General features: G+C 44.4%; 2 protein-coding genes and 1 pseudogene across 7 annotated transcripts; 2 read left to right on the top strand and 1 right to left on the bottom strand.

The window, feature by feature from the left end:
* Positions 1-3,618: 3,618 nt before the first annotated feature.
* Positions 3,619-16,081, bottom strand: DUXA (double homeobox A). Its single transcript, XM_055239956.1, has 6 exons — positions 16,015-16,081; positions 9,266-9,420; positions 7,784-7,895; positions 6,913-7,058; positions 4,824-4,929; positions 3,619-4,081 (listed from the first exon to the last, which is right to left on the bottom strand). Exons 1-6 carry the CDS (start codon positions 16,037-16,039, stop codon positions 4,011-4,013), a joined length of 615 nt encoding a protein of 204 aa, XP_055095931.1. The 5' UTR covers positions 16,040-16,081; the 3' UTR covers positions 3,619-4,010.
* A 6,887-nt stretch (positions 16,082-22,968) lies between these two features.
* LOC129461031 (small ribosomal subunit protein mS39-like) lies at positions 22,969-26,046 on the top strand (annotated as a pseudogene).
* A 13,431-nt stretch (positions 26,047-39,477) lies between these two features.
* On the top strand, positions 39,478-70,859 carry ZNF264 (zinc finger protein 264). Of its 6 annotated transcripts, none has more exons than XM_055239833.2 (5): positions 39,502-39,960; positions 40,451-41,529; positions 41,861-41,987; positions 53,400-53,495; positions 59,391-70,859. In XM_055239833.2, exons 2-5 carry the CDS (start codon positions 41,494-41,496, stop codon positions 61,016-61,018), a joined length of 1,887 nt encoding a protein of 628 aa, XP_055095808.2. In that variant the 5' UTR covers positions 39,502-39,960; positions 40,451-41,493; the 3' UTR covers positions 61,019-70,859. The 6 variants fall into 6 exon arrangements, with proteins under 6 accessions (XP_055095810.2, XP_055095808.2, XP_063470990.1 ...); XM_063614920.1 differs by having other exon boundaries at positions 40,062-41,529; XM_055239834.2 differs by having other exon boundaries at positions 39,502-40,546; positions 40,740-41,529.
* Positions 70,860-71,276: the final 417 nt, after the last annotated feature.

The following is a 71,276-nucleotide window of genomic DNA, read 5'->3' as shown; positions in this document are numbered from 1 at the left end:
CACCGTGCCTGGCCTTCTTGCTGGTAATTTTTTATATAGCGGGTTGAGAAAGCTACTATATGCTAGGATAGACTATCACACTATTTTTGATATCTTTTTCTGCGATATCTTTTTCTCATACATTTTCCTTCCTACAATGATACCAGTAACTTATAAGGAATCTGCGTAGTTTGAATGCATTTGAATAAGTTCAATATACCTTAGTGCTACTCTTTGATTTAATCCCCAGAGCACCAATAGGTCCTAAATATTCTCGTGTTTTAGAAGCCTGAAGTCAGTGAGAAAAACCCACAGAGAGCAATATTCTTACTAATTTCCTCCTGTAAGGCGAGCCACTTCTGATGTCCTGGAAGATTGTTTCTTTCTATCCTGTTGTTGGGGTGAACCTTCTGCTAGAGGGGAAGTGTTGGTAGTGGGGTTGAGAGTCAAGTTACTAAGGTTTTTTTTTTTTTTTTAGACGGAGTCTCGCTCTGTCGCCCAGGCTGGAGTGCAGTGGCGCAATCTCGGCTCACTGCAAGCTCCGCCTCCCGGGTTCACGCCATTCTCCTGCCTCAGCCTCTCCGAGTAGCTGGGACTACAGGCGCCCGCCACCACGCCCGGCTAATTTTTTGTATTTTTAGTAGAGACAGGGTTTCACCGTGGTCTCGATCTCCTGACCTCGTGATCCAACCACCTCGGCCTCCCAAAGTGCTGGGATTACAAGCGTGAGCCACCGCGCCCGGCCAGGTTCTTTTTTTTTTGAGACGGAGTCTGGCTCTGTTGCCCAGGCTGGAGTGCAGTGGCGCAATCTCGGCTCACTGCAACCTCTGCCTCCCGAGTTCACGCCATTCTCCTGCCTCAGCCTCCCGAGTAGCTGGGACTACAGGTGCCCGCCTCCGCGCCTGGCTAATTTTTTGTATTTTTAGTAGAAACACGGTTTCACCATGTTAGCCAAGATGGTCTCGATCTCCTGACCTCGTGATCCACCCGCCTCGGCCTCCCAAAGTGCTGGGATTACAGGCATGAGCCACCGCGCCCGGCCTAAGGTTCTTTATTAACATCTCACAGTAGAGGGTACGAGAGGCCCCTGAATTGTCTTAGGAAATTTCTTCCGTGAGCATTTGTGAAGACCCGGATGAAGGTTGGGTTGAACTTTTGTCACGGGTCCATTGGCAGTCTAGTCACAAGCGCCTCCTGGATATTTGGGTCCCAGCGGAAGACGATGCCAAACTCTCAAACTGCCACGAGGTAGCCTGGAAAGAACCCCACAGTCCAGAAAGAGCCTCGAAAGTGGTTTCGTGAGGTGGAATTTACTCCTGGTGAAGATACTGTGAACGCTGTTTAAACTACAACAGAGGATTTCGAATATTGATGCATGTAGTTAAAAAAGCAGTGGCAGGCTTTGAGAGGATTGACTCCAATTTTAAAAGAGGCTCTACTATTGGGTAAAATGCTATCAAACAACATTGCATGCTACAGAGAAGTCTTTCGTGGAAGGAAGGGTCAGTTAATGTGGCAAATTTCATTGTTGGTTTAAGAAATTGTTACAACCACTTCAATATTTAGCAACCACCACCCTATCAGCCAGCAGCCAACCACCTCGAGGCAGGACTCTTCACCAGCAAAAAAGATGACGACTCCCTGAAGGCTAAGATCGTTATTGGTATTTTTAGCAGTAAAGTATTTTTATATAATTTCTTTTTAAAAAAATAATGGAGCTTCAAATAAAGGCATTAAGTATTTTTTCTTTTAATAGACGGGGTTTTGCCATGTTTTCCAGGCTGAGCTCAAGCAGTCCACCTGCCTCAGCCTCCTAAAGTGCTGGGATTACAGGCATGACTCACCGCATCCAGCCAGCATCAGGTGTTACAAAATTAAAGTATGTGCCTTGTTTCCTAGACATAACACCATTTCACACTTTATTAGACTACAGTGTAGTGTAAACATAACTTCTTTTTTTTTTTTTTTTTTGAGAGGGAGTCTCGCTCTGCCGCCCAGGCTGGAGTGCAGTGGCGCTATCTTGGCTCACTGCAAGCTCCGCCTCCCGGGTTCACGCCATTCTCCTGCCTCAGCCTCCCGAGTAGCTGGGACTACAGGCACCCACCACCACGCCCGGCTAATTTTTTGTATTTTTAGCAGAGACGGGGTTTCACCATGTTAGCCAGGATGGTCTCAATCTCCCGACCTCGTGATCCACCCACCTCGGCCTCCCAAAGTGCTGGGATTACAGGCGTGAGCCACCGCGCCCGGCCATAACTTCTTTTTTTAAATAGAGACAGGATCTCCGACAGGATCTCCCTACATTGCCCAGGTTGACCTCACAACTCCCGGTCTCAAGTGATCCTCCCCCTTCCATGTCCTAAAGTACTGGGATTATAGGCATGAGCCACCACACCCAGCCAATGTAACTTTATATTCACAAGGAAACAAAACAATTTGTGTGACTCGCTTTACAGCAATATTTGCTGTATTGTGGTTGTCTGCAACCCAATCCACAATATCTTTGAGGTATGGCTGGACTTTCTAAGTGTTTCCTGAGTCAGCCTACTTTTTCTCCATTTTTTGGTCATTATTCTATCCATTTTTTTGTTTTGTTTTGCTGTTGTTTGGAAACAAGAACTTGCTGTGTCGCCCAGGCTGAAGTGCAGCAGCACGATCATAGCTCACTGCAGCCTCACCATCCCTGTGTTCAAACCATTGTCCTGCCTCAGCCTCCTGAGTTGCTGAGACTACAGATGCACACTACCACACCTGGCTCATTTTTTAAAAATTGTTGTAGAGATGAGTCTCATCATGTTGCCCTGGCTGATCTGGAACTCCTGGCCTCAAGCCATCCTTCCGCCTCAGCCTTCTGAGTAGCCCTGATCAATCCATTGTTGAAGAAAACATGGATGTTACTTTGCAGTCTGTCGACCTGAATTTGTGTTTGCTTGACATTGCGTAATTACTAGTTTCAGCTTACCCACTTTTTGTCAGTAACACGCAGAAGAGACCGTGGCCTTCTTACTGTATCATATTAGGAAGCATCTCACATTGGTTTGTGCCATTACTGGTGCAGTGACTTTCTTTTTTTTTTTTTTTTGAGACGGAGTCTCGCTCTGTCGCCCAGGCTGGAGTGCAGTGGCGCAATCTCGGCTCACTGCAAGCTCCGCCTCCTGGGTTCACGCCATTCTCCTGCCTCAGCCTCTCCAAGTAGCTGGGACTACAGGCGCCTGCCACCACGCCCGGCTAATTTTTTGTATTTTTAGTAGAGACGGGGTTTCACCGTGGCCTCGATCTCCTGACCTCGTGATCCGCCCGCCTCAGTCTCCCAAAGTGCTGGGATTACAAGCGTGAGCCACCGCGCCCGGCCTTGGTGCAGTGACTTTCAGCCACTTGGTTAAGGTAGAGCTGGCCATATTTCTCCACTGCAAAATTACTGATTTTCCTTTTGTAATTAATAAGTGTGTGTGAGTAGATTCTTTGAGATGAGGTATATATCTCGTTCTTCCTCAAACTTAAAGGTTTTTTTTTTAAGTGAAAGCAAATTTGTTAAGAAAGTAAATAAATAAAAGAATGGCTACTCCATAGGCAGAGCAGTGTCACTTTAAGGTTACGACGTCAAGTGATTTTTGTCCAAATCAATAATTACTGTGATGATTGAAAAAAGATTATTATCAAGTTTATTTTCATTGTCTCAAGGTCTGCTGAACTCTGGATCTAGGCTGTGTCAACAGGGTAGTGTGGTATGCCCTGTACCCGTCTCTGCCTCCTACAGTCCTTTTCATTTATTTTGTCTTTTTATAATAGAGGCAGAGTCTTGCTATATGCTGTCCAGGCTGGTTTCAAACTCCTGAGCTCAAGCAATCTTCCTGCCTTGCCCTCCCAAAGTAGTGGGATGACAAAGTGTGAGCCACCACATCTGGTCAAGTCCTTTACCATCTTCAGAAGGCTTAGCTTGCGGTTTCAGCAGAAGGATAGACTCCCAGGAAGACTGTGAGAGAGATTTGGGGCCCAGTTGATAATATCAAGTACACCGAATTTGACTATGTTCACCATGTTCTGGCTCCAGAGAAATGAGAGTCACTGGTGAAGTTGGTGCCATTTTGTGTATCTTCTGTACCTAAGGAGGAAAAAAGATAGGGGAAAGAATGTAAGAGGTCAGCTTATATTCACAAACATGGAAGTCAACCTTTTCCCACCTTTTCTTTTTCTTTTTTTTTTTTTTGAGACAGAGTCTTGCTGTGTTGCCCAGGCTGGCATTCTCCTGCCTCAGCCTCCCTAGTAGCTGGGGCTACAGGCGCCCGCCACCATGCCCGGCTAATTTTCTGTATTTTTAGTAGAGACGGGGTTACACTGTGTTAGCCAGGATGGTCTCGATCTCCTGACCTCGTGATCCGCCCACCTCGGCCTCCCAAAGTGCTGGGATTACAGGCGTGAGCCACCGCGCCCAGCCCCCACCTTTTCAATCCAATATGGAACCTACTACTTCCTGGGAAAGCCATGCCCCCGCTGCCCCTGGCAGACCACACCTGAGGATTCATTCCTCTGTTCACTCAATCACACCTTCAACAGAAGTGTATTGAGCGTTTCCTTTGTACCAGGCACTGGGGATACATCAGTGAACAGAATTTGTATCCATGGGGGTTGCTGGACTCCAGTTGGAAAGTGGGCAGTGGATTCTTCAGAAGGTCCACGGCCTGGGAAGAGTCTTTGGGGACTGTGAGCAACCCCATGGTACCGTGGAGCACTTGGGCGGGAATATCCTCCACCTCCCAAGGGGAGCTGTCGGCTCCACCATGACGAAGCACTGGACATCCAAGGGCTCCGCTTGTGAACCACATTGGAAACAACAGGCTAGTTACCTTGCAGTCCCTCAGGACTCTTGCCCTGCTCTTCTCGTTCTAAGGACGCCACAGATTCCCTTTTTCTCTGGAGAAGTAATCTAGATCTTCGATTTTGGAACCAAATCTAAGGGGGTAAGGCAAAGAAACTTAATTTAAACAAAGAATGTTGTGTAAAACTCATGATTGCTTTCTTCTCCTTTTTCTTTTCTTTTTTTTTTTTTTTGAGACAGTGGTCTCTCTCAGAGTAGCTAGTGCTACAGGTGTGCATCATCACATTAGGCTAACTTTTAAACTTTTTGTAGAGACGAGGCTTCACCATGTGGCCCAGGCTGATCTTGAACTTCTGGGCGCAAGCAATCCTCCCAAGTAGCTGGGACTAGAGGCACACTTGACTGTCCCCAACCCAAGATATATATATATACGTATATATATATATACGTATATATATACACTTTTTTTTTTTAATACGGAGTCTCACTCGGTCACCCAGGCTGGAGTGCAGTGGCACAATCTCGGCTCACTGCAACCTCCATCTCCCAGGTTCAAGCAATTCTCCTGCCTCAGCCTCTGGAGTAGCTGGGATTACAAGCATGCACCACCATGTCCAGGTAAATTTTTGTATTTTTAGTAGAGACGGGGTTTCTGCATGTTTTCAGGCTGGTCTCGAACTCACGATCTCAGGTGATCCACCCGCCTCGGCCTCCCAAAGTACTGGGATTACAGGTGTGAGCCACTGCACCCAGCCACAACTCTTAATATGGCAGTTCAGTTTCAACATTGGTTTTGGAGGAGACAAACATTCAAACCGTAGCAATCACTACCTAGTACAGTACCTAGCACATAGTAGATGCTCTGAATAATGCAAAGTGAAAGGAGAGAATGAAAACTGAAAATGAGATGAGGAAAGTAAAAGGAAAGAACCATCAGAACCACTAATGTGCATTCATGTCCTGCTTACAGGAGGGAGCACTGGTTTAAACGCACACACACCCTACACAGCAGTCTGACAATTTTATTCCATTTTAAGATGTGTCAGGAATGAATCCTTGGACAGACTGGTACATTTCTCTGAGCTAAATGTTAAATGTCTAATGTGGACCTCATAATTTGTTTTTTCAAGACAGAGTCTTGCTCTGTTGCCCAGGCTGGAGTGCAGTGGCGCAATCTCTACTCACTGCAACCTCCACCTCCCGGGTTCAAGCGATTCTCCTCCCTCAGCCTGCAAAGTAGCTGGGACTACAGGCGTGCACCACCATGCCCGGCTAATTTTTGTATTTTTGTAGAGATGGGGTTTCACCATGTTGGCCAGGCTGGTCTTGAACTCCTGACCTCAGGTGATCTGCCCACCTCAGCCTCCCAAAGTGCTGGCATTACAGACTTGAGTCACCACACCCAGCCTGGACCTCATACCTCATAACTCTAACCTCAGGGCATAATTAGAAGATCTGAAGGATACAGTAGACATAAAGACTTCAGTCAAATAGGCCGGGCATGGTGGCTCAACCCTGTAATCCCAGCACTTTGGGAAGCCAAGGAGGGTGGATCATCTGAGGCCAGGAGTTCAAGACCAGCCTGGGCAACATGGCGAAACCCCATCCCTACTAAAAATACAAATAATATTAGCCAGGCATGGTGGCACACACCTGTAATCCTAGCTACTCAGGCAGCCGAAGCACAAAAACCGCTTGAACCCAGGAGGTCGAGATGGCAGTGAGGCAAGATTTCGCCGCTGCACTCCAGCTTAGGTAATAGAGTGAGATCCCATCTTGGAAAAGAAAAAAAAAAAGGCTTTAGCCAAATGCCTGGCTTATATGCAATATTAACTAATATTCATTCACTCAACAAATTCTCATTGGGTGTCACGTGCCACGCACTGTTCAGGGCTCAAGGAATACAACGTTGCTCAAGACAGACAGAAAATACCAGACGGGGATGTGAGATTGAGTCCTGTGGGCACCTGGGGGTAGAAGCCAGCAGAGTAGGAACAGCTGTGAAAGACCCTGAACTGTGCCCAGCAGGATGAGGAACTGCCTGAGGCCCATGTGGCTTCCTTTCCTGTATACCTAGATCCCTAGGAGATGGGACAACCATACTTCTTTTCACTCACTTGGACTCTTGACTCTGGAACACCGATTTCTTTAGCAAGTTCTTCTCTGGAATCAATCCCAGGGTATGGGTTTTTCATAAACGCCTCGATGAGAGTGTGTAACTGAGTGGCGCTGTAGGTGGTACGACACCGTCTGGCTTCTCTACCTGGAGAACGCATGGAAAGATGGAAGGGGGCAGTCAAGGAGTATTGCAAGGGTCCGTTCACATATTCAAACACAGAACCCAAACTTGTCACTCTCCCTCCAATTTCGATCCCACTGACTCCTCCTGAGAGGATCTTGTCCCAGGTTCCTTCCAGGTGGAAGGTTCTAGAGGAGACACAGGATGATATGTCTGGGCTTCTGGACTCCAGTAGAAAGAAAGTAGGCAAGAGGCCGGGCGGAGTGGCTCACGCCTGTAATGCCAGCACTTTGAGAGGCTGAGAGGGGGCAGATCATGAGGTCAGGAGTTCAAGACCAGCCTGACCAATATGGTGAAACCTCGTCTCTACTAAAAGTACAAAAATTAGCTGGGCGTAGTGGCGCGCACCAGTAAATCCCAGCTACTTGGGAGGCTGAGGCGGAAGAATTACTTGAACCTGGGAGGCAGAGGTTGTAGTGAGCCAAGATCAAGCCACTGCACTCCAGCCTGGGTGACAGACTGAGACTCCATCTCAATAAATAAATAAATAAATAAATAAATAAATAAATAAATAAATAAGAAAGCCTGGGAAGAGGGCAGGGGAGAACTTCTAGGGTACGATGAACCCTTTGCCACCATAAGACCCTGAACAGGAGGTCATCAGGGAGGAGACATTCTTTTCTCAAAGTAGCAGTTGGCTCCACCGTAGAGAAGCTCTGCTGGGGAACAGAACTAAGAGGGTTATTTACTTTGAAACTCCACACCAGGTTGATCTTGCCCCTGGCTCTGGCTTGATTCTAAAGTCTCAGCTTCTGGTCTTTTCTGGAATCCGTGCCTAGCTCTTCGATTCTGAAACCAAATCTGAGTGAGGAAAAGAAAAGGAGATAATTACATGTTAATGTCATTTAAGCTACATCACTGCCTGTTCCCAAAGTGAGCAATTCTTATTGGGCCTAAGCCCAGGATTATTATTCACTTCTGTCACTTTCTACCAAGTCTTCTTTTTTTTTCTCTTTTTTTTTTTTTGAGATGCAGTCTCACTTTGTGGCCCAGGCTGGAGTGCAGTGGAGTGATCTCGGCTCACTGCAACCTCCACCTCCTGAGTTCAAGTATTCTCCTGCCTCAGCCTCCCAAGGAGCTAGGATTATAGGTGTGTGCCATCGTGACTGGCTAATTTTTGTATTTTTAGTAGAGATGGGGTTTCTCCATGTTGGTCAGGCTGGTCTCGAACTCCCAACCTCAGGTGATCCACCCACCTCGGCTTCCCAAAGTGCTGGGATTATAAGCATGACCTACCACGCCCGGCCCATCTACCAAGTCTTAGGTCAAGACTTGGCATTCACACCCAGGGCAACATAGTGTGACAACATCATCTCTACTAAAAACAAAAAAATTTAAAAAAAAATTAGCCGGGCACAGTGGCTCATGCCTGTAATTCCAGCACTTTGGGAGGCCGAGGCAGGCAGATCACGAGGTCAGGAGTTCAAGACCAGCCTGGCCAACATAGTGAAACTCCGTCTCTACTAAAAATACAAAAAAGAATTAGCTGGTCATGGTGGCAGGCGCCTGTAGTCCCAGCTACTTGGGAGGCTGAGGCAGGAGAATCACTTGAACTTGGGAGGAGAGGGTTTCAGTGAGCCGAGATCACGCCACTGCACTCCAGCCTGGACGACACAGCAAGACTCTGTCTCAAAAAAAAAAAAAAAATTAGCCATGGTGGCACGTGCCTATAGTCCCAGCTATCTGGGAGGCTGAGGGAGGGTTGCTTGAGCCTGGGATTAAGGCTTCAGTGAGCCGTGATTGTGCCCCTGCACTCCAGCCTGGGTGAGACAGTGAGACTCTGTCTCAAAAAGATAAAAAGATGAAAATAAAAATAAAAGATTGGGCATTCAGAATCTTCACCATCTGCTGCCAACATGATTTGCTCTAATTATTAATATTTAATTGGTAAATAGCTGCTGCAATTATTACAGGTTTAAAAACCAGCTCAAGTATCTCCTCCTCTGAAGGTACGCCTACACGCGTTCTCTCACCTCCCGTGAGCTCGCTCATCCTGGGTATCCACATCTGTGAAGTGAGGCTAAGACCAACACCTTCCTGGGTTTATTGAGGGTCAGTTGAGATACTCCCCACCAAGCCCTCAGCACACGGGTACATAGTATGGGCTCCGTTAATGGTTCTCCCTCCTGCCTTTCTACTTCCAGTCCTGGAGATACCGAACCTTAACTTACCTGGATTCTGGACTCTTCTGTATTGATTTCTAAAGCAAGTTTTTGTTTGGTAGCATAACCTGGGTAAGGCTTTTGATTGAAGGTATTGATGAGGATTTTCAATTGATCTTCTGTGAATTTGGTGCGACAGCGCCTACGATTTGCTGTTACCATCTCTAGGAAGATTACAAAAGAAGAAGCATGTAATAGGTTAATTTATATATTCAAACTTCAGGTTCAAGCTAGTCTCTCACTTCCTCTTTCCGAATCCACTGGAACCCACTCCAGGAGAACTACCCTCATACAATTATGGAGCTCTTGAACACACAATGGCGATTTTTCAACTTCTTTAGCTCATCTGAATGCCATACTAAGAAGTCAGGGATCCTCTGTTTTGAAAAACCATCAGAAACCATTGTGAGCAAGTCGTGGTGGTTCATGCCTGTAATCCCAGCACTTTAGGAGGTCAAGGTGGGCAGATCATGAGGTCAGGAGTTCGAGACCAGCCTGGCCAACACAATGAAACTCCATCTGTACTAAAAATACAAAAAATTAGCCAGTCTTAGTGGCATGTGCCTGTAATCCCAGCTACTCAGGAGGTGGAGGCAGCAGAATTGCTTGAACCTGGGAGGTGAAAGTTGCAGTGAGCCGAGATCGTGCCATTGCACTCCAGCCTGGGTAACAGAGTGAGACTCTATCTCAAAAAAAAAAAAAAAAGTCTGGGCGCGGTGGCTCACACTTGTAATCCCAGCACTTTGGGAGGCCGAGGCGGGCGGATCACGAGGTCAGGAGATCAAGACCATCCTGGCTAACATGATGAAACCCCGTCTCTACTAAAAATACAAAAAATTAGCCAGGCATAGTGGCGGGCACCACTATAGTAGCCCCAGCTACTCGGGAGGCTGAGGCAGGAGAATGGCGTGAACTCAGGAGGCGGAGCTTGCAGTGAGCTGAGATTGCGCCACTGCACTCCAGCCTGGGTGACAGAGTGAGACTCTGTCTCAAAAAAATAAAATAAAATAAAATAAAACAAAAAATAAATAAAAATAAAAACGTGTATGTAATGAAAATGCCAATAATTTTTTTAAAAAAAACAATATGTTCTGTTCATATGGATTAGAAACAATCTAAGTCAATAATGCATGTGATATGTCATTATAGTGATGAAACCATAGAAATGAAGAGTTTGTGATACAAGGACCATTTCAACCCCTTTCAGTTTTTCAGGTCAAAATTCCTTGGTGCATATATTTTATTTTTTTTATTTTTATTTTTTCAGGCAGGATCTCACTCTGTTGCCCAGGCTGGAGTGCAGTGGCACAATCATGGCACACTGCAGATTTCACCTCCACAGGCTCTGGTGATCCTCCTACCTCAGCCTCCTGAGTAGCTGGGACTACAGGTGCACACCCCCACACCCGGCTAATTTTTCTACTTTTTGATAGAGTTTCGCCGCATTGTCCAGGCTGGTCTCAAATTCCTGGGCTCAAGCGATTCCTCAGCCTTGGCCTCCCAAAGTGCCGAGATTACAGATATGAGCCACCACCCCTGGCCAGAGCATATTTTTTTACTTCGACCTCCATTGCTCAATAGCAATAGCAAGCAAACAGTATCAGTTTCCAAGGTATTTTTAAAAACACCACAGGGAGGACAAAATTAACTGGAAAAAGAATTTCATACTTTCAGTAGAATTTTCCAATAGGAAAAAAAATGCCACATCACATAATTTTCTGGATAGGACATCTCCTTGAAATAACCAAATCTGGAAAGCATTTTGGAACATACCATTTTGTAACAGAATTAGATTTAGTGAATTGAGATGAGAAGAAAATTTACTAGAGATGCTAGAGGTTCAGTTAGAAGCCCAACAGCTTTTTTGTTTGATCTTTGAATGCTTGCCCTTGTCTTCAGTTTCACACACCTGGTCCATTGTTTTGTTTTTTGTTTTTTGTTTTTTGAGATGGAGTTTCACTCTTGTTGCCCAGGCTGGAGTGCAATGGTGTGGTCTTGGCTCACTGCAACCTCCACCTCCTGGATTCAGGTGATTCTCCTGCCTCAGCCTCCCAAGTAGCTAGGGTTACAGGCACATGCCGCCACACCTAGCTAATTTTTTATATTTTTAGTAGAGACAGGGTTTCACCATGTTGGCTGGTCTCAAACTCCTGATCTCGTGATCCACCCACTTTGGCCTACCATAGTGCTGGGATTACAGGTGTGAGCCACTGCACCTGGCCCGTGGTCCATTGTATTTCATTGAAGGGGGAATGTTCAACTTTTACAAGCTCAATGAATTGGCTCATACAATCCGCCTTTGACATTACCCATCATTTCTCTTGAACCTGTCCATCTCCTTGACCTCATCTTACGTGACATTCCACTTGGCTTTATACGTTGCAGTGTGTACTCCTGCCATGATATCTAACTTCCATCTGACCCCCAACCCGGCCAACTTCTTCCTCCTGCAGAGTTTTCTCTTGCTCCTCCCTCTACCCACAAGGCTCTTCACATGATGATGGATGAGGTCACCTTGTTCAGGTCTCAGCTTGCACGCCATCTTCTCAGAGTCCCTCCCTGACCCTCCGGTCTACAGTGGTCCACACCCCATGCTATGACCTCTCACTTTACCACCACGCTTAGCTAAGTTTTTAGCAAAACTGTAGAGATGGCCTTTCCCTAGGTTGCCCAGGCTGTCTGAGACTCCTGGCCTCCCCATACAATCCTCCCACCTCAGCCACCCCAAGTGCTGGAATTACAGGAATGAGTCACATCCACTCTTTTTTTTTTTTTTTTTTTTTTTCCTTTGAGACAGAGTCTCACTCTGTTCCCCAGGCTAGAGTTCAGTGGCACAATATCGGCTCACTGCAGCCTCAGCCTCCTGGGTTCAAGTGATTCCCCTGCCTCAGACTCCTGAGTAGCTGGGATTTCAGGCGCCTGCCAACATGCCTGGCTAATTTTTGTATTTTTAGTAGAGACGGGGTTTTGCCACATAGGCCAGGCTGGTCTGGATGATCCACCCACCTCAGCCTCCCAAAGTGCTGGGGTTACAGGTGTGAGCCACCACGCCTGGCCAATTTCTTAAACTTTTTTAAAGGGTAGTTGTCACATGGAGTCTGAAAACGTATCAGTGAACTTTCCTTACTGCGTTATATTAAAATACATTTTTGTCTTACATTTTTTTTCAAGTTTCCAACACATTATCTTACATTTTGAATGGCTCTTTTACCTATCAATGATTTTGTAGCCTCTTGCATTTATCATTTAAAACAACAGTTTAGGCTGGGCGTAGGTGGCTCACACCTGTAATCCCGTCACCTTGAGAGGCCAAGACAGGTGGATTCCTTGAGTCCAGGAGTTCAAGACTATCCTGGGCAACATAGTGTGACACCATCTAACTCATTCTACAAGGCCGGTATTACTCTGATACTCAAAGCAGGCAAATAGACACATCAAAAAAGGACAATATCCCTAATGAACATTGATGCAAAAATCCTCAACAAAATACTAGCAAACTGAATTCAACAGTATGTTAAAAAGATAATTCCTCATGACCACATGGGATTTATCCCACGGATGTAAGGATGTCTCTGTACCCCATAAATATATACACTTACTGTGCACCCACAAAAATTCAAAATCATTGGCCGGGCACAGTGGTTCACGCCTATAATCTCAGCACTTTGGGAGGCCAAAGCGGGCAGATCACCTGAGGTCAGGAGTTCGAGACCAGCCTGACCAACATGGAGAAACCCCGTCTCTACTAAAAATACAAAATTAGCCAGGCATGGTGGTGCATACCTGTAACCCCAGCAACTCGGGAGGCTGAGGTGGGAGAATCGCTTGAACCTGGGAGGCAGAGGTTGCAGTGAGCCGAGATTGCACCATTGCACTCCAGCCTGGGCAACAGGAGTGAAATTCCGTCTCAAAAAAAAAAAAATTAAAAATAATTCTTTAAAAAAAGGCTAGATTACTGTAGGATTTTGGTGGAAACAAAAATTTTTTTAAAGATAAAAATATTTTAAAATAATAAAAATGTGAAAGGCTAGCTATGCTGGCAATTCAAATAATTACATACATCCTTCTTTTCCAGACAGGCATCCTATTCCAGTATGAAGCACAGGGTTTGATGCATATGTCCCTTTTTGTTACACAGGATATTAAAAAGGTGTAATCAAGGGTTAAAGTTTAATAACATCAATAATTGTTACTGCTTAAGGACATTCCTAAGTGAAACCGCTTTTTGTTCTCGCACTGAAAGTATGAGGGTAACCGTAGTAACTACCAGTACAATTTGGTTATACTGGTTTGATGTTCTCTGAGGTACCAGCAGATTTACCCATCATTGTTTTTGTATCATCAGTGCAAGTGTAAACATACCGAAAAGGAAAATGTCTTAGTATAATTAGGAAAATTAGGAACCTTATAGTTCCTGGAAAGGGCTCTGGAGCTCCACAGACCATACTTTGAAAACAAGTGCCCTAAAATAAATCTTCTGTTCTTCCACATATTTGTAAGTAACACCAACCCTTTCAAAAGACCACTTCATAAGATTTACATAGACCTGCCCTGATGCCTTGAGAAATTGATCCTCTCTGCTTTTGTAATTAATCTCAGAAAGCCACTCCTAAATCCATTTTGCTTTTCCTCAACTTCTACATTTCTGGAGTAGGAAAATATATATATATATATATAGTCATTCTTTGAATTCTAATTTCTAAGCCTTTACCCTTCTCCACACAACAAACATTCACAGGCCGGGCGCGGTGAATCAAGCCTGTAATCCCAGCACTTTGGGAGGCCGAGGCGGGCGGATCACGAGGTCAGGAGATCGAGACCATGGTGAAACCCCGTCTCTACTAAAAATACAAAAAATTAGCCGGGTGTGGTGGCGGGTGCCTGTAGTCCCAGCTACTCGGAGAGGCTGAGGCAGGAGAATGGCGTGAACCCGGGAGGCGGAGCTTGCGGTGAGCCGAGATTGCGCCACTGCACTCCAGCCTGGGTGACAGAGCGAGACTCCGTCTCAAAAAAAAAAAAAAAAAAAAACAAACATTCACTTCCAGAAATGGCTAGGTAAGTCCTAGTAAAATTAACCAGAATATTTTCATCTAATTTTTCAATTGTTAAAAAATTATTGAATGCCTATTAAAAGCCAGACCCTATTCTAGGCACCATAAACAAAACAGTTAAGATATCCTTGATCTTTAAGGAGCTGAAAGATATCAAGCAAACAGGCAAAAGATGTAGTGTATCAGATGATGAGTATTTCCACGGCAAAGAAGAATCAAGTGGCAAGAGTAGAGAGTGCAGGGGTGAGGTCACAGTTTTAAGTGCAATAGTTAGGGATGGGCTCACTGAGAAAGTATAACATGAACAAAGGTACATTAAAGAGTGAGCACTGCTGACATATGAGAGACACATTGCAGGAGGTGGGGAGAGGCCCTGGGCTGGGACACTGCCTGTCCTATTTGACTTAAGGCAAGGAGGACAGAACATCTGGAGAAAAAGGAATAAAAGGGAAGCAGACGACGTCACAGACCATACTGGGTGCCACGTTATCTAGGGCACGATAGGGCCAGGTGCCTTTTTGTTGAGGGTTTTGAGCAGATAAGTGACATAATTTATTTTATGTATGTATGTATGTATGTATGTATGTATGTATGTATGTATGTATTTTTAAGATGGAGTCTCGCTCTCTGGCCCAGGCTGAGGTGCATGGCATGATCGCGGCTCACTGCAACCTTCACCTCCTGGATTCAAGGAATTCTCCTGCCTCAGCCTCCCGAGTAGCTGGGACTACAGGCGCCCACCACCACGCCTGGTTAATTTTTGTATTTTTAGTAGAGACGGGGTTTCACCATGTTAGCCAGGCTGGTCTTGAACTCCTGACCTCGTGATCTGTCCACCTCGGCCTCCCAAAGTGCTGGGATTACAGGCGTGAGCCACTGCGCCCAGCTGCCATAATTTAATTACCAGTTTAACAACATCACATGAGGTACAGCGTTGAGAATAGGTTGGTGGAAGCAGAGAGATCAGTTAGGAGAAGACTGCAATAATCTAATGCAATGGGCCAATAATCTAATGAGATGGACCAAGAAATGGTCAGATTCCTTAAATATTTGAATGTTAAAGCCACCAGAATGTCCAGCCTGACTACGTTATGTTATGCGGGAGAAAATGGAGTCAGGAGTGTTTTCTAGACATGAAGCATGACCTGGCACCTCCTGAGCTGGAGAAAACAGTGGGAGGAATAGTTTAGATATGAACATAGGGAATTCAGTTTTTGGAACATATTGAGGGTGAGATGCCTGTTAGAGACAAGTAGGCAATTAGATAAAGTCCAAAGTTCAGGAGAAAAGTTCAAACATTCTGTAGAGAGAAATCAGGAAAGTGCTTTCCAGATCTGGAATCCTTGATTCTAAGGATATTCTGAGCTCTAAACTTTGTGATGTGTCCCATAGTCACTCTCTTTTAGCATCTGTCTCCCTCTCCTTTTTTTCTTTTCCGCTCCTTCCTCCCCTCTTCTTCCTGAAGCTCAAATATGTCTTATTTATTCTTGAATATCTGTACCTTTCTGAAATTCCCAATGCTCAAATGCACTGAAAACAGCCTATTTTCATAATATCACATCAGAGAAACTGGTTTTCCCTTATCCAGATACAGTTATTTTAAAGTCTAAAAACGGAACTCTCACAGCTTCTGACAAGACCAATAGGTTTTTAGCCCTGTTTTTTCCCCAAACCAACAAAAGCTCAGTCAAGCACAAGGGAACTTACTGTGTGAATAGGTGTCTTCGGCCATGCTGGAAGAGAGTCCTGAAGCCTGAGCCACTGTCTGGGAGACAAGTGACTCTGCACAGAGCCTGGGTTTTATATGTGTAGCCAGGTGGTCCCGCCCACTTTTTTAAACCATTCACATAAATCTCTAGTTCCACCCTTAGTAATTGTATCACTCACTCCTTAGAAACCTGTATCCTCCATCTAAAAAGGACTAGATAGGACCCCTTTCCATCAATTGATATTTAATAATTTACACCAGCGTATAAATTATTACCAACCCCTACACCTAAGCCATCACAAGAAGAACATTTCGGCCCATGCCAACTCACATACACAGAGTCATGCTCCTTGGCTCCCCCAACCCCCTTGTGGGAAAAAAATTCCTCCCAAATCACTGGAACCTGAACAGGGAGACAAGCTTGCAATAGTTCCCAATTTTTAAAAAAAGAATATTTCTGAGTACTATTCTGCTTACACATAGTTTTCAATGTTTATTACATACATATAGTCTTTTGTAAATGGGGTTTTTATGCTCTCCACCTATCTTTTGACATAGTGACCTCTCCTTATTAAATTAAAAGTGTTATTTCTAATTATTATCACGTAAGAGTGAGGCTGGTGAGACAGGAACAAAATTTAAGGGGGTGCTAAAAATTCTATGATCAAGATAAATAGTATTTGAATGCAACATATATATATATATATATATATATATTTTTTTTTTTTTTTTTTTTTTTTTTTTGAGAAGGAGTCTTGCTCTGTCGCCCAGGCTGGAGTGCAGTGGCGCAATCTCGGCTCACTACAAGCTCCGCCTCCCGGGTTCACGCCATTCTCCTGCCTCAGCCTCTCCGAGTAGCTGGGACTACAGGCGCCCGCCACCACACCCGGCTAATTTTTTTTGTATTTTTTAGTAGAGACGGGGTTTCACCGTGGTCTCGATCTCCTGACCTCGTGATCCGCCTGCCTTGGCCTCCCAAAGTGCTGGGATTACAAGTGTGAGCCACCGCGCCCGGCCTGCAACATATATTTTAAGTGATGTAAAAAGTCCATCTTAACAAAACATAAAAAATGTAAATAAAAAGAAGATCCTACCCTGCACGTGCACGACCCTGCAAGTTATGCAAGTGAGGGTACCTGTGCATTGAAAAAGATTGTCTCGCCATTGACCAGTCATCGATCAGTCATTGATCAGTCTTGAGGGAAGCTGGCTGGTGGCTGTCACTTTTTATATCTGTCATCTACAATAGTGCAGGATAAAAGGGAAAATTTTATTACATGTATATATTTGTGTAACTTTTTAAATGTTATTAAGAGCACATAAAGAAGTGATGTGAATTTCATTTATTGATATATTTGACTATCCACAAATAAAATTTGGCCAGATATCAAGCCATTTTTGAGAAACAATTTCAAACCAGGAAAATAACATGAAATAACATTTAACAGGAAAATTTTACACTTTATTTAATTAAAACAATGATAAATTGTTTTTCTTTTCTGTATATGACATTTCATCACAATATTTTTTCACCAAATTTGTCTAGAAATCTAGAGCAGAATTTTCTGCTGTTTGTTTATATTGATGTTTATATTTTGATATAAATTATATGTACATCTACTTGAACATTAGATATTACAATTATAAATGTGCTTTAAATTGACACAATATTGAATATTCATTATAATTATATTATCATATATAATATTAATAAACAATATAATATTGATATACTATATAACATATATATTACATTATATTATATTTACTCCAGTTAAATATTGTATTTACTTTTTAGCTTTATCGAGGTACAGTTGACAAAAATGATATATATTTAAATATACAATTTGAATTCTGATATACACATATAATTGAATCCCAGATTCAATTACCATAACCAAATCAAGCTGACTGATGTATTTACCACCTCAAACCACACCCTTTGTGTGTGTGTACATATATATTACATTATATTATATTTACTCCAATTAAATATTGTATTTACTTTTTAGCTTTATTGAGGTACAGTTGACAAAAATGCTATAAATGATATATACTTTAAATATACAATTTGAATTTTGAAATACACATATGATATTATTACCATAATCAAATCAAGCTGATTGATGTATTTACCACCTCAAATCACACCCTTTGTGTGTGTGCATATATGTTACATTGTATTATATTTACTCCAATTAAATATTGTATTTACTTTTTTTTTTTTGAGACAGTGTTTCCCTCTCATTGCCCAGGCTGGAGTGCAGTGGGGTGATCTCGGCTCACTGCAACCTCCGTCTCCCAGATTCAAGTGATTCTCCTGCCTCAGGCTCCCAAGTAGCTGGGATTACAGGCACCCGCCACCACGTCTGGCTAATTTTTTGTATTTTTAGTAGAGATGGGGTTTCACCATATTGGCCAGGCTGGTCTCGAACTACTGACCTCAGGTGATCCACCTGCCTCGGCCTCCCAAAGTGCTAGGATTACAGGTGTGAGCCACCGCCCTGGGCCTTGTATTTACTTTTTAGCTTTATTGAGGTACAGTTGACAAAAAAGATATATGTTTTAAATATACGATTTGAATTTTGATATACACATATAATATGATATGGTTACCATAATCAAATCAAGCTGATTGATGTATTAACCACCTCAAATTATACCCTTTGTGTGTGTGTGTGTGTGGTCAGAACACTTTTTAAAAAAATATCCTTTTCTCTCCCATGCAGAAGAACACTTAAGATCTATCCTTGTAGCAAAAAATAAAAATCTATCCCCTTAGCAAATGTCAAGTAGCATTGTTTTTTCATTTCTGAACGTCCCATTTAAAAGTTTTTTTTCTAATTTGTTAACTATGTCACATAATGTCACAATGTACATATGTTAAATAACGTCACTATGTACCTTAAATCCCCAAAACTTATTTGTCTTGCAAAACTGAAAATTTGTACTTCTTGACCAACATTTCCCCATTTCCCCTTCACCCAAGCCCCTGGCAACCACCATTTTACTCTCTGCTTCTATTTTTGCTCCAACCTCGCCGTTTGTGTCCACACTCCTTAATTTTCTTGGTCATGAGACCACGCGCTTAGATAACACCTTAGACAATGAGACCAGTGACTGACCTGTTTCAGTTTAGTTATTTAAAATATTTTTCTTTCTTTTTAAAATTGTATTTATTTGTTTATTTATTTGTTTTGAGAGGGTCTTGCTCTGTCGCCCAGGCTGGAATGCAGTGGTGCAACCATGGCTCACTGCAGCCTCCAACTCCTGGACTCAAGCGATCCTACCCCCTAGAGCTCCAAAAGTGCTCTGAGAGTAAATGCATGAGCCACCATGCCCAGCCATCAAATTTTCAATCATTATAAATCTTAGAGCTGGAAATAATACCTCCTTGTTTTATTTTTAATTTGAGTACTAGCGTGCTTGAACACCTTTAAATCAAATGTATTTGCCATATTTTATTTTTCTTTTCTTAGCTTTCAGGTTCTTTGCTTCTTTCTTAGATAGAACATTTCTTTGAGACTTAAATATTATGCTGCATTTGTCCTATGTCCTGCAAGTGTTTTCTTAATTCAGTATTTTAAAATAATATTTTGTTTTTATGTTTTTTGTATCTTTATAGCATTCTTCTAAATTGGATCTATGTTTATTTTAATTGTCTAGTCAAAGTACTGACAGGGAGGAGGGAACTTCCTGAAAACGGAGAACAAGATGTGATGTCTTTTAGTAAATGTTTACCAAAAGACACAGGATTCCATTTCCAATTCCATATCGAGAACCTTTAAAATTGTACATAAAAATGCAGGTAAGCCGTGGAGAAGGGATGTCAACAGTGCACAGGTGGTGCCTCTGGGGAAGAATCAGAAGTCATCCTGCATCCTAAATTCCTGACCTGACCTTTCTGCAGGGCGAGTATCTGACCCGTGCTACACCATCAGCAACACAAAGGAAAACTTGATGAGCTTTTATTTCCTTTTATTTGTGTGTTTCACTCCAGTTTTCAATTCCGTGCCCTCAAAAGCCCAGATATCATCACCGGTACCTCTTTTTGGCCTCACCTCTCTGTGCGGCTCCGCAAGTATGTTGTTCTCCCTGGGAGAGTGGGGCCTGCAACCTACTGGGCGCAGGCGCCTTGAGCTGCCAAGTCTGCCCTTTTACCAGCTTGGGTGCAGGCAAGGGAAATGCGTCCCCGGGCTGGAGACGCGAGCAGGGGGCGGGGGGCGCGAGCTGGGGGCGGGGGGCCTGGGGCGCGCGGGGGCCGGGGGCGCGCGGGGGGCCGGGGGCGCGCAGGGGGCCGGGGGCGCGCGAGGGGGCGGGGCGCGCCGGGCTCGTACTCTCCGCTTCGCTCAGTGGCGGCACGGAGGGCTGGTGAGATGCCAGAGCAAGGTAGGGTCCTGTATTTGGGGACCGCTGACGTTTGGGTCCCCCTCCCGCGGCTGTTAGCGCTGCGTGGCCCGAGACCTGCGGTCGGGCGGGGGTTAAGGCTGCTTCCCGGAGGGCCCCGGCCGCGTGGTCGCCCTGCCAGAGCGGTGGATGTCTAGCAGTGCTGGGAGGCGTTGCTGTCCGGGTTCGCTTGTCTCCTGTTGTCCTAACTCTGCATCTCTCCCGGGTGAATCACAAAGCTGTAAACTAAAAATCAAATTCTAAGCTCCCAGCCAACTGAATGGACCCCTCCTCTCAGCTAAGAGCATGGCAAACTTAACCTGAAACACTAGTTCGGCCGTGATAGGAAGGAGATGGGACATGCCTCATTTTACCCTCCTCTCTTTCAAATTCAGGCACAGGTCGGGCGCAGTGGCTCATGCCTGTAATCCCAGCACTTTCGGAGGCCGAGGTGGGTGGATCACCTGAGGTCAGGAGTTCGAGACCAGCCTGGCCAACATGGTGAAACCCCGTCTCTACTGAAAATACAAAAATTAGCCGGGCGTGGTGGCGGGTGCCTATAGTCCCAGCTACTAGGGAGGCTGAGGCAGGAGAACCGCTTGAACCCAGGAGGTGGAGGTGGCAATGAGCTGAGATCGCGCCACTGCCACTCCAGCCTCGGCGACAGAGCAAGACTCCGTCTCAAAAAAAAAAAAAAAAAAAAGGGAATTCAGGCACAGCTGACCAGTATTAACATTAAAATAATTTTTTTTTAGTATCTTCATGCTAAAGGGGTAAGTAGAAATTGCATGTAGCCTCCCATCAGTTTATTCCAAATAGCAAACATTTACCGAGCCCTGAGTTATTAACTATGTATTTTCTTTTTGTAAACCTTAGAGTTGAGCAGGCAAGTAATAATATTATCTCCATACTTTTAATGTGAGGAAACTGAGGCCCACGAAGACATGTAATTTGCCCAATATCAGGTATTTGGTATATTGGAAATTTGAAGGACAAGTTATTCATTTTGAAAAATGTATACCTTTTCCAAAGTTCCAACAATAATTCAATGAACACATTTATTCTGCCCCAGAATTGCCAATGATGTTATGTCCTATAAGGAAGTATCTAAGTATACAGTTTGTCCATTTGGGAGATTTGAATTTTGACTACTTGGTTAAGATGGTATCTACTGGATCTCTCCACTCTTTCTTCTTTGTAATTAATAAGTAATCTGTGGGTCAATTCTTTGCAATGTCTGAATAATATTAAGTCCCCCCACTTCACCCTCTAGTTTTAGCCTCTGTTGATGATTCTTCCCCGAATCTGTGATCACTGCTTGTGGGGATTCTATTTCTATTACTTCTTTACATTTTATACTTATAAGTTGACACTCCTGTAAAGAACTTTACCCATCCCATTCTTTTTTCTTTTCTTTTTTTTTTTTTTGTTTTTGAGAAAGAGTCTCACTCCTGTCGTCCAGGCTGGAGTGCAGTGGTGCGATCTCGGCTCACTGCAGCCTCCGCCTCGTGAGTTCAAGTGATTCTCCTGTCTCAGCCTCCCAAGTAGCTGAGACTACAGGCGTGTGCTACCACACCCAGCTAATTTTGTTTTTTGGGAGTTTTTTGTTTTTGTTTTTATTTTTTTTTTAGTAGAGATGGGGTTTCACCATGTTGGCCAGGCCGGTCTCAAACTCCTGACCTCAGGTGATCCACCCCACTCGGCCTCCCAAAGTGTTGAGATTACAGGCGTGAGCCACCTCGCCTGGCCCATCCCATCCTTTTTAAGTTAGTTAATTATTTTAGAAGCCACATGGAGTAGATGATATTTATTTGCTGCATTATAATCCATTTATCTCATTGTATTGGTGCTCCCACTACCCAGCATTAGCGTCTCCAAACTCAAGTAGGCTTGACTTTCTGATTTCTATCACAGAGCTCCTAAAACCCTTGGAATTTCCTGTGTGTTGAAATGTCTTTTGTTATTTTTAATGACTTTTTTATCACATCTCAGTTTATACCAATGAGATGGCTTAGGGTGGAGACCCTAGACAGCCTCAAGATGAAGCTGGTCACCAGAAAGACTAGAGAGTTGGAACTTTCAGTCCCACCCACCAACCTCTGTGAAGGGGAAGGGGTGGGGTGGCTTGACATGAAGCTCTATAAAAACTCTTGGACAACAAGATTTTAGCTTTCCAGATTGCTGAACACATTAAGTGTTCCTGGAGAGGGCATGGAAGCTCCACACCTCTTCTCACATACCTTGCCCTGTGTATCTTTTCTATCTGACTGTTTGTTTGTATCCTTTGTGATATCTTTTACTATAAAACAGTAAACATAAGCAAAGTGTTTCCCCGAGTTCTATGAGCCATTCTAGAAATGAGTTCTAGGGGGTTGTGGGAACCCCAATTCTAATGTGGTTGGTCAAAAGCACAGGCCACAACCAGGTGATTGTGATTGGCATCTGAAGTGAAGGGCAATTTTATGGGACTTAGTCCTCAACCTATGGGATGTGACACTTCCTTCAAGTAGATAGTGTCAGATTTGAATTATAGGACACCTACTGGTGTCTCTTGGAGAACTGGGATGGATGAAAAAACCTCCACTCATTTGGTCACACAAATGTTCTGTTTTGAGTGAGTTGAAAGAAAAGAACAGTTAGTTTTTTTGCTTTAGATATGGTGTCAGAAATGGGATATTGAGTGATTGTGTAAGAGTGGGAGCACTTGGCAGAGAAGTCAAAGATGGCGGCTGTAGCTGCTGTTCACTGGCTGGGGCTCTGCAGCAGGCTTGACCAGCCACTGACGGGTCAGCCGGCAGGTCTGTGTGAACAGGCACACAGCTGCAGATTTTATTCTGGAAGTGCAACCCTCTCAAATATTGAAGGAACTGATATAACAGGGATTGAAGAAGTAGTAATTCCAAAAAAGAAAACTTGGGATAAAGTAGCCATTCTTCAGGCTCTTGCATCCACAGTAAACAGGGTTCCCACGGCTGTACCTTGTGCGTTTCAAGATAATCCTTACCTGATACCAACATCCTCTTCAGAATCTTGTTCATTTTTACTGGCAAAGAAATCTGGGGAGAATACGGCCAAGTTCATTATTAATTCATACTCCAAATATTTTCAGAAGAACATAGCCGAACCTCATATACTGTGTTTAATGCCTGAGTACTTTGAACCTCAGATCAAAGACATAAGTGAAGCCACCCTCAAGGAACGAATCAAGCTCAGAAAAGTCAAAGCCTCTGTGGACATGTTTGATCAGCTTTTGCAAGCAGGAACCACAGTGTCTCCTGGAACAACACATAGTCTTTTGGATTTATTGTGTTACTGTGGTGACCAGGAGCTCTCAGCTGATTATCATTTTCAACAAACTGAACAGTCAGAAGAATTGGAAGAGGAAAATAATGAGAGGTCTAGGAGGAAAGCTGGTCATCAGTTTGGAGTTACCTGGTGAGCAAAAAACAGCGCTGAGAGAATGTTTTCTGTAATGCCAGAGAAAAATGCACATTCCTATTGCACAATGATCTGAGGAATGTTGAAGCACCAAGCTTATGAGCAGGCATTAAACCTGTACAGTGAGTTACTAAACAACAGACTCTGTGCTGATGTATACACATTTAATGCAGTGATTGAAGCAACAGTATTGGTGATCAATGAGAAATTTGAGGAAAAATGGAATAATATACTGGAGCTGCTAAGACAAATGGTTGCACAGAAGATGAAACCAAATCTACAGACTTTTAATGCCATTCTGAAATGTCTCCGAAGATTTTATGTACTTGCAAGATTGCCAGCCTTACAGATTCTACGTGAAATGAAAGCCATCAGAATAGAACCCTCGCTTGCAACATATCACCATATTATTCAGCTGTTTTATCAGCCTGGAAGCCCTTCAAAGGGATCATCTTTCATCATCTATGATATAATGAATGAATTAATGGGAAAGAGATTTTCCTCCAAAGGACCTGGATGATGATAAGTTTTTTCAGTCAGCCATGAGAGTATCCTCATCTCTCAGAAATCTAGAACTTGCCTACCAAATACATGGGTTTTTTTTTTTGTTTTTTTTTTGAGACAGACTCCCGCTCTGTCACCCAGGCTGGAGTGCAGTGGTGTGATCTCATCTCACTGCAAACTCTGCCTCCCAGGTTCACGCCATTCTCCTGCCTCAGCCTCCCAAGTAGCTGGGACTACAGGCGCCCACCACCATGCCTGGCTAATTTTTTTGTATTTTTAGTAGAGATGGGGTTTCACAGTGTTAGCCAGGATGGTCTTGATCTCCTGACCTCATGATCCGCCCGTCTCGGCCTCCCAAAGTACTGGGATTACAGGCGTGAGCCACCGCACCCGGCTACATGGCCTTTTAAATACCAGAGACAACTGAAAATTCGTTGGACCTGATAAACTGCATAATTCCTATTATTCCATGTTCTTCAATTTGATTTGTCTAATGGAACGAATTGAAGTCACCTTGAAGTGGTATGAGGACCTGATACCTTCAGCCTTCTTTCCCTACTCCTAAACGTTGATAGATCTCTGAGCACTGGATGTGGCCAACTGGCTGGAAGTGATTACTCAAATTTGGAAAGATAGTAGAGAATATGGTCACACTTTCTGCAACAACCTGAGAGAAGAGATCCTGACACTCATGGCAATGGATAAGCACCCACCAGAGCTTCAGGTGGCATTTGCTGGCTGTGCTGCTGATATCAAATCTATGTAGGAAAGCCAGCCTGTCAGACACACTGCTCTGAATTGGCCAGCTATCTGTCTCAACTGTATAGCTGTCTTCTTTTTGGGGGGGGGACAGAGGTTCGCTCTTGTCGCCCAGGCTGGCATGCAATGGCGTGGTCTTGGCTCACTGCAACCTCTGCCTCCCAGGTTTAAGTGATTCTCCTACCTCAGCCTCCTGAGTAGCTGGGATTACAGGCGTCCACCACTATGCTGGCTAATTTTTGTCTTTTTAGTAGAGACAGGGTTTCGCCATGTTGGCCAGGCTGTCTCGAGCTCCTGACCCCAGGTGATCCACCCGCCTCGGCCTCCCAAAGTGCTGGGATTACCTACATGAGCCACTGCACCTGGCCAGCTGTCCTCTTTTTAAGGGCTGGGAGAATCCAGGAAGCCTGGAAAATGTTGGGGCTTTTTAGGAAGCATAATAAGATCACTAGAAATGAGTTGCTGAATTAGTTTATGGACAGTGCAAGAGTGTCTAACAGCTCTTCCTAGGCCATTGAGGTAGTAGAGCTGGCAAGTGCCTTCAGCTTACCTATGTGTGAGGGCCTCACCCAGAGAGTAATGACTGACTTTGCAATCAACCAGGAACAAAAGGAAGCCCTAGGCAACTTCATTGCATTGACCAGTGACAGTGATACTGACAGCAGCAGTGACAGCGACAGTGACACCAGTGAAGACAAATGAAAGTAGAGATTCAGGAGCAGCAATGGCCTCAGCACAGCTGCTGGAATCACACCTGAGAGCAAGATATGCTAATATTTAACATTGTTACAAAGAAGACAAGATACAGATTGGGTGCATTTGTTACTGTGAGATACAGTCAGTACACAGCTGACTTATGTAGATTTAAGCTCCTAATTTGCTACTTAATAACTGTCTATTAATACACCATTAAAGGTTTAGCATTTAAGTAGCAACATGGCCGTTTTCAGGCCAGGTGCAGTGGCTCAGGCCTGTAATCCCAGCATTTTGGGAGGCTGAGGCAGGCGGATCACGAGGTCAGGAGATCAAGACCGTCCTGGCTAACATGGTGAAACCCCGTCTCCACTAAAAAAATACAAAAAAAAATCAGCCGGGCGTGGTGGCGGGTGCCTGTAGTCTCAGCTACTCTGGAGGCTGAGGCAGGAGAATGGCGTGAACCTGGGAGGCGGAGCTTGCAGTGAGCCGAGTTTGTGCCACGGCACTCCAGCCTGGGCGACAGCGAGACTCCATCTCAAAACAAACAAACAAACAAACAAAAAACAAACAAACAAAAATTGCCGTTTACAGACACACGGTGAGATCCATGGCTCTTGTCATCAGGCTAAGCCTGCACACCTACAGTGTTGGTGAGCTGACCTCGTGCTGCCATCCTCGTGTGACTGCCCTCTCCCTGCTGCCATCCTCGTGTGGTTGCCCTCTCCCTGCTGCTGGGCTTCTGCCTTTGTTGGCCTGATGTGCTGCTGTGATGCTGGTCCTTCATTTTAGAAAGGTGTTCATGCAGTTTTATCACAGGTGGTGTTGGGTCAACAGTTTCCTAATTTCAGGATATTTCCATGTCAGAAATAGTGCATCTTAGGAATGACTAAACAGGATATTGGCAGTTTAGGCTGCACAACTGGTAAAATGACTGTAAATACATGTTGTAATAAATGTAAAAAAAAAGAGCGGTAACACTTATAAACATTTGGAAATTAAAATAGTGCCTTTTTATTTGCATTTTTAGATTTTAAAAATAATTATAGAGTTGCAGAAATTATAAAAAATAGTGCAGAGTTCTGTGTATTCTTCATCCAGCATATTCTAATGATGACATCTTTATATAGTACAATGTTAAAACCAGGAAATTGACATTGCTACAATCCATAGGCCTTATTTAGATTTAACAAGTTCTCTACATCTCTCGTTTGTGTGTATATGTGTACTTCTATGCAATTTTAATTTTTTTAATGAAGCTGTAAAGGGAGACTTATACAATAGCATAATGTCCATTATTAGTAGCAAGGTAACAGTGTAAGGAACAGTGCATCAGACTTAGTCAAAGGGCAAACAAAAGCCAAGTTTGATGATCAGGGAAAACTCTGCATCCCCAAATGCTTATTGAGTAAAATGAAGGTCTACCAGTCAAAACACCACAATAAACCAGATGCTGGAAAAAGGATGGTGATATGGTTTGGCTCTGTGTCCCCACCGAAATCTCACCTTGAATTGTGATAATCCCGATGTGACAAGGGCAGGGCCAGGAGGAGATAACTGAATCATGGGGATGGTTTCCCGTGTACTGTCCTGACGATAGTGAATTCTCATGAGATCTGATGATTTCATAAGGGGCTTCCCCCTTCACTTGGCTCTCACTTCTCTTACCTGCTACCATGTAAGATGTGCCTGTTTTACCTTCCACCATGATTGTAAGTTTCCCCCGGCTTCCCTCGCCATGCAGAACTGTGAGTCAAACCTCTTTTCTTTATAAATTACCCAGTCTCAAGTAGGTCTTCATGGCAGCGTGAAAACAGACTAATATAGATGCCATGCTCCTCTAATACCAGGGTTGCTCTGTGCATGTGTCTTTGTCTATGTAAGAAAGAACTAGGCCGGGCGCGGTGGCTCATGCCTGTGATCCCAGCACTTTGGGAGGCCGAGGCGGGCGGATCACAAGGTCAGGAGATCGAGACCATCTTGGCTAACATGGTGAAACCCCGTCTCTACTAAAAATACAAAAAATTAGCCGGGCGTGGTGGCGGGTGCCTGTAGTCCCAGCTACTCGGGAGGCTGAGGCAGGAGAATGGTGTGAACCCAGGAGGCAGAGCTTGCAGTGAGCCGAGATCGCACCACTGCACTCCAGCCTGGGCAACAGAGCAAGACTCCATCTCAAAAAAAAAAAAAAAAGAAAGAACTGAAACTAGAAAAGTAGAACCATTACATTTAGATATGTCCCGGCTGTAGTTTGGATGGGTTTGGAGGACTGACACAATAAAAGCAATCTGACAGATGAGAGTAATGGGTTTAGAAAAATAAATGTGTTGGCCGGGCGCAGTGGCTTATGCCTGTAATCCCAGCACTCTGGGAGGCCGAGGCAGATGGATCATGAGGTCAGAAGATCAAGACCATCCTGGTTAACACGGTGAAACCCGGTCTCTACTAAAAATATATATAAAAAAAAAATTAGCTGGGCGTGGTGGTGGGCGCCCGTAGTCCCAGCTACTCAGGAGGCTGAGGCAGGAGAATGGCGTGAATCCGGGAGGCAGAGCTTGCAGTGAGCCGAGATGGCGCCACTGCACTCCAGCCTGGGTGACAGAGTGAGACTCCATCTCAAAAAAAAAAAAAAAGAAAAATAAATTTGTTTCTAATGTGCAGGTTTAATTAGAGGGGAAGATGTCAATAAATAAGGTTTTAGCCAGGCACGGTGGCTCACACCTATAATCCCAGAAATCTAGGAGACCAAGACGGGTGGATTGCCAGAGTTTAGGAGTTTGAAACCAGCCTAGGCAACATGGCAGAACCCTGTCTCTACAAAAAATACCCCCCTACGAAAAAATTGGCCAGGTGTGGTGGTAGGCGCCTGTAGTTCCAGCTACTCTGCAGGCTGAGGTGAGAGAATCGCTTGAGCCTGGGAGACACAGGCTGCAGTGAGCCATGATTGTGCCACTGCACTCTAGTTTGGGTGACTAAATAAATAAATAAATAAATAAATAATAAATAAATAAAATAAAAAGAAAGAAAAGAAAAAGAAAGAAGGTTTTAAAGATACCATTTAGTAGCCTAGAGCCCTAAACCCTGATCTGCTTCTCCTTACCTAACCCTTTTGTTTTTTGTTGTTGTTTTTTTTGTTTTTGTTTTTGTTTTTGAGATGGAGTCTTGCTCTGTCACCAGGCTGGAGTGCAGTGGCGTGATCTGGGCTCACTGCAACCTCTGCCTCCTGGGTTCAAGCAATTCTTCTGCCTCAGCCTCCCGAGTAGCTAGGACTACAGGCACGTGCCACCACACCTGGCTCATTTTTTGTATTTTTAGTAGAGACGGGGTTTCACCATGTTAGCCAGGCTGGTCTCGAACTCCCGACCTCAGGTGGTCCGCCCACCTCGGCCTCCCAAAGTGCTGGGATTACAGGTGTGAGCCACCGCGCCCGGCCAATCCTTTCTTGTTACTTTCCTTTAATGCAGAGTTTCTCAATCTTGGCACTATTGATATCATGAGATGGATAATTTTTGGTTGCGGTGGGACATCCTGTGAAATTTAAGAACTTTTAACAGAATCACTGGCCTCTTTTTAGTACATACCAGTGAGGCAGGATAGGTAGTCAAGGAGTGACCATGTCCTCGGGACACAGCAACCAGGGTGTCCATACAATCAACACAGTAAGCCTCAGCATTCGAAAGGTAGTTCAGCTCATTCAAGCAAAGCTTTCTTCAGCAGGGAATTTCCCCTGTAGGAACATGTGCACTTTGATTTTACCTTTCCTCAGACACCCTTTGCTTATTAATAGTAAAAAACAGGCCGGGCGCGGTGGCTCACGTCTGTAATCCCAGCACTTTGGGAGGCTGAGGTGGGCGGATCACCTGAGGTCGGGAGTTCGAGATCAGCCTGACCAACATGGAGAAACCCCGTCTCTACTAAAAATACAAAATTAGCCGGCGTGGTGGCATATGCCTGTAGTCCCAGCTATTCAGGAGGCTGAGGCAGGAGAACTGCTTGAACCTGGGAGGTGGAGGTTGCAGTGAGCTGAGATCATGCCACTGCACTCCAGCCTGGGCGACAAGAGGAAAACTTCGTCTCAAAAAGAAAAAAAAATAAAGTAAAAAACACACCCATGGGTGGAGATTTAAGATGTTAATGAGACATGCGACGTATGAACAAGTGTGTACAGCTACTGCACATGTGCACCCAGAGGAGCACCCAGAACGTGCTTACTGGTAACACCTCTTTCCCACCTCCTGATGAATAATCATGGAAGTCGCCCGTAAAGGGAATCCTCTAGTACCAGTCTCTGCTGTCTAATCCTTAGGAGCACCCCAGCCTGAATTCTGTCTCTCAGGGTGTATTGTCTATTTTTCACCTAATTTTCAAGATATTCTTTTTGCTTTACAATAAATTACTCTGTGCTCCATCTCTTGTTGTGTGATTCTTATTTAAGTTCTTTTAAACTAAGAAGATGAGAACTGAGGTATCACAACACCATCAACACCAGTAGCACCTCCCATCCCGAATATGTGTTAGTGAAAAATGTCTCTAGATTTTGCTAAATGATCCCTGGACCATGACACTGACCCATTGCTTGCCTGACTCCATCATGCTCCAGGAGGAGTGCAATTGAGTCTTTGAGGTTGTTAGGGCTTGTAAAGTTTGGAGGCTTTAAGTTGTACCTACACCAGTTTTGGAGGTGGACACGCACATTTGGGGATGCTAGGACTCTGTTCCTCCCCCAACCCCCAGACTTTTAAGGCACCAAGGAATATAAATATCATTTATTATTTTCCAGGCAGGTGCCAAGCCCTTTTTAATATTCCATATAAAATTTGAAAAATTAAAGACAAAAACCTAAAGTGGAGATTTCTACCTCTACTTTTTCAGATAAGAAAATTGAGAAATCAAAAGTTCTGAGACTCATTTTTTAAATTGAGCTCATATGTTTTGAGTGTTTCTTATGTTGCCAGATGTCAGTGGAGTTTCTGGGGTCTGAGGGGATGTGGGAAAAACGTCATTTCTTTTATTCTTTTTTTGAGATGGAGTCTCGCTCTGTCGCCCAGACTGGAGTGCAGTGGCACGATCTCGGCTCACTGCAAGCTCCGCCTCCCAGATTCACACCATTCTCCTGCCGCAGCCTCCCAAGTAGCTGGGACTGCAGGCGCCCGCCACCACACCTGGCTACTTTTTAGTATTTTTAGTAGAGATGGGGTTTCACCATGTTAACCAGGATGGACTTGATCTCCTGACCTCATGATCCACCTGCCTCGACCTCCCAAAGTGCTGGGATTACAGGCGTGAGCCACCATGCCCAGCCGAAAAACATCATTTCTTAGTTGAGTTATAATTAATATTGAGAGCATTAAATTTATGTAGAAAAATCATTTTTCCTTAAATCCTCAAAAATAACAAACAAGCATAAAAATCATTTATAGATTTAGTATTTTTCTGTTAAAATCATTTACTCTTCTTTGTTTTTGGGTCAGTGTTCAATCGGTTTATACATTTGATAGTTGAAATTTACTTACTGAATACTGATATCATTTGTGGGTCCTGGTAAATATTTCAAAGTTGTCGTACAAACAGAACAATAGGTTCTCTCAACTCTTCAAACGTCTAACATGACAGACTTATAAGTCTTTTTTCTTCTTCTTCTTTTTTTTTTTTTTTTGTAGAGATGGGATCTGGCTATGTTGCCAAGGATGATCTTGAGCTGCTGGGCTCAAGGGATCCTCTCACCTTGACCTTGGCCTCCCAAAGTGCTGGGATTATAGGCGTGAGCCACCACGCCTAGCCTCTTGCAAAGTCTTATAATGTCATTTTTTTTTTCTTTTTCTTTTTTTGAGACAGAGTCTCGCTCCGTCACCCAGGTTGGAGTGCAGTGGCACGATCTCAGCTCACTGCAAGCTCCGCCTCCCGGGTTCACGCCATTCTCCTGCCTCAGCCTCCCGAGTAGCTGGGACTACAGGTGCCCGCCACCACGCCCGGCTAATTTTTTGTATTTTTAGTAGAGACGGGGTTTCACCGTGTTAGCCAGGATGGTCTCGATCTCCTGACCTCGTGATCCGCCCACATCGGCCTCCCAAAGTGCTGGGATTACAAGCGTGAGCCACCGCACCCGGCCTTATAATGTCATTTTTAAACTCTTAAGCTGCCAAGTGTGGGTGGCTCATGCCTGTAATCCCAACACTTTGGGAGGCTGAGGTGGGAGGATCACCTGAGCCCAGGAGTTCAAGACCAGACTGGGCAACATGGCAAGAACCTGTCTTTACAAAAAATTAAAAAATAAATTAGCTGGGCATGGTGGCTCACGCCTGTAATCCCAGCACTCTGGGAGGCCGAGGTGGATGAGTCACGAGATCAGGAGTTCGAGACCAGCCTGGCCAACATGGTGAAACCCCGTCTCTACTAAAAATACAAAAAAATTAGCCGAGCATGGTGGCAGGTGCTTGTAATCCTAGCTACTCAGGAGGCTGAGGCAGGAGAATTGCTTGAACCGGGAGGCAGAGGTTGCAGTGAGCCAAGATCACGCCACTGCACTCCAGCCTGGGCGACAGAGAGAGACTCCATCTCAAAAAAAAAAAAAAAAAGTCAAGGCTGCAGAAAACTATGGTCACTCCACTGCAACTACATCCTGGGCAGCAGAATGACCTTTAATAAAATAAAAACACCCTTGAGCTACTCTTGTAAACCTAGTAAGACTTACACATTTAATAGATCGGATTATCTTAAGCCTTTTGACATCCTAAATATAAGCTTATGCAAAGCAGCAACACACATGTAAAATACAAAAGTAACAAAGATAACTTCAATACCATTTTTTTATTTTAAAAATTTTTTAAGACTTGGGGGCTTGCTCTGTTGCCTGGGCTGGAGTGCAGTGGCAGGATCATTGCTCACTGCAGCCCAAAATTCCTGGGCTCAAGTGGTCCTCCCACCTCAGCTCCCCAAGTTTTGGGGATTACGGGTGTGAGCCACCATGCTCAGCTCTTAACAAGTTTTGTTTTTTTTTTTTTTTTGAGACAGCGTCTCCCTCTGTCACCCAGGCTGGAATACAGTGGCACCATCACAGCTCACAGCAGCCTCAACCTCCTAAGCTCAAGCAATCCTCCAGCCTCAGCCTCCTGAGTTACTGGGACAACAGTTGTGCACCACCATACCCAGATACTTTTTAAGTTTTTTGTAGAGATGGTGTCTCACTATGTGGGCTGATCTCAAACTCCTGGCCTCAAGCAATCTTTCTGCCTTGGCTTCTCAGAGAGAGTTTTTCAGTCCATCATTTTTCAAGACTGTGAGCCAGGGTTCCATTAGATCTTACTGAGATATCTCTAGTGTGTCTGCTGTGTGCCAGACATGGTTTAAAAGCCAGGGATGGTGGATCACACATGCAATCCCAGCACCTAGAGAGGCCGAGATGGGCAGATTGCTTGAGCCCAGGAGTTTGAGACCAGCCTGGGCAATATGGCAAAGGCCCGTCTACAGAAATAAAAATAAAAATTAGACGAGCATGGTGGCACAGCTGCAAGTAGTCCCAGCTACTTGGGAGGCTAAGGTGGTAGGATCGATTGAGCCTGGGAGATCAAGGCTACAGTGAACTGAGGTCGCGCCACTGCACTCCAGCCTGGGTGACGGAGCAAGACCCTGTCTCAATAAAACAAAAAAACAAAAAAACAAAAAAACTTAGGATCCAGCAAAATCATCACTGACCCTTACCCTCATGGAGCTAACATTCTAGAGGAAAAGTCAGAAAATAACAATAATTATAATAAACAAATAGACATGAGAAGTTAATCAGTGCTATGACAAACAAAAGAAGGAAAAGGAGAGTAAGGTGGATCAGGGTGTCAGAGTTTGGGGAGTTGTTTGCCATTTTCATTAGAATGATCAGGAAACAGCTTATTTAGAATATGACATAGACCAAAGTCTATAGGGAGATGAGGGGCTGAGCCATGTGGAGATTGGGGTAGGAAGTGGATTTCCTGGCACAGACTTTAACGCAAGCATATAATATCCAGGGCTGGGTGCTGTGGCTCACGCCTGTAATCCCAGCACTTTGGGAAGCCAATGTGAGAAGATTGCTCAAGGCCAGGAATTCAAGACCAGCTTGGGCAACATATTAAGACCCCCATCTCTATTTTTTAAACTTTTTTTTTCTTTTGAAACGGAGTCTCGTTCTGTCTCCAGGCTGGAGTGCAGTGGCCCTATCCCAGCTTACTGCAACCTCTGCCTCCTGGGTTCAAGCGATTCTCCTGCCTCAGCCTCCTGACTAGCTGGGATTACAGGTGTGTGCCACCACACCTGGCTAATTTTGTATTTTTAGTAGAGACTTCCCCATGTTTGCCAGGATGGTCTCGAACTTCTCACTCGAGTGATCCACCCACCTTAGCCTCCCAAAGTACTGGGATTACAGGTGTCAGCCACCGCACCCAGCCAAAATACGCCTTTTTTACTGTATTTATTTGAAGATTAAAGATGGTTTAAGGTGACAAGGGGTAGAGTATGATTGTCAACTATATGTGTAAACCTGTTTAGGCTGTGCTACCCAGAAATTGTATTAAACACTGACCAGGGTATTGTTATGAAGGTATTTCGTAGAAATGGTTAACATCTACAATCAGTTATTTTGATAATGTAGGTGGTTCTTATCTAACCAGTTGAAAGGCCTTAAGAGAAAAACAGGGTTCCCTGGGGAAGAAATTCTGCCTCAAGACTGCACCTTCAGCTCCTGTCCACGTTTCAATTCTGCTGGCCTGACCTCTAGCCTACAGATTTGGGACTGGCCTGTCCCTGCAATCACATAAGGCCATTTCTTTTTCTATCTTTTTTTTAAAATTTTTATTGTAGGCCAGGTGGGTGGCTCACACCTGTAATCCCAGCACTTTGGGAGGCCAAGGTGGGTGGATCATGGGGTCAGGAGTTCAAGACCAGCCTGGCCAACACAGTGAAACCCCATCTCTACTAAAAGATACAAAAGATTAGACAGGCACGGTGGCAGGCACCTGTAATCCTAGCTACTTGGGAGGCTGAGGCAGGAGAATTGCTTGAACCCAGGAGGTGGGGGTTGCAGTGAGCCAAGATTGCAACACTGCACACCAGCTTGGGTGACAGTGCGAGACTCTGTCTCAAAAAAAAAAATTATTGTAGAGGAATGGTCTCACTATGCTGCACAGGCTAGTCTCTTAACTCCTGGTCTCAAGAGCCGGGTCCGTCCTGTAGACCCTGGCCAAACGATGGATGAAAGGAGTACTCAGACACAGGTATGTAGTGTAAGAGCAGCTAGGGGACTGCTGAAGAGTGAGCAGTCTCGATAAGCCAGGACTGCTTGCTTTTATTCAGTACAGACATAATGTCAAAAGCCTGGAGCCAACACAATCTGTGGGTAATTAACATTATTATTCCCCCTTTTGGGGGCAGCCTCACTCGTGGATGATCAAACGTTGGTTCCTAGTTAACATAAGTAAACAAGCCTGTTTATGTTAAATTCCCCTGCACTTCCTTGTACCTACTCCTTGCCCTCTGCCTCACGGTAAGAGAACAGCTGCTTTCAGCTTATTCTCCCCTGAAGCTATGCAGAGACTTCTGACCTTTCAGAAGGTTTGCGTCCTTTTCTTATAGCTTCTCCCACCACTCTGACCGATCTCCTACACTCAAGCAGTTCTCCTTCCTCAGCCTCCCAAAGTGCTGGGATTACAGGCATGAGCCACCACACACCACCCCCATTTCTTGCAATAAAATGTGTGTGTGTGTGTGTGTGCGCGTGCACGCATGTGTATTCCATTTATCCCTAATACCATTTCTCAACTGCATGAATCTTTAACTCATGAAAGATAATTTTTATCCTCTTGACTCCACAGTTAATGGAAAATAAAAACCATCAATAGTGACTGCTAAGATTGCTTAATATACCTTTCTGGGAGGACAGTTAGAACTCCTAATGTGAGCTTGTCAGTTTCTTGTTAAAACCAGCCCAATTGTCCTATAGAACTGATGTTTATGGTTTCTTTTGACTGAACCTAGAAATTGACCCTCCCACTCTTAAAACTTGAGAAAAGTACATGTGTCATAGTTGTTTGTCACAGAAATAACCAAATTTCCTTGTCCATTTTTTTTTTAACTATGGTTGTCCTAAGACTTTTGTCATCCACAATTATTGTTTGGCTTTGAGTCTTCTCCAAAGGTGGCTTATAGTCAGCTACAGTTCAGGGCTTCTTTGGGAGAGTTCATAAAAAGAACTCTTGAATTCAAGTTTCTGGTAACTTTGGAGATTGTCCTATTGGCCTAGAGAAAACTTCCAGGACTCTAATTAGAAGGCTGATATATTCCTAAAATATATAATTTTGTATACATATGTTTATGCAATATGAAGCAGAGCAGGAGTTTCATGGACTGTACTAATTTATTTCATTATAAATAAAAATATTTTATTATATAGTATATTAAGCCATCTTAGAAGTCACTGTTGATGATTTTTTTTACTCCATTAACTGTGGAGCCAAGAGGGTAAAAAGTATCTTTCACGAGTTAAGGATTCATGCAGTTGAGAAATGGAATTAGGGAGAAGTGGAACACACACACACACAGCTTTATTTCAAGTACTGAATTTATTTTATTATTTTTTGTGTGTGTTTGAAACATTGCTGATTCTTTTTGTTTTGTTTTTGAGTCAGGAGAACTTTTTTTGTAAATCTACTTTCTGTCTCTATAAAACTTTTTTTTCTTTCCAGCTATTTATAACCTTCAACAATTGAATATACATTTGTAAACAAAATTTGAGGGCTCTTTCTCTCTGCCTGATTTCTCCAGAATTCAGAAACTATTTGTGAATATTCTTAATTCATGGCAATGTGGTTGTTTGCATATGTTCAATAAGAATCTGTTTTCTAGCTACTTGGGAGGCTGAGGCAGGAGGATCGCTTGAGCCCAGGAGTTTGAGGCTGTAGTGAGCTATGATCGTGCCACTACACTCCAGTCTGGGTAAACGAGCAAGACCTTATCTCTACTTTTTAAGATCCGTATTATTTTATAACATAATTGTAGGCACTGGGTACTTTCCCAAGGCTTTGACAGGAATGGCATATTTTTAACTATGTGAGACTGCTTTGAGGAATTAAGACTGACTTTATGGGCCAGGCACGGTGGATCATGCCTCTAATCCCAGCACTTTGGGAGGCCGAGGCGGGTGGATCACCAGGTCAGGAGATCGAGACCATCCTGGCTAACATGGTGAAACCCCATCTCTACTAAAAATATAAAAAATTAGCCAGGCATGGTGGCAGGCACCTGTAGTCCCAACTACTCAGGAGGCTGAGGCAGGAGAATGGCGTGAACCCAGAAGGCAGAGCTTGCAGTGAGCTGACATCACGCCACTGCACTCCAGCCTAGGCGACAGAGCCAGACTGTGTCTCAAAAAAAAAAAAGACTTACTTTATGGAGCTGATGGGAGCCCTTGGAAGGACTGGCCTCATATCTTGTGTACACAGTTCCTTTGTGGGGTTCCTGGCCTGTAGTAAATACAGTGTCATTTTCTGATAGGCCCAGGAACCTCAAGATGTTTTGGGGCCTCAAGAAAAACGGGTTTCACCCAGTTCATGCAGGTATTTGCAGGTGCAGACAGATCTTTGGCTGGGCTTAAGAGGTCTTTGAGTGTTCAGTCTGAGAGATTCCTTATGAGGGGTTCTGGCAAAGCCAATTTAGGAGGAATTGTATAAACAGTGATCCTTGCTGTACTTTGGATAAGTATGGTGGGACTGAAGCTTGTTTTGCAGGTAAGTTGTTCCTGCTGTGATTTGCCTTTGATGGAAGTCAGGGACTAGAGAGAGAAAAACTGTGTTTCCAAAAAAAAACTATAGTGCTGCCAGGTGCAGTGGCTCACGCCTGTAATCCCAGCACTTTGGGAGGCTGAGGTGGGCAGATCATGAGGTCAGGAGTTCGAGACCAGCCTGGCCAACATGGTGAAACCCCGTCTCTACTAAAAATACAAAAATTAGCCAGGCTTGGTGGTGGGCACCTGTAATCCTAGCTACTCGGGAAGCTGAGGCAGGAGGATCGCTTGAACCTAGGAGGCAGAGGTTGCAGTGAGCGGAGATCACGCCACTGCACTCCAGCCTAGGTGAAAGAACAAAACTCCGTCTCAAAAAAAAAAAAGAAAGAAAAGAAAACTATGGTGTTAGATTAACCTTTGAGTTAATCTGAGTGGCCACGTGGTCATCTATGGTATGCAGCCACCCACAATACCCCTCCTCAGCATAAAGCAGCCAGAAAGATCACGTCCAGATTCCCCATGATTGAGGAATTGATAAATAGAAACAGGGAACTGAAACCAGCTCCAGTGTCCCATAGAACTGATATTTATGGTTTCTTTTGAATCAACACATTATAGACATTGAGCTTCCCCTTCTAAAACTCGAGACACTTTCATTTGTCTTATCTGATTTCCTTTCTCAGGAAACCAAGCATCAGGCCTCCCAGATAGTATAAAGAAACTGAAATTTACTGGATTACCACATCTGGAAAAACGAGATGCTATACCCCTTACCCATCATGATTGCCTAACTGACCATCTGCTGCCTGTTGACCCATTCCTCTTCCTTACCCCTTCCTAATTCCTGTTTTCTCAAACATAGTTACACTTCTTCCCTGATGTATAAACCCCTAGTTTTAGTCAGTTGAGGAAAGGGACTTGAGATTGATCTCCCATTTTCCTCAGCTGCAGCACCAAATAAAGCCTTCATCCCTGACAATACTCATTGTCTTGCTGATTGGCCTTCTGTGCAGCAAGCAGCAGGATCTAGATGCAAGGACCTGGGCTTTCTGGTAATATTGTCATCAACCATTTAATGATGTAGACTTGGTCACCAGCTCATGCTCTGTGTATTTTCTTCTCCATCTACATGCATTGCCTTGATGGTCTCACTCAGTATCATGACTTGAAATAACAATGTAAGGTAACTCCTAAATTCATATATTCATGCTCAAACCTTCTTCCAGCATTCAGTCGTAAGTTGAATTGCCTGTGACAGAGATACTTTGTGGTTCTGTAGACATTTCAAACTAACCATCCTGAGCCTCCAAGCCTCCTCCACTTGCAGCCTCCCCACCTCAGAAGTGGGTATATCCACTTTTTGTGTGGTCTGGGCCAAATACATGACTCCCTGCATCACGTGGAGGCTGTGCTGGTCCAAAGAAGGCCCAAAAGAGGGCAGTTTGCGCACACAACGTGTCGGGGCAGGGCTTCCAGATGATCTTTCGGCTTTTTTGTGTCTTCCAAGATGATGATCCGGGAAGGAGGGATCTGAAAGGCGGTCAGTCGCCAGGCGAGCTGAGGACCCAGTTCTGCACCTTTGCCTGTGCCCTGACCTGAAGGAAAGTCCCTGTCTCCCGAGCTCCGATTTTCCCGAGAGAAGAATGCAGTGTAACCCTTGCCCCTCGGTTCCCGCCCTCCATCCTTCCCCTCGAGTTGTGCCCACCGTAAAGAGGTGGGTCTGGAGCGTCTCCTCGGGTCCTGGAGTGCCTTTCCCTGGGAGGAAAACTTGCGCCGTGAAGCGTTCCTCCCATTGTTGAACACATGAGGAAAACTACACTACTTAGAAGGCTGTGCTAATGCATACGTACGGATTAGGCTGTGCTAATGCGTACGGCGGGAACTGGGCCAATGACGGCCTAGGACGGGGACGTTTCCGACGGCTCACGCCGGTGGGGGCGGGACTTCCGGGTTGCTCGCTGCGGACGCCATTTTTCTCTGCACTTCTGTCCTCAGCAGTAGACACTGAGGGTCCCGGTTGGGGCCGCTTTGCAGGTCCCTAGTCAGGACCGAGCAGGGGAGTAGGATAGGAATCCCCGCCGCACCGTTGTACGAACCTGACCGAGCCTGACCCCTTCCGCGGGCTTGTTCCTGGGTCGCCGTCAAGCCGCGGTCTCTCCTCCCCCGCCCTTCAGCCCCGCGGTCGCCAGGGGCGGCGCCCTGGGTCTGGAACGCGGTTGCCACCGAGGTGGCGGCGGCCCTGGGTCTGGAACGCCGTTGCCACCGAGGAGGCGGCGGCCCCGAGCGCGCCTGGAAGCCCCGGGCAACCGGCCAGGGCCGGGCACAGGTGGGGTCCGTCAGGCCGCCCGGGGCTCCTCTGTCCCAGTTCTGCGGCCCAGGGAGTGACGTGATGGCGGCAGCGGTGCTGACGGACCGGGCCCAGGTGAGTGGAAGGTGGCTTCGCCGTTGCCGCTTCCTTGCCAGCGCCGAGGCGGTTCCCGAAGTGGGTGGGAGCCCCGGTATCCCCTGGATTTGTCTTCGCAGTCGTCGTTCGCTTTGGTGTGTGGAGCTGTGTTGGGTCTACTGGAAGGAGCTCCGTAGGTTGTTGAGTGAATGATGCTTCCTCTGGGGACTCCCATCATCTTTGGCCTGCAAGCATCCTCTGGTGGACCAGGTCTCATTCCAGCATGAATTGGGGGCCTGAGAGGGGAAGGAGAGGGCAGGGCAGTAGCAGGCCGACAAATGCGCGAGCAGAGACAAGGTATATTGTATGTTTAAGGAGGCTCAGGAGGGTGTGTAAGGTTGCCATGGTTTTCCTGCGGCCGCTGAGACGTGGAGGGCAAGAGTGTGTGGTCTTTTCCTGGATGTTCTACCCATCCACAACTACTACAGACGTTGTGGCCAGTCAGATGCCCTTACTCTCATCGCTACAGCCTGCATTATCCTTGGCCGCTCGTGTTCCGTGGCCCCAAAGTATCCTGGCGTCAGAGACAAGTTCTGTCGGAACCCAGCAAGGAAAGAGGCCGATGGTTGGTTCATTGTGGAATTTCCTTGGGGGATCTGGGAGACCCAGGGAGATCCCAGAGGGCATGGGAAGCTGGTCTGGAGCCTGTCGTTCCCCAATTAGATGCAGCCCCTCCAGTGCCGCTCTGTGGGGTCAGTGAGGAATGCTGAGCTTTTTGTGCCCGTGTTCACAGACTTTTTTGTTTTGTTTTGAGACAGGGTCTCACTCTTCGCCCAGGCTGGAGTACAGTGGTGCAATCTCAGGTCACTGCAGTCTCTGCCTCCCGGGTTCAAGCAGTTCTCCTGCCCCAGCCTCCCGAGTAGTTGGGATTACAGGCATGCACCACCACACCTGGCTGATTTTTGTATTTTTAGTAGAGACTGGGTTTCACTATATTTGCCAGGCTGGTCTTCAACTCCTGGCCTCAAGCGATCCGCCCACCTCGACCTCCCAAAGTGCTGGGATTACACACATGAGCCACCATGCCCGGCCCACAGATACATTTTTCAGGGCTAATAGAAATGGACTTAATGTCAGAAATGAGTGGAAATGCTTATAACTTCATCGCATTAGATTTGCTTTGATGTTGGGGGAGTGTTGGAGTTACACTGTTAGACCGTGAATCATAGTAACCCCATGTTTAGATCCTGTCTATGGTGGTGAGATGTGTGACTGGGTGAATTGATAGCGCTTCCTTAGCATCAAGTCGCTGACTGTGAAGGTGATGATGGTGTTGATTGCAGGGGCTGTGGAAGGATTAATAAAAATCCCGGAGCACACTGAGCATTGAATACTTTCTCTTTAAATTTAACAACTGTTACTGGTGGGAAGTGTTATTGTGTTGATCCAGAAATCAAGGCTCAGAGAAATGAAATGCTGTCTTTGAGGTAAGAGCTGTCAAGTGTCCATTTCAAGTGTTTGGAGATAGGAACTTCTAGTCACTGTGTTAACACAGGATGTGAAGCCTTCAACATGGGGCAGGCACCTAGCTGGACCAGCGAGACTCAGGTACTGCTGTTGTAACCATTATTGCTATTATTACCATTTCCCCATTTCCCTGTCGTTTTAGAGCCCTTAGTTTCTGTATTTCATAGTCCACAAGTTTCCATTGTCCTGTGTCATTCTCTAACGGCTGTTAAATAGGAGGCTTCTCTCCTTTACTCTGGTATTATGTTCAAAGCATCTACCTTCCCTCTTGAGCCCAGCACAGAGCTAGGCCCTCAGGAGGTGCTCTGTGATTCAGGCCTCCATCACTGTACACCTTTTCCAGTGGAGCACAATCTGTGATCTCATTCAGCAGCCGAAAGGCCAATACTACTAATTCTGTTTGACTTTCCAGGTGTCTGTGACCTTTGATGATGTGGCTGTGACTTTCACCAAGGAGGAGTGGGGGCAGCTGGACCTAGCTCAGCGGACCCTGTACCAGGAGGTGATGCTGGAAAACTGTGGGCTCCTGGTATCTCTGGGTAAGGCCTTCCTTCCCCCTACACCATGCAGGTGACCTGCCACTTCCTTCATTCCACCTTCTGACTCCAGGCCTGGCTGCACAAGAAGGCCTCTGGAACCTACCTTGCCTCTTTCCCACAGCTTTAGTCATTTTCTACACTAATCTTTTCCTATCTGGTCTCCCTATATCTCTGGGCTAAAGACAGAGTATTCTTTGGCTCCCAGCCAAAGGAGAAGGTAGTAAAAAGAAATGGGGTGTTTTGCAAACTCAAAGGTAATTTTCAGCTGTGCCTCATGAGGGGCTGGTGTAGGAACTAAGAACCACCATGATGGTGTCTTGGCTTCTCTGTCTGGGTCTGCTCATGTCACGTCTATTCTCTATGGCTTTTTCTGCCTTAGTGAGTTCAAGACAAGAGTGGCCACCTGTATTAGGGTTCTCTAGAGGGACAGAACTAATAGAATAGATACATATAAAAAGGACAGTTTATTAAGTAGTATTAACTCACGATTACAAGATCCCATAGTAGGCCGTCTGCAAGCTGAGGAGCAAGGAAGCCAGTCCAAGTCCCAAAGCTAAGAACTTGGTGTCCAATGTTCGAGGGCAGGAAGCATCCAGCATAGGAGAAAGATGTAGCCTGGTAGGCTAGGCCAGTCTAGTCTTTTCATGTATTTCTGCCTACTTTATATGCTGGCCTCACTGGCAGCTGATTAGATGGTGCCCACCCAGATTAAGGGTGGGTCTGCCTTTCCCAGCCCACTGACTCAAATGTTAATCTCTTTTGGCAGCACCCTCACAGACACACCCAGGATCAATACGTTGCATCCTTCAATCCAATCAAGTTGACACATTAATAAAAATCCCAGAGCACACTGAGCATTGAATACTTTCTCTTTAAATTTAACAACTGTTACTGGTGGGAAGTACTATTGTATTGATCCAGAAATCAAGGTTCAGATAAATGAAATGATGTTTTTGAAGTAACAGCTGTCAAGTGTCCGTTTCAAGTGTTTGGAACTAGGGACTTCTAGTCACTGTGTTAACACAGGATGTGAAGCCTTCAACATGGGGCAGGCACCTAGCTGGACCTAGCTGTTAACCATCACAACTCCATCCCTTGTCAACTTGAACCCATACACATCTCCTGAGATCGTACATAATCTTTAAATAAAGACAATAATAAGGTCATAATTATGCTTAACATAATACAACCATCCTTCATACAACCGAAACACACTAATCCCCAACCCAAGTGCTATTACATAAAGGTAGCAATACTTAAATGCTGATATGAAGTCAGTAAATCTTATGTCACATGATAAAGGAAATAAAATGCAGATGTTTTCTTAGTACGAGTGTATACATCACAAACATGTTTTTAATAAAAGAAGGAGGAAATATAACAATTACAGTCCTCATTTCCGCAACTGGTCGCTTGGTCGTAGTTGGTATCAATGACTACCTTCTTCTCCTGCACATTCTGTATTCACTTTGCCTTCAGCAAGCACCTCAGCAGGTCATGATTTTTTTCCTGGTGGAGTGACCCAAACCTTCATTCCTGAAGGGTTTGGGCCATTTGTAGTCCTGCCTGGATTGGGCTGTTGTAGCTTCCCATTGACCTTAATCACAGGGCATGGTAATACTAAGAGATGCGCTAATGGATCTTCTGTATTCCATGCATATTCTTCCTTATTTCCATTGTGGAGTAGTAGACTGATTTCATCTTGATAGTCTGGGTCAGTCATCCCAGCCAACACCGTAACTCCCTTCTTAGCCTATTGACTTAAAGGTAGGAGGAGCCCAAAGTGTCCAGGTGGCAATCTTAACTTCCAGTTTAATGGAATCATTGTGTCTCCTGGTGGCAGCATTCCTCCCTCTGAAACTAAGACTTCTAGGCCAACGGAATGTAATGTCGTGAGAAAAGGAAGCAAAATTTTGCTAGTTGATCACTAGGGGTGATGTTGAGTGGTGCCATTTGCACTTCCACCCCTGATTCCTGGACCCATGAATCCTGGCTATGGGAGAAACAGTACCATATATTGGACGCTAATTCAGAGCATACGTGGCCTACTGGAGAACTTTGCCCCAGCCCTGCAAAGTATTGTCACTAGTTGGAGTAATTGTGACTTCAAAAGGTCATTCCACTGTTCTGTCAATCCAGTTGCTGCAGGACTATGGGGAACGTGTTAAGACCAGTGAATTCTGTGAGCATGAGCCCACTGCTACACTTCTTTAGCCATAAAGTGAGTGCCTTGGTCAGAGGCAATGCTGTGTGGAATACCATTACGGTGGATAAGGCATTCCATGAGTCCATGAATGGTAGTCTTGGCAGAAGCATTGCGTGCAGGATAGGCAAACCCATATCCAGAGTGAGGACAGACCTCTGCCCTTTCCATGATGGAAGAGGTCCAATATAATCAACCCGCCACCAGGTAGCTGGCTGATCACCCTGAGGGATGGTGCCATATTGAGGGCTCAGTGTTGGTCTCTGCTGCTGGCAGATTGGACACTCAGCAGTGGCTGTAGCCAGGTCAGCCTTGGTAAGTGGAAGTCCATGTTGCTGAGCCCATGCGTAACCTCCATCCCTGCCACTATGACCATTTTGTTCACGGGCCCATTGCACGATGACAGGTGGCTGGGGAAAGAGGCTGAGTGGTGTCCACAGAACGGGTCATCCTATGCACTTGATTATTAAAACCTTTCTCTGCTGAGGTCATCCATTGGTGAGCACTCACATGGGATACAAATATCTTCACAGTTTTTGACCACTCAGGTCCATCCACATCCCTCTTCCCCAGATTTCCTTGTCACCAACTTTCCAGTCATGCTTCTTCGAAGTCCCTGACCATACAGCCAAACCATTGGCTACAGCCCATGAATCAGTATATAATCACACATCTTCTCATTTCTCCTTCCATGGAAAGTGCACAGCCAGGTGCACTGCTCCAAGTTCTGCCCACCGGGAAATTTGCCTTCGCCACTCTCCTTCAGGGATGTCCTAGAAAGGGCTGTAGTGCTGCAGCTGTCCACTTTCAGGTGGTGCCTGCATATCATACAGAACCATCTGTGAACCAGGCCTTAGTCTTCTCTTCCTCTGTCAGCTGATCATAGGGAACGTCCCATGAGGCCGTCGGTGCAGGCTGGGGGAGAGAAGGTGGGGTGGCAGGAGTGGAGTCCGTGGGCATTTGAGCCACTTCCTCATGTAACTTACTTGTGCCTTCAGGATCCGCTTGAGCCCAATCACATATATACCACTTTCATCTGATGATGGAATGCTGCTGTGCGTGACCCACTTTATGGCTAACTGGGTCAGAAAGCACCCAGTTCATGGTAGGCAGTTCAGGTTGCATGGTGATTTGATGACCCATAGCGTAACAGGCCAAGAGCTGTCTCTCAAGAGGAGAGTAGTTATCTGCAGAAGATGGCAGGGCCTTGCTCCAAAATCCTAGAGGCCTTCGCTGTGATTCACCTATGGGGGCCTGCCAAAGGCTCCAAACAGCATCCCTATCTGCCACTGACACTTCAAGCACCATTGGATCTGCTGGGTCGTATGGGCCAAGTGGCAGAGCAGCTTGCACAGCAGCCTAGACCTGCCTGTTGCAGAGCCTTCTCCTGTTCTGGATCCCACTCAAAACTGGCAGCCTTTCGGGTCACTCGATAAATGGGCTGGAGTGGCATACCCAAATGAGGAATGTGTTGCCTCCAAAAACCAAATAGGCCCACTAGGCATTGTGCCTCTTTCTTGATTGTAGGAGGGACCAAATGCAGCAACTTACTCTTCACCTTAGAAGACATATCTTGACAGGCCACACACACTGGACCCCTAGAAATTTTACTGAGGTAGAAGGTCCCTGAATTTTAGTCAGATTTATTTCCCATCCTCTGGCACACGGATGTCTTACCAGTAAGTCCAGTGTGTTTGCTACTTCTTGCTCATTGGATCCAGTTGGCATAATGTCATAAATGTAATGGACCAATGTGATATCTTGTGGAAGCAAAAAGCGATCAAGGTCTCTCTGAATAAGATTACGACACAAACCTGGAGAGTTGATAGGCCCCTAGGGTAGGACCGTGAAGGTATATTGCTGGCCTTGCCAGCTGAAGGCAAATTGCTTCTGGTGGGCCTTATGGACAGGAATGGAGAAAAAGGCATTTGCCAAGTCAGCGGCTGCATACCAGCTACCAGGAGATGTGTTAATTTGCTCAAGCAATGAAACCACATCTGGTATAGCAGCTGCAATTGGAGCCACCACCTGTTTAAGCTTTCTATAATTCACGGTCATTCTCTAAGATCCATCTGTCTTCTGCTCAGGCCAAATGGAAGAGTTGAATGGGGATGTGGTGGGAATCACCACCCATGTGTCTTGTAAGTCCTTGATGGTGGCACTAATCTCCACAGTCCCTCCAGGGAATTGATACTGTTTTTGATTTAGTATTTTTCTAGGTAGAGGTGGCTCTAATGGCTTCCATTTGGCCTTTCCCACCATAATAGCCTTCACCCTAACAGGGAGCCAGTGTGGGGGTTCTGCCAGCTGCTAAGTATGTCTGTGCCTGTTACGCATTCTGGCACTGGGAAAATGACCACAGGTTGAGTCTGGGGACCCACTGGACCCACTGTAAGTCAGGCCTGAGCTAAAACTCCTGACCTCCATAAGCCCCTACTTTAACTGGAGGACCACAATGATGTTTTGGGTCCCCTGGAATCAACGTCAGCTCAGAGCCAGTGTCCTGTGGTCCCCGAAATGTCTGATCATTTCCCTTTTCCCAGTGCACAGTTACCCTGGTAAAAAGCCAGAGGTCTCCTTAGGGAAGGATGGGAGAAAGAATAACAGCATAATTGTCAGTAGTGTAGTGGGGTCCTTCCTCAAGGGACCTGGCCTCCCCTTCATTCAAGGGGTTCTGGGTCTGTAAACTGGCCCAAGTCTGGAAATTGATTGAGGGGCTGTGATTCTCTGCTTTTGTCATTCAAATTAGTCTTTTGTCCATTCGACCTGGAAGTTTCCTGCTTATATAAACTAAGTAGGATTGCAGTAGGCTTCCTATCAGTTTCATTTCTAGGAACACTGTGATTAATTAGCCAGTGCCAGAGATCTACATGAGTCAGACTATTCTGATTGCCGCTTTGTCTCTGCTGTCCATTATGATAGCTATGCCTACCTTGCCTTTGATGGTTGAGTGCCACCACTTGGCCCCTGCCACCTCGGGATCCAGTTATTCCCAATGTATTTAAATTTTGTAGGTGAGTGACTGAAATTCCAACTGCTGGATCTGGCAATTACAGGGCTCTTCAAAGACGCAGGTGCTGCCCTCGTAAATCTATTTTGCAAGCCATTGGTCAAGGTTATGTCTTCTGGACCCTCCCAGCTGGGATGAGTAGGTCTAAAGTGACTAATCCACTCCATCATCCCAATCTCCCTAAGCCTTTGGATCCCTTCCTCTACATTAGACCAAGGGAAATTAAGCATTCCCAGCTCACCCATGATGGGCCATCTTTTAATCCATATTTCAACTATCCAAGCAAATAAGCTATTGGAACCTTTTTTAACTCCTCAAGCTGCAACGTTAAATGCAGGATCCCTACTTAGTGAGCCCAAATCAATAAATTCAGCCTGATGCATCTGTATGCTCCTTCCAGCGTTATCCCACACCCTTAATATCCATTCCCGTGCCTGTTCTCCCGATTTCTGCTTATATAAATTAGAAAACTCATTTCCTTTCAAGTGTAGCTCACCTCCCCATGGGTCACACTCTGAACCTCACCTCTGTGGGCCCATTGGGACTTTAGTTATAGGTCTAGAAGCAAACAAAGGTGTTGAGGGTGCCAGAGAAGAATCGATATTATCTTGCCTGGCAACTGCCTCAGGGGAGGCCATCACTGTTGCCTGAGGCAGCACAGGGTTTATTTCCTCAGACAAAGGTGGAAAGGCTGATGGCAGCATGGGTCAGGGAGGGGATGTTGCCACTACTGGGGATGCCATTTTCCTTTCTCTTTCTTCTGCCTATTAAACCTCCACTCCTAGAAAAAAAAAAAGAAAATGATGAACTCAGGGATTCTAACTCCCGGCTTCAGAAGCAGATACTAAGCCTCAAATCTGCTAAGATTGCCCTGAGTGAGTCTTATCTCCTGTAGAGAAAGAGCTGAAATTGTGGAAAAACAGACATGAGCTCGTCATATGAGTGGCTGACCTGCAACAAAAGGTGCGTGCACAGCCTCACCAGGTGTCTACTGTTAAAGTGAGGGCACTGATTGGAAAAGAATGGGACCCTGAAACTTGGAATGGGAATGTGTGGGAGGACCCTGATGAAGCTGGGGACACTGAGCTTGTAAACTCTGATGAACCTTTTTTGCCATCCCAGCACTTTGGGAGGCCAAGTTGGGAGGATCACTTGAGCCTAGAAGTTTGAGACAAAGCCTGGGCAACATAGTGAGACCCTGTCTCTAAAATAAATTGAAAAAAAAAAAAAGCCACTCAGTACCCTGTTTTACTCCCCCACCCCCGACCCCGACCTTTGTGTCTTGTCATTTTCTTTGTCTTTGTCTCTTGTCTCTTGTGTCTTGTCTTGTCTTGTCTTTTCTCTTTTCTTTTCTTTTCTTTTCCTTTGTTTTCTTTTCTTTTTCTGTCTCGCTCTCTTGCACAGGTTGGAATACAACGGCACAATCTCGGCTCACTGCCTTTGCCTCCTAGGTTCGAGCAATTCTCATGCCTCAGCCACCTAAGTAGCTGGGACTACAGGTGTGTGCCACCACACCCAGTTTGTTTTTGTATTTTTAGTAAAGACGGGATTTTGCCATGTTGGCCAGGCTCTCCTCGAACTCCTGAGCTGAAGTGATCCATCCGCCTCAGCCTCCCAAAGTGCTGGGATTACAGGCATGAGCCACCACACCCACCCTTTACTTTTTATAATAAAATTTTTTTATACATTTGTTATATATGTGCTATATATAATTACCATATATGATTTGTTATAAACATTAGTATATAAATGCTAGATTTCTAATTGGATCAAATTATGGACATTGTTTTAATTTACTTATTGTGTGTATATATATATATATACAACTTATTTATGTGAGGATATTTATATTTATATATATAGTTTTTAAGACTAAATAAGGGTGGTATTATGTTTGCTAGGCCTGGCATTTGTATGGTACATAAGGTTTAAAAGTTCACTTTCTTTTTTCTGCCCCTTAGGTTTGTAGCTGCCTTTTTCTTTTTTTTTGTTATTTCTCTCTTTGTGTTTTAGGCTTTTGGCATCCAGAAGTAGTGGATCTTAGTTTCTGTCCCTGGGTAGTAAAAAGAAGCTGGGGAGAGGAAGAGGTTTGATGCCTGTAGGCAGCTGCCTCTCCCTGGTACAGCCTGTGTCCCAAGTGTAATCAGTCCCCCGCTAAATGACTAGTCTCTTACAGGATGGGAAGAGAGAATAAATAACTCTTAGTTAAGCAGCCCACCAGTGACTTTGGTGTTGGCTTGGTTGATTGGACTTGTATCCCAACACAGTCCATCAGAGGAAGTTTCTCCTCACTACCTTTTGTGAGGAGCCTCAGCCTTGTACATTACCCCTTAAACCAACCCAGAAACTAGGTGTATTTATGTTGGAAAAGTAGACTAAGGAGATCAGTCTGTTCCAGAACGGTGCCAGCTGGGGAGTTACTGCCCTTGCAGATCTAGACTGTGGCATCTTTAAACTCTGGAAAAATCTGAGGAGCACTCCTTTAGGATTCCTACAGCACTTTAGGCCAGAAACCCATGGCAGCAAATGCCAGATGCAGCTGAAGTGCAAGACTGCCAGCATCTCGCAGCCTTCCCCGGGCAGAACTTTCTGTGTGGTACAATCCCTTAGTGAGCTGATCTTCAACCTTCTCATGAGCGCGGAGTCAGCCTGCTGGGTGCACCAGTTGTATTAATTTGTACCTGTGGGCCAAGTGTGGTAGCTCATGCCTGTAATCCCAGCAGTATGGAAGGCAAGAGGGTTGCTTGAGCCCAGGAGTTGGAGACCAGCCTGGGCAATAAAGTGAGACCCAGCCTCTACAAAAAAAAATCAAAAAAATTATCTGGGCGTGGTGGCACATGACTGTAGTCCCAGCTACTCCAGAGGCTGAGACAGGGAAGATTGCCTGAGCCTGGGAGGTAGAGGCTGCAGTGAGCCATGATCACACCACTGCACTCCAGCCTGGGCGACAGAGTGAGACCCTGTCTCAAAAAAAAAGCAAATTTGTACCCATAGGATTTTAATTTATAGCAGCGACTTAGTGATGACACAGAGAGGTTAATAACATTGAAAGAAGAATGTATTATTTACAGTTCGTGAAAGAAGAGGGCATATGCTCGGCCTCATGGGGATACAGCTGGAAGCACAAGGGAGGAGAAAGCCTTTAACTGGGTGTGGTATTCTGATACATACTGGTTTTTGTCCACCGTTCCTGGTTCATAACCCCCATAGCCCTTTTGTTAAAATGTTGGGTATGTTAGGCCTCAGGGACAGGCCTCTGACCTCTTGCCCTCCTTTCGCTCTTATGTTCCTCCACCTTTCTGACTGTGGGTCTTATGAGTGGGTCCAACCCTATACCCTGGGAAAGGAATGTTGATGTTTTGAAGCTTCCATAAAGACTCCAAGAGGTCACAGTTGAGTGAGCTTCCAGGTGGTCCCCCCAGGAAGGGCATGGAAGCTCTGTGCCCCTTCCCCCACACCTTGCCCTAGGAGTCTCTTCATCTGTATCCTTTGCAATATCCTTTATAATACACTGGTAAACATGAGTGTTTCCTTGAGTTCCGTGAGCTGCTCCAGCAAATTAGTTGAACCAAAGAGGGGATCACGGGAACCCCAACTCAAAGCCCATTAGTCAGACATTTTGGAGGCCTGGACTTGTGACTGGAGTGTAAGGTGGGGCAGCCTTGTGGACTCAGCCCTCAACCTGTGGGATCTGCAGCTATCCCTGTGTGGATAGTATGGGAACAGAATTAGAGGACACCTCCCACTGGTGTCTGCTGCTTGGAGTTTGGAGAAAACCCCCCACACATTTGGTCACAGAAGTCTTGTTCTGTATTGTCATGGTGTGAGAGTAGAGAAAAAACATGATTAGAGAGAGTTTTCCCTACATATTGGGTTTCTTCTGGAAAAGCAAGACAGGGCATGGTAAACAGTTTAGAGCTGGCTAGTTTGAGTAATTTCAGTGAGGTTTGGGGCATAGGGACTATCTCTAGTTGTCTGGCACCTGGCCCTGGGTTGATTTAGGGCAGGGGAAATACTGGCTTGGTGTGTGAGAGTTTGTTAAAGAAGTGGTTGGGGGTATGGTTTGGGGTTAGGTGGATTGCACATGAAAGGCATGTGCTTGTTCCCAGGGGAGTTTATTATCCTAGAAATTACCTGTCCCTGAGAGGGGCAGTCTCTCCCAAAGTCTGAAAAGCCTTCAAGATATTCTGAGCAAAGTCAAGAAAATACGACTACTGTATTTTCACCTGACATGAACCTAAACTTACTCGGTTTAGAAGATAAACCTTCATCTATGAAGCTGTCCTTTGAGGGTTTTTTTGTTTTTTTTTTTTTTAAAGTAGAAGTCCTCTTTTTATGAAATGTTGGTGAGAGTAGATACTATTTGATGTTTCTGTAAATGTCCTTATTTAACTCTATCACAGTAGAATGTTCAGTTTTTTAAATTTTTAGTGGTTCATGAAATGCAGAGGTCTGGAATCACTGAACCTGCCCCTCCCCCTGGCTGCTGGTCCCTGAGGATGACTCCTCCAGCTCACATCTCTGCATCATCATCACCACCCACCACCCACTCTGTGGTGCTATAGTTTCCTCCTTAGTGTAGTGTTTGGAAGGGGAGCCAGAACCCTGGTGTCCAGCCCCGCTCTGCTCTTTAAAAACTCTGTGGCCATGGCCAGGCGTGGTGGCTCACGCCTGTAATCCCAGCACTTTGGGAGGCCGAGGTGGGCGGATCACGAGGTCAGGAGATGGAGACCATCCTGGCTAACACGGTGAAACTCCGTCTCTACTAAAAATACAAAAAATTAGCCGGGCGAGGTGGCAGGCGCCTGTAGTCCCAGCTACTCGGGAGGCTGAGGCAGGAGAATGGCGTGAACCCCGGGGGGCGGAGCCTGCAGTGAGCTGAGATCGCGCCACTGCACTCCAGCCTGGGTGAAAGAGTGAGACTCTGTCTCAAAAAAAAAAAAAAAAACTGTGTGGCATTGGTCAAATGACTGACCTAGTCTGTGCCTCAAGTGGTCTCATTGGTGAGATGAGGATTTACCACATCTGCATCCCAGGGTTGTTACCGGGGTAAAGGATTATTGATAGGGTTTGGCTCTATGTCCCCACCCATATCTCACCTTGAATTGTAATAATCCCCATGTGTCGTGGGAGGTAATTGAATCATGGGGACGGGTTTTTCCCATGCTGTTGTCGTGATAGCACATAAGTCTCATGAGATCTGATGGTTTTGTAAAGGGGGGTTCCCCTACGCATGCCCTCTTGCCTGCTGCCATGTAAGATGTGCCTTTCTCTGCCTTGTGTCATGATTGTGAGGCCTCCCTAGCCATGTGAAACTGAGTCCCTTAAACCTCTTTTTCTTTATAAATTACCCAGTCTCGGATATATGTTTATTAGCAGCGTGAGAACAGACTAATAAAGTTATTATGTGAAAAGGGCTCAAAACAGCACCTGGGAGACCAGGCTGTGTGCAGAGAGCCATTGCAATCCTGTTGCCATCAGTACTGTTATTGTCATCCTCATCACGATCACTGTCGTTGGCATACCTGGACCCGGGACTTTCTGGGTAGTGTTGTGGAGCTTTGTGGTTAAACAGCACCGAGAGCAGAGATGGCAGGACCTGGTCCTTACTGACTCAGCCATTCACCAGTTCTGTGCTCTTCAGCAAATCACTTTACTTCCTGAGCCTGGGTTTCTTTGTCAATAAAATGGTACTGATCACGATGTGGACTTCCTGGGGATGCTGTGAGAAAATCCTCAGCTAGAATCCTCATTTTGTCTTTGGTCTAGAGGAAGAGCATTATAAAACATTGCTTAGGATGTAAAAAAAAATAAGACTTAGATCAATGAAATCACATACCTTGTTTGGAATGAAAAGAGTCAATATTTAATATTTAAATACATCAGTTTTTCTCTAAGATATTCCATCAGTATTCACTTTTGGAGTTACATAATGCATTTAAATTGTGTGGCACCGTCCCCTGGACGTGTTTGTATCCTATACATACTAGTTTTCGACTTACTGTTGGGAGTAGAGATTCTGTGGCAGCATGACATGGCCTGCTCTTGGTTTCCAGGTCACATGCCAGCTTTTCATTCCCATGCACAGGAGCAGCTTCATTCCAAGGTCTGGTCCCCATCCTGAAGTCCCAGACTAGATTGAAGGTCTTTATTTCTTTTCACCCACATCCATGTGTCCACTTTCTTTCTCCATAAACAGGGTGTCCTGTTCCCAGACCTGAGCTGATCTACCACCTAGAGCATGGGCAGGAGCCATGGACCAGGAAGGAAGACCTCTCCCAAGGCACCTGTCCAGGTAGGAGCCAAGATCTGGGGAGGTCGGAGTCCCTGCTGGCTTGAGACTGGATGGAGACCACTGGCCCTGGGATCTCTTGGGAAGCTTCTCATTGTGGCCTCTCTCTATATAACTCTTATATAACTCAATCACACTAGAATGTTCCATTTGAGAGCCATGGAGCCCTTTGACCTGTGTTTTCTCTGTCCTTCTAGCCCCATCACAGTGTCACCATTCCTGAGAAGGAGTGAGATTTAAGAACTAAGATGTGTTCAGGGGTTCCAGTTGTGTGGGCCTGAAATGTGGCTTGCCAGTCACCTGCTGTATGGCCCTGATGAAGTTGCAGGGTCTCCTGTCTTTGTATATAACTTCAGTTAAGTTAACAGTAGCTGCTGTGTCAGACAGATTCTAAAATCTCAATGGTTCACATATGAAAACTCTGTCTCACTCATACCAGGGACTGTGGGTCAGTGGGGAGCTCTGTGCCACACAGTTATTCAGGACCCGGGTTCCTTCTGTCATCAGCCTGTTGCACTAAGATTATCGTAACGTCCTCAAGCTGGCAGAGAATTGAGGGAATAAGGGAAGTTATACCCACTTCCAGAAATACCAACTCCCCTCACATTCCACCCACAGGAACTAGGCATTTGGCTTGGGTCCATGGGACTGGGAAATGTAGCTGAGCTGCTTGTCCAAGGAGAAGAGCAGAAGGTTTGGTGAGCACCTACTCTCAGTCCACTACATTGAGTCTGTTCCTGAAAAGCGTTACTAGAAATCATTTTTATGTCATTGGGCAGTTTAAAGATGTTATGTGTTACATTAATGCATAAAACGGTAGTTTCTTAGCCATAGTCAGTGACTCATCAAAATGTCATTATTAACCTTAAAGAGTGATGCTATGTCACATTTCCTTCTGAACTCTGTGGAATACGGCCTTTCTTACTCCCCCAGTTTCTCTTTCCAGTTATATTCTGGCTATCAGCCTCTCCCACCTTCTCCTTCCACCCATTCCCTGAGTGTCAATCAGACAGTAAGAAGCAGTACTTTGCCCATGTCTTCCTATATCTCCTGTTTTCCAAAAACCTCAGGGTGACATTTGACCTTCTCTGTCCCATGCTCAGGCTGCTGAGGGCACTGAGGCCATCTGTCAGGTGTGTGGATTGGTGCCACTGCAGAGCCTTGGCCTCTGCCCGCGTGGGTTCCTTGAGCTGCTCATCCAACCCTGAGTGTCTGTGCAGTCCCTGTTCAGCCCTTCAGAGTCTGTTCCAGATCGTCCCCTCTTCAGTGCCACATCTCCACTTGAAAATCCCAAAAGCACAAAACTCAACGTGCCTAACAAGGAACTCATGATCTTGCTCGCTCCTGCCACCTCCCAAGTTTCTGTGAATGGCTCTGCCATCCAGGCAGATTAGGGGACTGGATCCAACCTCAGACAAGTCAACCCCTCCACCTCCATGAGTCCGTGCATCCAGCCAACCAGACAGTTTTCATCTCCAGGCACAGATGTCTCAGCATGTGAGTGCTGATGTGTTAGCAGGCTTTCAGGTTGAAAAGAAAGTCTACTGTCTTGTATTGCTTGATCAGCAGCCCTTACATGTTCATCTCAACTTCTCTTTTCCTTACTGGAAGAGGTCTTGCCCCAGACATGGCCAATTCCTATACCAGGGTCTAGAACACGCTTCCTTTCATGGACATCCTTTCTTCATTTATATTCTGCTTGTTTTGTGATTCTCTACTCAACATAAAAATATGCTTGTTTCTCCTTTTTTCTTTTTCTTTTTTTTTTCTAGATAGAGTCTCACTGTGTAGCCCAGGCTGGAGTGCAGTGGTGCTATTTTGGCTCACTGCAGTCTCTGTGCCTCAGCCTCCTAAGTAGCTGGGATTACAGGTGCATGCCATTACACCCGGCTTATTTTTGTGGGTTTTTTTGTTTGCTCGCTTGTTTTGTTTTGTTTTGTTTTGTTTTGTTTTGTTTTGTTTTCTGAGATGGAGTTTTGCTGTTGTTGCCCAGGCGGGAGTACAGTGGCGCGATCTTGGCTTACTGCAACCTCTGCCTCCCAGGTTCAAGCGATTCTTCTGCCTCAGCTTCCCAAATAGCTGGGATTATAGGTGCATGCCACCACGCCCGGCTTTTTTTGTATTTTTAATAGAAATGGGGTTTCACCATGTTGGCCAGGCTGGTCTCAAACTCCTGACCTCAGGTGATCCACCCGCCTCGGCCTCCCAAAGTGCTGGGATTACAGGCGTGAGCCACTGTGCCTGGCCATATTTTTAGCAGAGACAGAGTTTCACTGTGTTGCCCAGGCTGGTCTCAAACCTCTGGCGTCAAGCAGTCCATCTGCCTTGGCCTCCCAAAGTGCAGGGATTACAGGCGTGAGCCACTATGCCCGGCCTCAAGTTTCTTACAATTGAAGAAAATAAAACAAATGCTTGTGGCTCATGATATATTTATATATTCATTGATACATTCATTTACTATGTGGGCATTTAATTGTCTAGATGTGGCTGGCACGGTGGCTCACGCCTATAATCCCAGCACTTTGGGAGGCTGAAGTGGGAGGATTACTTGAGCTCAGGAGTTTGAGATCAGCCTGGGAAACATGGCGAGACCCCGTCTCTGCAAAATTAAAAAAATTAGCTGGGCATGGTGGCTCATGCCTGTGGTCCCAGCTATTCAGGAGGCTGAGGTGGGAGGATCTCTTGAGCCCAGGAAGTCGAGGCTGAAGTGATCTTATTCACACCACTGCACTCCAGCCTGGGTGACAGTGAGCTCCTGTGTCAAAAAAATAAATAAATAAAAATAATTCATGAGAGACCATGAACCAGAGGCAAAAAAAAAAAAAAATTATAATAATTTGTGTTTCATTCACAAAAACAGTGATACTGTGGACATTCATATATGTATTTCATTTTCCACTTGTGGAGGTGCATTTTTTGATAATTCTTGGAGTGAAATTATTGGTTTGTAGGCTATGCAAATGCTCAGGTTTCCAAGATCATTCCCTTTGTTTTCTAAAGAGCTTATGCCAATTTGCACTTAACCAGAAAAGTAAGAGGTTCCGTTGACCCATATCCTTTCCATTATAAGGCTTCTCAATGTTTGCTCATCAAATGGACACAGAATAGTCTCATGTGCTCTTGATTTCCCTTTCTTTCACTGCTGTAATGTTTTAGCAACTTACCATGATTTTTGGTTGATTTATATTTTCTTCTGTGAAAATAGAAATCATTTTTTATTTTATGATAAATGCCTATTTCCATTAACCTGTTTTCCTTTCTCTGCTTGGTAGGGGTTCTTTGTACATTCTTATCCTTACCTTTTATCCCTTATATATGCTGAAAAATACTTTCTTTTTTTTTTTTTTTTTGAGACAGAGTCTTGCTTTGTCGCCCAGGCTGGAGTGCAGTGGCGTGATCTCAGCTCACTGCAAGCTCCGCCTCCCGGGTTCACGCCATTCTCCTGCCTCAGCCTCCTGAGTAGCTGGGACTACAGGCGCCCGCCACCACGCCCGGCTAATTTTTTGTATTTTTAGTAGAGACGGGGTTTCACCGTGTTAGCCAGGATGGTCTTGATCTTCTGACCTCGTGATCCACCCGCCTCGGCCTCCCGAAGTGCTGGGGTTACAGGCGTGAGCCACTGCGCCTGGCCTGAAAAATATTTTCTAGTTTTTAATTTTGTTCTCTTACTCTCTTTAAAGTATCTTTCACCAAACGGTCTTAATTTACTGTAGTCTAGCTTATGACTTTTCTTATATAATTAATGATTTTTTGTCTTGTATAAAAAATGTTGGTTTACCTCAATATGAAAAATATATTTTATTCTAAAAGTTTTAAAACTTGGCATTTGACATTTTTTCAGTGAGGTTGATTCGGAATATATAGTGTGATAGCAATGCAGTTATTTTCGTTCTCCATGTGGCTACCCAATTTTTCTAGCTTCATTTACTTAATTTAACAGACCATCAAGTTCCATAGTTAAGTATAGTTGGTATTTTACAGGGAATTATATTGAATTTATATAATTTGGGTCGAATTGTCAGTTCATATTATTAAATTCTTCATTGGTATAGATTGTCTTTATTGTCTTCAAATAAGATTTTATAATTTTATTCATCTTGATCATGTGTATTTGGGGTTTTTTGTTTGTTTTTAAGAGACCAGGTCTTGCTCTGTTGCCCAAGCTGGAGTGCAGTGGCACAGTCATAGTTTGCTGCAGTCTTGAATTTTGGGGCTGAAGCAATCCTCCCACCTCAGCCTCCCGAGTAGTTGGGACTACACAGGCTTGCACCACCATGCCTGGCTAATGTGTTTTTAGTTTTGTTTTTAAAAAATTTTTTGTAGAGATGGGAGCTTGCCGTGTTTCTCAGAGTGGTCTTGAACTTCTGGGCTCAACTAATCTGCTCACCTCGGCCTCCCAAAGCACTGGGATTACAGGCTTTGGGGGGCTGAGGTGAAAAGATGAGCAGCATACACAGCAGCCTGGCCATTGGTCACGTGTATGGTGCTAATCTTTTCACCAGGCTGTTCCTCGGGCATACGAGACTCATTGTGTCAAGCCAGGTCCTCTTACCTCTTTCCTTATGAGCCTTCAATTGATAGTAACATCAGTCATATGACCTTCACTGTCACCCAGCTCGGAATCATGGGAATCAGCCTCCCCTCTGTCCCTTGATTGTCATCAACACCATCCTGCAGTTTCTTTGTACTTTCTGTCTCTTAAGACTACAGTGTCCAGTGTCCTTCCCGCTTTCTCTTTATGGCAACTCTTCTTCACAAGTATAGGACTCACTTCATTGAGCACCTCTTACTGGAAAACTGATTTCTTCCTACGCAGGATTAGCCAAGCTCAAGGTTAAGGACACAGTCCTCTAAGACTACCAGGTCTGTTCAACCCTTCTGACACGGACTACAAGTTTGGGTCCCAAAGCCATTGTCAGGTTCACTAATTAGCTTTAGACTCACAGAATTCTCTAAAACCTATTTTAGTTACAGTCATGTTTATTACAGACAAAGGGAACAAATTAGAAGTGACACAGAATGTTGGGTTGGAAAGGTTCCCAACACAAAGCCTCAGTGTTTTCAGGAACTCACTGTGCCCGAGTCTGGCATATGGCAATATGAGCTTAGAATGTTGACAACCCAGGAAACTCACCAGCTCTTCATTGTCCAGAATTGTATTAAAGCTTCATTACATAACCACAGTTGATTGTCTCATCACCTGTGTGGCTCGGTCTCCAGCGTGCCATCCTTTCCAGAGATTCAGCGTTTAAATTATGACTTAAGCCCTAACCTTCTAATCACGTGATTTAGCTTTCTGGTGTGACCAGACCTTAACCTGAGTCATCTCTTCAGGATAAACTGTGGAGGGCTCCATAATGAGTTCCCTGTTTGCATAAACTGTCAGATAGGGCCATTGGGTCCCACCATGAGTAAAAACATTTTGGAAATACTCAGTGTTTACAGGTTACTTTCCATGACTTCACACGAAAAGCGTACTTCTCTTTGGGGATTAATTTTTGTTACTCACTTCCTGTCTTCCATGTGGGCTCATTAGGTGCTCCTTCCTCGTGTTCTTGTAGCAACACAGCATGTCCTTGCTTTTTTGCTTAGAGGAAGCTTACCACGCACGGTGTCATCGTTACGCTGTCGACCCAGGTCCAATCTATAATTGTGAAGGTGGCTCCACGAACAGACGCATTGTCTCCTGACCCAGCCTCTTCCCCTAGGTCTCCCTTTCAGAATATCCGGAGTCCAAGGACCAGGTTAGAAAGAAATTGCAAACCCAAGAATTTGAGATACAGAAAATAGCAAACACAGGCAATATTTTTATCTATGGTTTTTCACAGAAATGGTAATATTCTTTTTTCCATGTTGTCCTTTACTAACAGGCCCTTTTGTGTGCCGGATTTCTTTCAGGCGACAAAGGAAAACCTAAGACCACAGAACCTACCACTTGTGAGTCAGCCTTGTCAGAGGGAATCTCACTTCAGGGACAAGTGACACAAAGAAACTCAGTGGACTCACAGTTGGGGCAAGCCGAGGATCAGGATGGGCTATCAGAAATGCAGGAAGGACACTTCAGACCAGGAATGGATTCCCAGGAGAAGTCTCCTGGGAGAACGAGCCCTGAATGTGGTGGTTTAGGGACAGCTGATGGTGTGTGTTCAAGGATTGGACAGGAGCAAGTCTCCCCAGGGGATACAGTCCATAGCCATAACTCATGTGAGTCAGGTAAAGATCCCATGATTCAGGAAGAGGAAAATATCTTTAAATGCAATGAATGTGGAAAAGTATTTAACAAGAAACACCTCCTTGCTGGACATGAGAAAATTCACTCTGGAGTTAAGCCCTATGAATGCACAGAATGTGGGAAAACCTTTATTAAGAGCACACATCTCCTGCAACATCACATGATCCACACTGGGGAGAGGCCCTATGAGTGCATGGAGTGTGGAAAGGCCTTCAACCGCAAGTCATACCTTACCCAGCACCAGCGGATTCACAGTGGAGAGAAGCCTTACAAGTGCAATGAATGTGGAAAGGCCTTCACCCACCGCTCCAATTTTGTCTTGCATAACAGGAGACACACTGGAGAAAAATCCTTTGTGTGCACAGAATGTGGGCAAGTCTTTCGACATAGGCCAGGTTTTCTCCGGCACTATGTTGTCCACAGTGGTGAGAATCCCTATGAGTGCTTGGAGTGTGGCAAGGTCTTCAAACACAGGTCATACCTCATGTGGCACCAGCAAACTCATACAGGGGAGAAGCCCTATGAGTGCAGTGAATGTGGGAAGGTCTTCTTGGAGAGTGCAGCCCTGATTCACCACTATGTCATCCACACTGGGGAGAAGCCCTTTGAGTGCCTCGAGTGTGGGAAGGCTTTCAACCACCGATCCTACCTCAAGAGGCACCAGCGGATTCACACTGGGGAGAAGCCCTTCGTGTGCAGTGAATGTGGAAAGGCCTTCACCCACTGCTCTACTTTCATCTTGCATAAAAGGGCCCACACTGGAGAAAAGCCTTTCGAGTGCAAAGAGTGTGGGAAAGCCTTTAGCAATCGGAAGGACCTCATTCGCCACTTCAGCATCCACACTGGAGAGAAGCCCTATGAGTGTGTGGAGTGTGGAAAGGCCTTCACCCGCATGTCAGGCCTCACGAGGCACAAGCGGATTCATAGTGGAGAGAAGCCCTATGAATGTGTTGAGTGTGGGAAATCGTTTTGCTGGAGCACAAACCTCATTCGACATGCCATTATCCACACTGGAGAGAAGCCCTATAAATGTAGTGAATGTGGAAAGGCCTTCAGTCGCAGCTCATCCCTCACTCAGCATCAAAGGATGCATACTGGGAAAAATCCCATCAGTGTAACAGATGTGGGAAGACCTTTTACAAGTGGACAAACCTCAGTTACCCTTCGAGACCTTCTTTTAGGGAAGGACATTTTGAATGTAACCACTGGGGCAAATATTTTGCCAGAGGAAACATCTTCCTCTGCATCTGATCAACCATACCAAAGAGAAACCCCACAAGTGTCTTCACTGTGAGAAAACCTTCTGTTGCTGAATATTACTTGTCATCTGAACAGTCATATTAGAAATTCATTCAGTCTAGAGCCTTATTCTCCATCTGATAATTTATCCTGGAGAGAGACCCAGTGGTTATTGTGCACATAGGAGAACCTTCAGCTGCATCTGTCTCCTTAGTTTACAGTGCAATGTTATCTCAGGAATTATTTTTAAAAGGAGGAGGAGACATAGAAAAAATGAAATGCAAGCACAGATCTTTTCAGGCTTCTCTGCCAAGCCTATGGCGCTTTGTCATGGATTTCTTAGTGTATTTAGGGGAAGGGAAATGTTTCAAGGTAAAGGACCTTGACCCTTTTTGTGCTTGTATGTTCATTTATTGCTATCCAGTGTCAGAACAGTTAGTTTAGGAAAAGTATGCAAACTTTAATCGCACATCTTCTGTGTTCCACAATAGTACTTAATCTTGAGAAGCATAACTTTATGACAACTTAAGGGGCTTGAGCCATGAAACACTCACGTTTAAGTCAGTAAGGATACACATGTTAACATTCAGGCTTTTGTCTTGATGCCCATCTTTTGGTTTACTTCATCACTGTAGGCATATGGTAAATTTTTATTTGTTAAATTTTTAAAAATTACTTAGCTCAAAATGTCAGTGGTAAATTTTTAAACTGAGTAGTTATTTGCGCTTGTTTAAAATCGACAGCATTTCTAGTTCCTTTGACATTCCATATAATTTTTAGGATTAGTTTGTACTTATTTACAAAACAGTCTTGTTCAGATTTTTACAGAAATTAAGTCTATGGATTAATGTGTTAAGAATTGGTATCTTTACTATGTTGGGTCTTGTAGTTCATGAGTGCAGGAGTAGGTCTCTTAATTTATAATAGTTAAGCATTCCTTAAAGTATTTCATTAATGTTCAAAATTTTCAGCATATAGATCCCTATGCATTTTTGTTAGAATTTGCATCCTAGGGTGCTTTTTTGTTTGTGTGTGTGTGTGTAATTTGAGTGATTGTAAATGGCATTGATGTTTGAACTTTGAATTGCAGACAATTTTTGGTAGTATACAGAAATATAATTTTTTTGGACATTGTTTTGCTACCCTGCAACCTTATTGAGTTCACTTATTATTTTTAACTATTTCTTCTGACAGAATCCTTGGAATTTTCTGTATAGAAATGTCATCTGCAAATACAGACCATTTTTTGTCTTCTATCTTATCTGTAATACACCTTTTATTTCCCCTTTTTGTTTGTCTTACTGCATTGCACAAGCTGGGACTTTCATTATAGCATTGAATAGGAATAGTGAGAAAGGCCATCCTTACCTGGTTCCTGATAGTAGGGGGAAAATGTTCAGTTTTTTGTTTTTCTGTTTTTTGTTTGAGACAGGGTCTGGCTCTGTCACCCAGGCTGGAGTGCAGTGGCATGATCTTGTCTCACCGTAGCCTTAAGTTCCTGGGCTCAAGTGATCCCCCGACCTCAGCCCTCACCACCCCCAAGTAGCTGGTACTGCAAGCATGCACCACCAGTCCCAGCTAATTTTTGTATTTTTTGGTAGAGACCGGGTTTCACCATGGTGCCCAGGCTGGTTTCGAACTCCTGGGCTCAAGCAGTCTGCTTGCCTGGGTCTCCCAAAGTGCTGGGATTACAGGCGTGAGCCACAGTGCACAGCATGTTCAGTTTTTCATCATGAAGTATAATGTAAGTTTTATAAAACATATGTTCTCTATAAGCGTAAAAAATTTCCTCTGTTCCCAGTTTTCTGAGATTCTGTGTTGCTATGAATGAGTGGAATTTTGTCCAGTGCTTTTTCTCCACCAGTTGATGTCATCATGCTATTTTCCTTCTACATCCTATTGATAGAATGTATTGCTTTGATCGAGTTTTGAATATTGAGCCAGCCTTGCATCCTTAGAATAAACCACACTTGTTTGTAAAGTATAATTGTTTTTATATATCATTTGACATCATTCCCTTTGTTTGTATTTTGTTGAAGAAATATTCCTCTAATTTATTGGCTAATAATGTGTAGTTCTTTTTTCTTTTGTTTCTTATGTTCTAAATGTCATATGTGTGGTTTTGATGTCTAGGTGATCTTGACCTTTCAACATGAATTGGAAGGAGTTCTCTTCTAATTTTTGGAAGACTGTGTAGAATTGGTGTTATTTGTTCTTGTCATGTTTGATGACCTCTAGTCAACCATTGGGCCAGAGATTTTTCTTCTGGAGGCTTTTAAATTACATATTTATTTTATTGGATAGGTAGAACTATTCAAAGTATCTATTTCTTGTGTAATAAATTTTGGTAGTCTGTTCTGTTGAAGGAATATTTCATCTGTATTTGTAGCACTCCCTTATTCTTTTGATAGCAGGATCTGCACTTACATCATTTTATTTTTAATATTTAAAATGTGCATACTCGTTTTATGACTGAGTCTTCTTAGACATTTATCAGTTTTATTGCGCATCATGCTAAAAGATGTAATTTTTGCTTCATCTCTCACTTCAGAGAACTAGCACTTTATATTAATGATTTGTCTCTATTCTTGATTTCTTTGATTTCTGCTCTGATCTCTATTCTTCCACTTGCTTTGGTTGTGTTTGGCTCTTTGTAACTTTTCAAGGTGGGTTTTTAGATTATTGATTTGAGATTTTTTTGCTTTTTTAATGTAAGCATTACATTGTATAAATTTACCTCATATCACTATTAGTTTGATCCCACAAGTTTTAATGTTTTCATTACATTTTAATTCTAATAGTTGTTTTTATTTTTTGAGACATTCTCTCTTAGCCATGAATTATTTCATAGTATGTTTAATTTTCTGGTGTTTGGCATATTTGTTACTGATTTCTAATTTGTTCCATGTTTGATCTGACTGTTTAAATGTGTTAACATTTTTTTATGACCCAGGATAGGGTCTATCTTGTTCCGTATAGCTGCTTGAAAAGAATGAGTGTTCTGCTGTTACTGGGTGGAGTTTCTATAAATGTCTCTCTGATCCTGCTCATTGTTATTCAAGTCAGCTATGTCCTTGCTGATTTTCTGTCCAGCATTTCTGTCAGTTGCTGAGAGGGGTGTTGAAGTCCTGAACATAGGCCGGGTGCAGTGGCTCACGCCTGTAATCCTAGCACTTTGAGACCACCAAGGCAGGCGGATCACCTGAGGCCAGGAGTTCGAGACCAGCCTGGCCAACATGGCGAAACCCCGTCTACAAATACAAAAATTAGCCAGGCATGGCGGCGTGTGCCTGTAATCCCAGCTACTAGGGGGCTGAGGCAGGAGGATCGCTTGAACCTGGGAGGCAGAGGTTGCAGTGAGCTGAGATGTCGCCACTGCACTCCAGCCTGGGCAACAGAGCGAGACTCTATGTCTCAACAACAACAAAAAGTCCTGAACATAATTGTGGACGTATGTTGCTCTTTCAAGTTCTATCACTTTTTGTTTCACAAAGTTAAAAGCTGTATTGTTTGGTACATATACATGTAGGTTTGCCGAGTCTTTGTGGTGAATTGACTCTTCTATCATTATGTGATGTCATTTTTTTGCCTTTTAATAGTCTTGTCAATACTTTACCTGATATTCTCATAGTGACTCCTGCGTATTTCGATAAATGTTTGCATGGTTAATATTTCTTCATTTTATTTTAAAGCTTACCTGTATCATTACTTATGAAGTCAGTTTCTTTGAACAGCATATACTCAGGCCATGCTTTTTTTATTCATTCTGCATATTTCTCTTAATTGGTATATTGAAATCATTTACATTAAAATAATTATTGATATTTTAGGGCTTAAGTGTGCCCTTAAATGATTTTTGTGTTCATTTTTTATTGTCCCTCTCTTTGTTATTTGGGGTTGTTTACTAGTCTTCCTATAGGTTACTTCAGCTTTTTTTTTTTAAATAATTTTATTTGATACATATGTAGGGTTTTTTAGTATAGATGCTCCTTGACTTATGATGGGGTTATGTCACAATAAACCCATTGCAAGTTGAAAATATTACGTCAAATATGCATTTAATACACCTACCCTACTGAACATCATAGCTGATCTTGCCTTCAAAATGCTTAGAAAATTTACATTAGCCTGCAGTTGGGCAAAATCATCTGACACAAGGCCTACTTTATAATAAAGTTACTGCAAAGAATTTTAAATAAAAATTCAAGTGTGGTCTCTACTGAATGCATGTTGCATTCGCACCATTGTAAAGTCAAGTAGTAAGTCGAACCATCCTAAGTCAGGGACCGTCTGTATATATCTGCATTTTTTAGTGATTGTTCTACTATTACAGTGTAAATATATAACTTATGACAGTTTAATAAGTTATCAGCAATTTAGCACTTTACTTCCATTAGGTTCCTTTAGCTTACCTACTAATGTAACTATCTTAAGTAATAGTAATTCCTCTTCAAAAATTGAGCACTATGTTGCAAGATGTAATTTTTCTTTTCCTTTTTTTTTTTTTTTCTTTTGAGACCAAGTCTCGCTCTGTCACCCAGGCTGGAGTGCTGTGATGCGATCTCGACTCTCTGCAACCTCTGTCTCCCGGGTTCAAGCAATTCTCTGCCTCAGCTTCCCTAGTAACTGGGATTACAGGCGCCTGCCACCACGCCTGGCTAATTTTTGTATTTTTAGTAGAGACAGCATCTTGGCCAGGTTGGTCTTGAACTCTTGACCTCATAATCCACCCGCCTCAGCCCCGCAAAGTGCTGGGAATTACAGGTGTGAGCCACCACGCCCAGCCACAAGATGTAATTTTTACTTTATCTCTCACACATATTTTACAAAACGTCATGAGAAACACTCTCTTGACCTTTTTTTTTTTTTTTTAAGAGACAGAGTCTCACTCTGTCACCTAGGCTGGAGTGCAGTGGCACGATCTTGGCTCACTGCAACCTCCGCCTCCTGGGTTCAAGTGATTCTCCTGCCTCAGCCTCCTGAGTAGCTGGGATTACAGGTGTGCACCGCCACGCCCAGCTAATTTTGTATTTTTAGTAGAGACGGGGTTTCACCATGTTGCTCAGGCTGGTCTCGAACTCCTGACCTTGTGATCCACCCACCTCGGCCTGTCTCTTGACCTCTTTACCCATTCCATTGTTCATTCTTCCTTCTTGAAATCCCAAACCTTCTTCTATTAACATTTCTTTTCAGTTATACACTGAACTTACTGTAGCCTTTCTTCTAGGGTAACAAATGTTCTTTGTTTTCCTTCCTCTAAAGATGTCTTTATGTTTCCTTCGTTCCCAAATAATATTTTTGTGGAATATAAGATTCAGAGTTGGCAGTTGTTTTATTTTAGACTTGAGAAATGTGTCTCTCTGTTCTGTACATTATGGTTTAATATAAGAAACCTACTACCATTCAAATAATCATTCCCTATTTTACAGTGCATCAGTTCTGTCAAGCTTCATTCAAAGTGTTTTTTGTTGTCTCTAGTGTTCAGAAGTTTGACTATGATGTGCGTGGCATGGAAGTTTTTGAGTGTATCCTATTTGGTGCTCCCTGGTGCTTGCCCAGCTTTTTGATCTGTAGGATTATGCCTTTTGCAAAATTTGGGGAACTTTCAACTATTATTTCTTCAAATATTTTTTCACCCCCAGTCTTGTCTTTTTTAGGGACTTCAATAACCTGAGTGGCAGATCTTTTTTTACACTCCCATGGGTCCTTCAGGATCTCATCTTTTTTTCCAGTCTATTTTCTGTCTTGTTAATACTGATTAATTTCTGTTGACCTTCCATGGTCCTCACTGATTGTTTTCTTTGTCCTACCTAATCTGTTGAGTTTGTGCAGTGAGTTTTCATTTTGGTTTTGTATTTTCCAGTTGTTTAATTTCCATTGGGTTCTTTTGTACACCTGTTTCTTTGCTTATTTTTTAACGCCAAAGAAAGACTCTCAGAGAATAGACAACTATATTCCAAAGTCATGGTTCTCTGGTGGTTTGTCTTGACATTCGAATAGAAATGTTAAACTATCTGGGGGAATAGAAAGCCCACAGTCTTGTGAGTTGTGCTACACCAATATTTCTATGAACAGATCTTACAACTGAGAGTGATCTGCAGATTTTTCAGTCATGTTCTCCATGGAACGTTTGTAAAATTCCCTAGCGCTCTACAGTGAGCCGAGATCGTGCCACTGCACTCCAGCCTGGGCGACAGAGCGAGACTCCATCTCAAAAAAAATTCCCTAGCTCTCTATGCCTTGTTGTATCCTCAGGAAGGAGTCACCTCTCTTCCAGGATCACTCTTGCCTTTTGTTATCGGACACATTTTGCTACCTCCTGCCCAATCTTTTTTAGGCTCTCTGTTATACTTCCTCGCCTAGTCTTTAACTTGTCTCTGATAACCAGATTTTTTCCCCATAATCTGTATCTATATTCAAGTCTCTATCCTCATCCCCAAATGGGTTCCACCCCGCTTGCCCATCAGTCTCTGCCCATTTCTTCTGTCTTCCGCAGACATGGTCTGTGTAGTTGTTCTGCACACTACCTGTCCTCACCCCTTCTCATTTCCCTCACTCCACGGACAGCTACAGGAGGGCTTCCATCATTTGTCCTCTTACTTCTTTGTTAGAACTTTGTACTGCTGACCACCGCTCTGACCCAAAACTTCTTTCCTGGCTCTTGAAAGTTGCTGTCTTTCTCCTTCAAAGGGTCTGTGTCTTCCTTCCAACTCTTAAACATGTTTGTTTCCCAGAATCCATCATTGGTCGTTGCTTTTTCACTTGTCATGAGCTCTGTGAATGAGATGGTTCCCGCTGAAGACATTTACTTTCAATGATCTACAGAATTTCCCAAATCTGTCTCCAGACTGGATGTTTCTCACGTCTGTGGCCCACTGGGCATCTTCTGCACTTTCTCTGCATTTGTAAACACTGAGCCTGTATGCGTGTCTATGTGGCAATGGCCCTGGCCGTGGGGATGCACCCATAATTATAATGAGAGCAGGCGAACGTCGTATGGCTATGTATGAGACATTGTTGTGAATGTTTTACGTGCATCAGCTCTTTCAACATTTACAGCATGTGTGTGTGGTAGGTAATGTTGTTTCCTCCATTTTGCAGAGCAGAATATAGATAGGCTCAGGTTAAGAATTTGCCCAAGGTTACACAGTTACGAAGTTTGGATTTAGGAATGGGAGGCCACATAGACTGGCTTCAGAATTCATGTCTTTAACCACTTTATTGCTTCTCATGTGGGGGAGTTTGTTTTCTGGTCACCATTTTTACTAAAGTTGATTCAACAGTGCTATAATCTGTTACTCTATTTGACAATACATCTTGGCTGTTTCTTCAACTTGAGGAAGGTAAACCAAAGCCACTCTTTAATGGGTGCAGTATCTGTTGTAACTATGTGGAAGATACAGTGTCTGGGTTTGAGGAAAGGGGAGCGGGAAAGAGGAGTAGGGACGTGGTAAGACATGCATCTGGCTTTAGGAGTGTTTGAAGTGCCTAAAGATCAGGGTGAATTTCCCAAACTTGAATCTTGTTGCCCAAGCCACATTGCAACCACCTCTTTTTCTCTTACCTTGTCCCCACATCCAGCCACTGCCCCATTCTGTTCATTCCACCTTTTTTTTTAGTAGACCCTCCATATATGTATGTGTTTTGGCGAATGGCCACACACATCAAAGTTATTTTTATTGGAATTTTGTTGTTGTTGTTTGAGACACAGAGTCTCACACTCTGCCACCCAGACCGAAGTGCAGTGGTGTGATCTCAGTTCACTGCAACCTCCATCCCCCCAGGTTCAAGCAGTTCTCCTGCCTCAGCCTCCCAAGTAGCTGGGATTACAGGCATGGGCCACCATGCCTGGCTAATTTTTGTATTTTTTGTAGACACGGGGTTTCACCATGTTGGCCAGGCTGGTCTCGCACTCCTGACCTCAGGCGATCCACCCGCCTCGGCCTCCCGAAGTGCTGGCATTACAGGCATAAGCCACCACACCCAGCCTTTATTGCAATTTTTGCTTCCCTCACAGAATGTGTGCCATGAAGCTGTGCATATAGGTGGTACCATATATGACATACCTTGACCTCAAAGATAATCTACCTGGGCTTTTTTGTTTGTTTGTTTTTGTTTTGAGATGGAGTCTCACTCTGTCACCCAGGCTGGTGTGCAGTGGCGTGATCTCGGCTCACAGCAGCCTCTGCCTCCCGGGTTCAAGCCATTCTTCTGCCTCAGCCTCCTGAGTAGCTGGGACTACAGGTGCCTGTGACCACACCCAGCTAATTTTTGTATTTTTAGTAGTGATGAGGTTTCACCATGTTGGCCAGGATGGTCTCCATCTCCTGACTTCATGATCCACCCGCCTCGGCCTCCCAAAGTGCTGGGATTACAGGCGTGAGCCACTGCACCTGGCCTACCTGGGCTTTTTTGGACAGATGTACATGATTTTAGAAATTTTTATGAATGACTGCCTTGGGATCCTCAAGAACACCCCCAGGTTTGATGATTTGCTGAGCAGACCCAGGTCTCAGCATTCTGTCATACTCAACAGCTATGATTTACTACAGCAAAAGAATACAAAGCAAATAGTAAAGGGAAAAAGCCAAAATTCAGAGAAAACCAGGCACAATCTTTTGAGTCTTGTTTCAGTGAAGTCACAGGATGTGCCTTATTTAAGTTCCATCTGGTACTTATGACAACACATGCTATATGTCCACTGGGAAGCTTACTAGGACTCAGTGCCAGGGTTTTTATTGGGCTTGTTTTCTAGCACATCCCACAATTCTGGACTTCCAGAAGGTTAGCAGGGGTTCAGCTTTTCAGCTGAAAATGTTATCCCCCTTTCAGCTGGGGGGAAAAAAAGGCACCAAAAAACAGGGCACTGAGCTACTCCTGTTTTGGGTGGGTGGAGCAGTAGTAAACCTCCCAAAATCTAAGGTCCCACACTCCGGCAAGGGTGAACCTTGCAAACTCAAAAGGATAGCAGTCTCCAACCTGCTGTTTTATACAGTGACTTAAGTGGCATTAAAATGCTATGTAAGTCAAATTTACGTAACATTAAGCAAATAATTTTTTTTCAGCAAAAAAATAATGGTCATGACTTTGTGGTGAAGGCTTACGTAATGATTGTAATAAATTCAGGTGGCTCACGCCTGTGATCCCAGCACTTTTGGGAGGCCGAGGCAGGTGGATCACTTGAGGTCAGGAGTTTGAGACCAGCCTAGCCAACATGGCGAAATCCCATCTCTACAAAAATGAAAAATCAGCCGAATGTAGTGGTGCATGCCTGTAGTCCCAGCTACTTGGGAGGCTGAGGCAGGAAAATCACTTGAACCTGGGAGGCAGAGGTTGCAGTGAGCCGAGATCATGCCACTGCACTCCAGCCTGGGTGACAGAGTGAGACTCTGTCTCAAAAAAAAAAAAAAAAAAATTCCTTTTCTCAATTTTGTTAAGAGGAAAAAGAAAATCCTAAGTTACAGTGGAACCTATGAACAACCTAGCCTAGAGATTTAATTTAGTGATGAAAAGGTACAGAGTGTCAAGAAAGGACCTAGTCTGCTCGTGCTGTCTCTCTCTATATATATATATATGTGTATATGTGTGTGTATATATGGACCACTTCAAGCTATATATATATACACACACACACATATACACGTGTATGAATATATATATATATGGCTACAAGTGGTGCGACTTGCAGGTACTCCCTTTGTTCACCTTTGTAAAGATGTTATTGCCAGATCAATGTGTATTTCTATAGTATATATGTAAACAATTTGTCATCCTTTTGTTGCTGCTTTTGAAACTAGTTCATGGCTTCAATGGGGGAGAGATTTAAATAATATGGGTTTATAATTTCTGCATTATTAAATGCAGATAACTTGCGATTAAAGAGTATGTTATTGGAATCATGGGTGTCTGAGTTTTACTTTGGAGGAGTTGAACAGCTGACTCCAGCCCAGAGGTCCCCTACAGAGACGGGATGCTGGAGACCCATGGGAATCTGGCTTGTGGGAATTGCACAGCACCCTTTTTATCATGCTGCAGCATGGCCTTTTCTGTCTCGATTGTGGGAAGCTGGAGTGCCTCTGGAATGCTCAGTTGTATGCTTGGGTTTTGAGGGTTAAAGATTTTTAATCTTTGCCACAGGCATGTTACACATCTTAAAATTGTGTGGTCTCAACTGAACTGCTCCAAGGAGAAGAAACACTGCCTTGGGCGCCCAGTGTTGGATTACAGATGTGAGCCACCACACCCAGGCTGTATTGCCACTTTGGAGCAAAGAAATGGGCGAGGCAGAATAAACAAGTTATGAATTGGCTAGT

The sequence above is a fragment of the Symphalangus syndactylus genome, chromosome 13 (genome assembly GCF_028878055.3).
Source record: "Symphalangus syndactylus isolate Jambi chromosome 13, NHGRI_mSymSyn1-v2.1_pri, whole genome shotgun sequence".
NCBI lineage: Eukaryota > Metazoa > Chordata > Mammalia > Primates > Hylobatidae > Symphalangus > Symphalangus syndactylus.
The sequence above is the reverse complement of the archived record's forward strand: the minus strand, read 5'-3'. Positions and strand labels throughout refer to the sequence as shown.

Bases quoted from the DNA above. Each gene is read 5' to 3' on its own strand.
- DUXA (XM_055239956.1), bottom strand. From the start codon at position 16,039: ATGGCCGAAGACACCTATTCACACA. The intron at 9,421-16,014 runs GTAAGTTCCCTT...TAATCTTCCTAG, and splicing joins CGAAGACACCTATTCACACA to AGATGGTAACAGCAAATCGT. The intron at 7,059-7,783 runs GTAAATAACCCT...TGCGTTCTCCAG, and splicing joins ACCTGGTGTGGAGTTTCAAA to GTAGAGAAGCCAGACGGTGT.
- ZNF264 (XM_055239833.2), top strand. From the start codon at position 41,494: ATGGGGCAGGCACCTAGCTGGACCAGCGAGACTCAG. The intron at 41,988-53,399 runs GTAAGGCCTTCC...CTCCATAAACAG, and splicing joins TGGGCTCCTGGTATCTCTGG to GGTGTCCTGTTCCCAGACCT. The intron at 53,496-59,390 runs GTAGGAGCCAAG...GATTTCTTTCAG, and splicing joins CTCCCAAGGCACCTGTCCAG to GCGACAAAGGAAAACCTAAG.